General features: G+C 36.4%; 2 protein-coding genes across 3 annotated transcripts; both read left to right on the top strand.

Annotated features, from left to right (window-relative positions):
- Positions 1-35622: 35622 nt before the first annotated feature.
- On the top strand, positions 35623-39423 carry krt18a.1 (keratin 18a, tandem duplicate 1). The gene is made up of 7 exons (XM_073823821.1): positions 35623-36132; positions 37669-37751; positions 37841-37997; positions 38096-38260; positions 38354-38479; positions 38597-38817; positions 38924-39423. Exons 1-7 carry the CDS (start codon positions 35695-35697, stop codon positions 39036-39038), a joined length of 1305 nt encoding a protein of 434 aa, XP_073679922.1. The 5' UTR covers positions 35623-35694; the 3' UTR covers positions 39039-39423.
- Positions 39424-40727: 1304 nt separating this feature from the next.
- Positions 40728-43771, top strand: krt18a.2 (keratin 18a, tandem duplicate 2). Of its 2 annotated transcripts, none has more exons than XM_073823823.1 (7): positions 40728-41081; positions 41520-41602; positions 41895-42051; positions 42163-42327; positions 42407-42532; positions 42617-42837; positions 43693-43771. In XM_073823823.1, exons 1-7 carry the CDS (start codon positions 40728-40730, stop codon positions 43769-43771), a joined length of 1185 nt encoding a protein of 394 aa, XP_073679924.1. The 2 variants fall into 2 exon arrangements, with proteins under 2 accessions (XP_073679924.1, XP_073679923.1); XM_073823822.1 differs by having other exon boundaries at positions 43672-43771.
- The last annotated feature ends 28318 nt before the right edge of the window (positions 43772-72089 follow it).

Here is a 72089-nt window from a genome sequence, read left to right as displayed (position 1 = left end):
CGATCGTTTTGCTAGATAAGACTCTTGTAGAGCCCTTTGAAGCTGCATTGAAACTGCAATTTGGACCCATAACCAATTGGCTCCCATTGAAGTTCACTATATGGAGAAAAATCCTGGAATGGGAGTGAACTATTCCTTTAACAAATACCTTACTAACTATTAATAAGCAGCAAATTAAAAGTGTTTATTGAGACAAAAGTCATAGTTAATAGTTAAAAGTGAGAATTGTTCCCCAAACTAAAGTGTGACTCCACACGGTTTTGGATCCTTTTGACAACGAGGAACTGTTTGGTTACCAACATTCTTTAAAATATCTTCTTATACACTGCCTTCCGAAAGTATTCATACCCCTTCGTTTTTTTTCACATTTTATTATGTTGCTGCCTTATGTTTAAACTGTTTTAAATTACTTTTTTCCACATAGTCTACACTCCATGCACCAAAATGACAAAGCAAAAACAGTTATCACAACTTCATTAATGTATTAAAAGAAAAACTGAAATAAGAAGATTGCATAAGTGTACATACCCTTAACTCAGTACTTTGCTGAAGCACCATTACAGCCTTGATGCAACAAGATTTGCACATTAACATTTGGCAATTATCTAACATTCTTCGCCTCACCTCTTTACCTCTCAAGCTCTGTCAGCTTGGATGGAGTCTGGCAGACATTTTTAGGTTTGATTGCGTTCAAGCCCAGGCTCTGGCTGGTCCACTCAAGGACATTTACAGAGTTGTCTATAAGCCACTGTGTGCTTAGGGTCATTGTCCTGTTGGAAGATGAACCTTCTGCCCAGTCTGATGTTCTGAATGCTCTGGACTAGGTTTTCATTAAGGTTATCTCAATATTTTGGTGCATTGAGCTTTTCTTCTACTCTGATGAGTCCTTCAGTCCCTGCCACTGAAAAACAACCCCACAGAATGAGGCTGCTACCACCTCACTTTATTTTTGGGATGGTACTTACAGGTGATGAGCAGTACCTGGTTTACCTTCAAACATGATGGTTGGAATTGAGGTTCATCGGACCACAGAATCTTGTTTCTCTCAGTCTGAGGGTCCTTTAGGTTCTTTTTTTTTTTTTTTTTACAAATTCCAAGTGTGTTTTCATGTGTCTTCACTGAGGAGAAAACTGAGTCTTGCCACACCGCCATAAAGCCCAGATCGGTGGAGTGTGGCAGTGATGTTTGTCCTTCTGTAGGTTTTTCCCATATATATGATCATGGAGCTCAACAACAGTGACTCAGGTTCTTGGTCACCAGTCTAACCAAACCCTTCTCCATCATTTGCTCAGTTCGGCCAGGAAGCCAGCTCCAGGAAGAGTCCTGGTTGTTTGCTTGTCTGAACACCTCCCCAGATGTGTGGCTTCATGCTATTCTGTTTCTGAGCTCCACGGGCATTTTTTTTATACCTCAGGGCTTGGTTTTTGCTCTAATATGCATTTTAAGCTGTTAGACCTTTTATTAAGATGTGTGTGCCTTTTCATTCAATCATATAATCATACCCATTCAATTGAATTTGCCAGAGGTTAACTTCACTAGTAACATTTACAAGCAATATGAATGCTCCTGAGCTAAATTTCAACTGTCCCAGATAAGGGTATGAATACTTATGCAATGGAATCCTTTAGGTTGCTAATTTTTAATTAAATTTGCAAAACCTGTTTTTGCTTTGCCATATGGTGTATGGAGTGTAGACTGATGTTAAAACAGTAATTTAAAGCAGTTTAACATAAAGCAGCAACATAACAAAATGTAAAAAAAAAAAGAAGGGGTATGAATACTTTCGCAGACACTGTATGTTTTACATATCTAAGGGTTTGTAAAGACATGAGAGTACTATATGAAATATTTTTTTATTTTTGAAGGAACTATCCCTTTAATGTAGCCTCCTATATTCGTTTTTGAGGATGGGAGCATGTCACGCAATGTCCGTGTTGGCATCTGCCTAATTTGACTACCCTTTACCTACTGAGTGACCTATTGAGTTTGTGCCAAATACCAGTTGGATGCAAGGCCTTTGACGTCAAAAACGAGACATGTTAAGCTTCTTCTCCACCCTTTTGAAAAGTATATAAGCTTATTTTTGTTATTCAAACTATGTGTGATACTTAAATGCTTATCTGCAGTTTAATTTTTCGCATTGCTTTCCTGATAGGAACTAATCTGCAGTGCATTTTTGGGTTGTAAACCACTTTGCTTGATGCTTGTGTCTGGAAAAGAGAGGAGACGGAAACCCTCAACGTATATACATTCTAACATATGGAAATGGTTAAAATTAGTGCGCTTGGGATGGTAAGTATTAGTCACAGTCAAGGAGTGTCGAGTAGGTAATCATTGGGTTGCCAAATCCAGATTGTATGTTCCATCTATTTTATGCTCCTTAATCTCTCTTTCTAGCTCTTTCTTTTCTTCGGGGATTGCATAACAAGCCTTTTCTTTTCACATTCGTCAACTAACATGTTGCCAAAGCCCTGATGAAAGATTATCAAAAAAAAAAAAATTATTCTGGCCCCAAGTAACCAGTAATTATGTCCAATATATATAATCCAATAATCATATTTATCCTGTCAGTAGTGTGCATCTGACAACAGCTTCTAAACCAGCAACTATAAAAGACAAAAGCTAGAAAAAATTTTATATTACAAGTCAAAAGTTTTTGAACAGTAAGATTTTAATTTCTTTTAAAGAAATCTCTTCTGCTCACCAAGCCTGCATCTATTTGATTAAAAATACAGAAATATTTTTACTATTTAAAATAACTGTTTTCTATTTGGATATATTTTAAAATATAATTTATTCCTGTGATTTCAAAGCTGAATTTTTAGCATCATTACTCTTCTTTCTAATATTCTGATTTGCTGCTCAAAAAACATTTATTATTATTATTATGTTAAAAACAGCTGAGCAGCATTTATCTGAAATAGAAATCTTTTGTAAAATTATAAATGTCTTTATCATCATTGATCGATTTAAAGCATCCTTGCTAAATAAAAGTATTAATTTCTTCCCCCTCCCCCAAAAAAGTAAAAAAATAAAATAAAAAATTGATACTGACTCCAAGCTTTTGAATATTATAGTGTATAATATTACAAAAGCTTTTTTATTTCAGATAAATGTTGATTTTTGAATCAACTGTGACTGTTTTAAATATGATTATTAATATTAATAATAATAATAATAATAATAATAAATGTTTCTTGAACTGCAAATCAGCATATTAGAATGATTTCTGAAGGATCACGTGACACTGAAGACTGGAGTAATGATGCTAAAAAATTCAGCTTTGATTACATAAATTATATTTTAATATATATTCAAATAGAAAACAGTTATTTTAAATAGTAAAAATACTTCAAAATGTTACTGTTTTTGCTGTACTTTATATCAAATAAATGCAGGCTTGGTGAGCAGAAGAGACTAATTTAAAAACATTACAAATCATTACAAATCTTGCTTTTCAAAAATTTTTGACTGATATATTATATTATACTGTATTACATTATATTTTCAATCCTCAAAAATCTCAAGCAGCACAACTGTTTCCAACACTGATAATAATCAGCATATTAGAATGATTTCTGAAGGCTCATCTGACACAAAATTCACCTTTCCATCACAGTAATAAATTCAGGTTTCATATTTTGGGCTTTTTGGTTTTTCATAAAGTGTTTTTTCAGACTAGTGGGGAAAAAACATCCAAAAACACCACTTAGTGTTTCTTTAATAGCACTTTATCTATTTGTGTCAATAGATTTAAATTACAATACATATTTTTGAAGGCCGTTTTCTCAAAATGAGTTTTTTGTCCTACACTGAGCCATAAACCTCCACTTCAGTAGCACTTACACACACCAAACTTGACATTTTTAATCCTGTCTATATCCTGAAGGTTTATACAGAGGGATTTGTTTAAATATAATTCGCTTGATTTTAAAAAACTGTAAAAAATATTTTGCCTGTTCTAAGTATTTTCTGAATTATGGAGTGACAAAATGAGATACCCAAAACTCCCTCTGTCAAAACATTTGACTCTAATATGTCAAAAAAATTAAACAAGAATTTTAAAAACTGACTTTATCCAGTGTTTAGATTTTTGTACTAGAAATGTGTGCATATTACTGCATATTTCATTAAATAATGCCTCATTTGCATATTAAAACCATTTTAGAAAACTTGTAATACAAAAAATATTTGCAATTACCAATGTAATCAATCAACTGGGTAAGTAAGGTGATAACTATTAGTTAATTACCATACTTACCTGCAGTGTGTCACCTTAATAGAACACAATTATTTTAAATTGTAATAATATTTCAGAATATTGCTGATTTTATCAAAATTTTTAAATAAAAAGATAAAAAAAATGCTATTCAATATTGCTGTTTTTATCCCATCAATGCAGACTTTGTGAATATAACGGACTTCCTTTAAAAATATTTTAAAAAGTCTTACAGACTCCAAAACGTTTGAGCAATAGAGTGTGTGTGTGTTTATACACAGCTTACAGAACTGATAAATATACACCGCATATGTGCATTTATGCTTTTGGCAGGTGTTTGTAAAAAATTTAATTAAAAAAAAGTACTACAGGCTACAAATACACATATGAACCTAAATGTCTGTCACATTGTTTACTCTTGTAAACCTGTCATTATTAATGGACCTGCATTATTAATAAAGCCGAATGTGCTTGGATCCGTGCTGTTGCACCACGCCTTTTACTGACACCTGTGAACTTCATCTGCTGCTAACAGTACAATTCAAGCCTCATTTCTATTCATGCCGTGCCAAAACCACGATTCAGACAGCTGCACCTCTGCTCTAATGACAACCGGACAGACAGTGTTAATGAAACACTATTCCAGGCCCAAGTCTCTAATGCTGATAGTATTTACTCTAGTTTTACTCCCAAGGGATCCACCCAAGCAGAGCACACATGACGGAGCGTTTGATTGTGACGCCTGACTTGGAAACCATTTGCCAATTAGCTTCATTGTGTTTACGTGAGGCAACTATGAGTAAGAGAAGATAAAGTTGTCCGGCCAAAAGGAGGTAATAACACAGGTCAAGGGGGGGATTTTACTAAATGTGTAGGCGTCCTTGAATCCCCTGGAGGAGATGGGGGGAGAAATGGGAAGAGATTGGGTTACGCAAGACAGAGTGAAAAAGTGCAACAATGTGTGAAAGACCTCGAGTACATGAGAAATGCGATAAGCGGGAAGAGAATGAATATTTCAACCGCAATTTGTTCGTTTTAAGGCCAGGATGGGCAAAATGACAGAGAAGAGAAGGGAGAGAAAGAGGAATGTAGATGGAAGTGGGTTGAGGCTGTTATTTCCTCCACATTCAGTGTGCATTGTTCCGATAACAGCTGTCTGGAGCATTCAGGCCAGCATGGAGGTTCGCTTTTCCTGCTGTCCCCTCCCTAACTTTCCCCGGTTGTTTTGGAAACCACGCATGGTTTGTTAGGTATGCAGGGGCCATGCGATATGAGAGGCTTGATTTCAATCATCTTCAGTTCATACTGATGTCACAACAAAGAGGCGTCACCATGATGAAAATTATCTCACTGTGATATTGTGGACAAAAGAAAAGGTGAGGTGAAGGAGAAGTGAAGAGAATGATAAAAGTACAAGGAGTACCAGTTGCTATTACCTGTAAAGCTCACCTGGAAACTGTACTTCTGCCCTCTACTGTACTAAATGGGAAGTGGAATTAATTTCCACCAGAGGGCATTCACATGATTGTTTACACTAATAATGCATGTGTACATGAATACACAAGCATATAAAAAAGTATAACAAATAATCCATTAGCAAAACAAGTTTCCGAATACTCGAGATATGTTTAATTCAATTTATACATACATACATTTGAAGTCACAAGTTTACCTTGCAGAATCTGAAAAATGCTAATTATTTTACCAAAATAAGAGGGATCATACAAAATACATGTTATTTTTTATTTAGTACTGACCTGAGTAAGATATTTCACATAAAAGACATTTACATATAGTCCACAAGAGAAAACAATAGTTGAATTTATAAAAATGACCCTGTTGAAAAGTTTACATACATATGATCCACAGCTGTTTTTTATTTATTTGTTTGTTTGTTTAGTGATTCATGAGTCCCTTGTTTGTCCTGAACAGTTAAACTGCCCGCTGTTCTTCAGAAAAAGTCCTTCAGGTCCCACTAATTCTTCGGTTTTTCCGCATTTTTGTGTATTTGAACCTTTTCCAACAATTTATGATTTTGAGATTCATCTTTTCACACTGAGGACAACTGAGAGACTCATATGCAACTATTACAGAAGGTTCAAATGCTCACTGATGCTCCAGAAGGAAACACAATGCATTAAGGGGGGTGAAAACGTTTTGAATTTGAAGATCAGGGTAAATTTAACTTATTTTGTCTTCAGGGAAACATGTAGGTATCTTCTGTAGGTTCTGGAGGGCAGTACTATATAAAAAACTGATATTTAGACAAAATCAGAAAAATGTACACATCTTCATTCTGGCAAAAACTTTTCACCCCCAGCTTAATTCATTGTTTTTCCTTCTGGATCATCAGTGAGTGTTTGAACCTTCTGTAATAGTTGCATATGAGTCCCTCAGTTGTCCTCAGTGTGAAAAGATGGATCGCAAAATCATACAGTCATCGTTTGAAAAGGTTCAAATACACAAAAATGCTGAAAAACTAAAGAATTTGTGGGACCTGAAGGATTTTTCTGAAGAACAGCGGGCAGTTTAACTATTCAGGACAAGATTCCTTGGTTGGGATTGTGTAGAGTCCTTCGAAGCTGCATTGAAACTGCAGATTGGACCTTCAACCCACTGATCCCCATTGAAGCCCACTATATGGAGAAAAATCCTGGAATGATTTCCTCAAAAACCTTTATTTCTTTTTGACTGAAGAAAGTAAGACATAAACATCTTGGGTGACATGGAGGTAAATTATCAGGAAATTTGTATTCTGGAAGTGAACTCACCCTTACTAAGAAGTAATTTATAGTGGCAAAAGTCATAGTTAATAGTTAATTAATAGCAAGAGTAGACCTTAATATTAAGTGTGCTATATCTGTTTACGAGAGATAAAACATGCACTCCTACAACCATCAATAACATATTACAATAAAAACACTATAAATTCAACTCTGTCATACTGTAATGTATTTTAAGTAGATCATTAACAACCGCTTGGCGTAAATGCACAGTAGTTATTGATTGAAAACTGCTCTGAAACCGAAACCCTGTAGAATGTGCAACAGCACTGAGTTTCGACTTAGAACGTGAGGCACTCGCATTTACCTCAATCACTGCCTTTTTATTTGTAATAATCAGCTGTATTGTGATTTTTGTTCCCAAACTTTAGGCCTTTTAAAATGTTAAGACTTTTATTATACATTGTTATAGCATTTAAGATATTTAAGGTCTAGCTTTTGAGCATTCAATCATTATTTTCTCTTGCGGACTGTAAATGTCTTTTATGCAAAATATCTTATTTTTATGTGAAATATCTTATTAAAAATGCAAATAAAGCAGAACTGTCGCTTTTTAGCACAATGGTAACCCCAAAATATTCAGAAAAAGAACAGAAAGTCTTCAAAACATCTCGGGTTACGTACGTAACCTCGGTTCCCTGAAGGGAACGAGACGCTGCGTCACAATGCTGGGAACGCCTCCTGCGTGAGCACGTACTGAATCATGTGTGCCAACTAGTCCAATAGGAGTGTGAGACGTCACGGGTGTCATGACGTCACCGACCAGGAAGTATAAGAGCACGTACGGTGAAACACAGCGCTAGCTTCTGGAGACAGCAAGCGCTGCAGGGATGCCGAAGTATGGCCTTGAGACGCAGCGTCTAGTTCCCTTCAGGGAACCGAGGTTACATACGTAAGCATCCATTCCCCGGGCCTCAGCCCCTGCCTCGACAGGATGTCTGCCCCCACATTGAGGTGCCCAGGGATGTGTACTGCTCTCAGCGAGAGGAGTTTCCCTTGGGCCCACACAAGGATCTGGTGCGCCAGCTTGTACAAGGGGCGCGAACGCAGACCTCCCTGGTGGTTGATATAAGAGACCACCGCTGTGTTGTCGGTACGCACCAACACATGGTGACCTCTTAGGTCTGGGAGAAAGTGCTTCAGAGCCTGAAGCACGGCCATCATCTCCAGGCAGTTGATGTGCCACGTGAGATGATGGTCTCTCCACCGACCGTGGGCCAAGCGGCCACTCATGACCGCTCCCCATCCAGTGAGAGATGCATCTGTCGCAAGCGTGATGCAGTGACAAGGAGCTCCCAGCACTGGGCCCTGAGTCAAGAACCAAGGCTTCCTCCACATGTCTAAAGCACGAAAGCATCGCCGCGTGACTTTGATCATGGAAAGTTGATTTCCCCTCGGGCAAAACCCTTTGGCTTTGAGCCACCACTGTAGGGGTCTCATGTACAGCAGGCCAAAAGGAATCACGTTGGACGCAGCTGCCATCAGACCTAACAGTTTGTGAAACTGCCATACAGTGAGTGACCGGCCCTCTTTCACTCTCGCGACCTGGGTGCGGATTGACTTGATACGAGCGGGGGACAGGATTGCCCGCATCGTAGTAGAATCTCACACCACACCGAGATAAGTGGTTCTCTGAGCTGGAGAAAGCACACTTTTCTAGGCGTTTATTCTTAACCCCAGCACTTTTATGTGTGACAGAACAACATCTCGATGTTGAACTGCCATCTGTTGTGATTGGGCCAAAATCAGCCAATCGTCTATGTAGTTGAGTATGCGGATGCCCTGGAGTCGCAGAGGAGCCAGAGCTGCATCCACACACTTCGTGAAAGTGCGGGGTGAGAGTGCTAGGCCGAAAGGAAGAACCCGATATTGGTATGCTTTGCCCCTGAAAGCAAACCTCAGGAACTTCCTGTGTTGAGGAAAGATGGAGACGTGAAAATAGGCGTCTTTGAGATCTATAGTCACAAACCAGTCCTCGGACCTGATGTGTGAGACCACCTGTTTCACCGTCAGCATTTTGAACTTGAGGCGTCTGACCGCATGATTTAGAACGTGCAGGTCTAGAATAGGCCTCAGCCCTCCATCTTTCTTTGGAACAATGACGTACTGGCTGTAGAACCCGTACTCTCGCTCGTAAGGAGGGACCACCTCGATGGCCTCCTTCCCCAGGAGAGTATTTACTTCCTGTTCCATTACCAGAGCCTGCTTGGGACCCACCACTGTGGGAAAGACCCCGTTGAAGGGGGAGGAGGTGAACCGAACTGAATGCGGTAACCCTCTTCTACAGTACGCAGGACCCACTGAGAGATATTTGGCAGAAGTTTCCACGCTGCCAGAAAATCTACAAGGGGAATCAGCCTCTCGAGGCTGACCTCTGGATTTAAAGGAACGGCTAGCCGGGGGTCCCGAAACTGGGGACTGAGTGACCCAGCTAGCTGTTCAAGGGACCTCTGAAGAGGTCGCGAGCCTCCTAGCACCGCTACGAGATCGGACGGTGACTGAGAGATATGCTTGCTGGGGGCCGCTGCGCCCTGAGACACCAGAGGTGGCAGGGTTAGCAGGGTGGACCTTTGAGGACACTGAGGAGAGACGGGCACCGTAAAACGAGGTGTGAACCGCCCTTCCCCAGAGGGGACTGTCCTCATTAGCCCTGGGCCACAACCTGCTTTTTGGCCGAGCTCTTCTTGGCCCTCAGAACCTCCCTCAGGTCAGTCTGGGGCTTTGAGGAGCTCGGCTTAGAGCGCCACTGGAACTCCCGCTCCCTGCTCTGCGGGGGAGATGGGAGGCGACGCTCTGCTTCTGTGCCTCCCTGTGTGAGGAGCCAGGGGACCGCTGATGCCCAGCGGCCCCCTGAGCTGGAGGACGGCAAGGGAGAAACCGCTGGAACGCCGCCGCTTGACGTTGCGTCTCCTGGTGCTTGTCGACGACGGCGCTCACGGCGCCACCAAACAGACCAGAGGGCACAAGCGAGGCGTCCAGAAGGAAGACCCTGTCTTTCTCTTTGATGTTAGACAGGGTCAACCATAAGTGTCTCTCCGCGGCCACCAGGGCTGCCATAGACCGCCCAATGGAGCGAGCGGTCTCCTTGGTGGCACGGAGAGACAGATCAGCGTTTTTCCGGAGCTCGGCTAGATCTTCAGGTCGAACTCCATCGCCCTCATCCAGCTGTTTCAGTTGGTTGGCTTGGTACGCCTGTAACACCGCCATGGTGTGCAGACACGCACCAGCCTGACCTGCTGCCGCATAACCCTTCCCAACGAGAGCAGAAGTTGTTCTCAGTGGTTTAGAGGGAAGGGTTGGAGCCTTCAGAGAAGATGCAGCATCGGGGGACAGATAGCTCGCAAGCGTCTGTTCCACCCGATGCACCTCCTTGTAAGTGCGCTCTGACAGCCCCGCCACGTGAGAATAGTGAGCGGCCGACGGGCTGTAGAGACGCACTGAAAAGGGTTTTTCCCATGACCTCGACACCTCAGTGTGGAGGTCGGGGAAAAATGGAAGGCTCCTGCGGGGAGGTGACAGCGGAGATCGCATAAAACGCTCATCCAGCTTGCTTTTCCGCGATTCAGCATGTTTCTTGGCTGGCTAGTCTAAACTGAGAGCAGACACGGCGCGAGAAACCACCTCTAACAGCTCCTCAAACTGGGGGGACTGCGGGTGCGGTGCTTCGTCATCGACACCCTCCACATCAACCTCCTCGGAGGAAGAGAGGAGAAGTGCCGAGCCTTCTCCTTGGGGGGAAGAAACCGCAGAGCGGGCTTCCGAACCCAAAGAGAAAGTGACAGATCCAGCAGGTGAGGAAAGAGATAGGGACTCGCCCGTCTCCATTCCCTCTGCTAGATCTATGTGCGAGCCCCACGAGTGTAATCGCCGCTCCGCCTCAGCGGAAGCGGGACCAGACCCGCGGGGAACACTAGTGAAGACTCCCTTCTCAAAGAGAGCCTTCCTAGAGCGAAGCACCCGCAATGGCATGCACAAGCAGTGCGGGCAGTCAGCCCCCTCGAGGGCTGAAGCCGCATGCTGTGCACCCATGCAAGCAACACACAAAGTGTGTGTGTCCTCACTCGTAATGAAGCGAGTGCAAGGAGGCACACACACTTTGTAATGTTGCTGCTTATCTTTTTGGACAAACTTAGACATCACTCTCAAAACAAAAGCTGTGCTAACTTGCACAAAACGGAGAATGAATGACAACACACAGACACAGAGCGTTTGCTGAAACGACAGAAGCTAGCACTTCCTGGTCGGTGATGTCATGACGCCCGTGATGTCTCACACTCCTATTGGAGTTGGCACACATGATTCAGTACGTGCTCACGCAGGAGGCGTTCCCAGCGTTGTGACGCAGCTTGAGTTTCCTGTAAGGGAACCCCCAGTTCTCATCTTTCTCAAAATGCATAAAATAACATTTTTAATGAAACAAAGTGATTAATGCAGTCCCAAGATATAAGTATTAAGTTAACTTCCATTTAACCAACGTAAGTGGACTGAACACTGAAAGGAAGTAAATTAAGTAATAAAAATCAATAAAGATCCAGAGAATGGCATCAAGTCGCACCCTTTTTTGGTCCTAACTTATATGTTTATCTAAGATTATAGGGTTAAAAGTCTCCAAAATACTACTGTGCAATCAATGACGGGAAGATATTAGTCATATAGTGGAGTGATTGAGGATCACAGTCCAAGCTAGAGTGAAAGACAGAGCAACTAATGACCCTGTTTTTTTCATCACCTGTTCATAATCTCTGCAGACTGATGAAGTACTGGGCAACCACCCACTAAAATTAAACATATCAAGGGGGTTGTCCTGCACAGGAGGGTTGTTTTAGAGGTCACTGGCCGCTGTGAGAATTTGAAGTAGTGACTCATTTTGTTTGCAAATGAAGCAGTTCAACTGAAATGATGTCTTATGTGAGCACTACAGTCTGCCATTCCCAGAACACTCTTGTGATCTCTGGGTCACTGACTGATTGAGAGTTGCCAAAAGCGTACTCTGGATTTTGTTTTACTTGGATGAAGGGGGACAAGGATCCTTTGGCCCTTGTCATAAAATGTTCATTCACTGGTTTATTTCCATTCCTTGGAATAGGGAAAGGCAATAATTAAACTGTCGTTTAGAGGCATAAAACAAGAATGAGGGCTTTTGAGCACCAACTGTGCTAAGACACACAAAACAGCTTAAATAAATTACAGTCAGTAACGACTTCAACTGTTTAGAGAAAATATACTGCATGCAAAACAGTGTCAACATCGGTTAACAAAAGAATGGATCAGCAAAACTACTGCCATGAGTCTGTGTTACTTCATGAAAGTTTGGTCACACTTTGTTTTAAGGTCCAATTCTCACTTTGAGATAACTATTATCTATGACTTTTGTTTCAATAAACACCCAACAATTGCTTATTAATTGTAAGGTAGTTCAGTTTAGAAGAGAGAAGACTGAACAGATTAGTAAAGAAGATATACCAACATAAAGAAAAATAATAATGGCAAAATTATATTTAAAAAAAGAAAATTACATATATACAGTTGAAGTCAAAAGTTTACATACACCTTGCAGAATCTGCAAAATGTTAATTATTTGACCAAAATAAGAGGGATCAAACAAAATGCATGTTATTTTTTATTTAGTACTGACCTGAATAAGATATTTAACATAAAATATGTTTACATATAGTCCACAAGAGAAAATAATAGCTGAATTTAAAAAATGACCCTGTTCAAAAGTTTACATAGACTTGATTCTTAATACTGTGTTGTTACCTGAATGATCCACAGCTGGTTTTTTTGTTTGTTTTTTGTTTAGTAATAGTTGTTCATGAGTCCCTTGTTTGTCCTGAACAGGTAAACTGCCTGCTGTTCTTCAGAAAAATCCTCCAGGTCCTACAAATTCTTTGGTTTTTTAGCATTTTTGTGTATTTGAACCCTTTCCAACAATGACTGTATGATTTTAAGATCCACACTGAGGACAGCTGAAGGACTCATATGCAACTATTACAGAAGGTTCAAACTAGGGATGCACCGATACGAATCGGCCGATCATGCTTGCGCGTTTTGTCAGTAAAGCCGGTTCTGTAATCAGCGGTAAATGCCATCAGGTGAGTATATACGGCTCAACGTGAAATCACGCACCTGATGGCATTTACCGCTGATTACAGAACCGGCTTTACTGACAAAACGCGCAAGTGATCGGACGATACGGATCGGTGCATCCCTAGTTCAAACACTCACTGATGCTCCAGAACGAAACATGATGCATTAAGAGCCAGGGCTGAAAACTTTTGAACAGAATGAAGATGTGTACATTTTTCTTATTTTGCCTAAATATTCTATATTGTTTTCATTTAGTACTGCCCTCCAGAAGCTACAGAAGATACCTACATGTTTCCCAGAAAACAGAATAAGTTAAACTTACCCTGACCTTCAAATAATTAAGGTCTCTGCATCGTGTTTCCTTCAGTGAACAGTTCTTAAAATAATCATATTTTTCTTAAAATACATTTTATAGAAACATTCTAAATAATTCTAAAACCAACATTCCAAGATTCCAATATTCAAAATTCCAAAAAGAAAAAAGTATGGAATTATGTAATGGATGTTAAAAGGTTCTTAATGGAATAAATAACCTTTATTTGTATATATATATTTTATGGCTGATAACTGTACAGTACATTTTCCTAAAACATATTTTGCTTAGCCATAGTTTATTTGGATGTTTTATTGTTTGATTTGTGGACCTGTTTTGGAAAGAACATTAGAGACTGGACCCTCTAGGAGCTTTAATTGAATACTCCTGTTTTATATTTTCTCTCAGGGCCACACAGCTGCCAAGTCATGTAAGAAGAAGATGTTCCAACATCCTAATGTCAACAGAAAAATGAAATACTCAAATAAATGCACACAGCAGGGCCGACCAAATGTGAACAAGATAGGGAAATTGACCCAGAAGGGGTTTTTACGGGGCAGGAGTGTGGTTTAAAGCCTGTTAGTTTTAGCAAAGCTTGGATAGGAATCTCTACCCATGAGTCTCCGCTGTTATCTATTCTCTCATATTAGCTTGTGCACATTCCGGCACATTCCAGGGGCGAATAAAGTGGCATAAAGACAGCGGGAGGGATTTGAGAGAATGAGTGGGAGGCTTTGGGTTCTCAGTCCTGACACAATCCAGCCCTGTTGCTTGTCAGGAACTGCCTCTCCCAGGTCAGAGGTCTGCTGAGAGAGCGAGTCTGGAAGTCTTGGTTGCGTCTTTGATCACCACTGATGCAGATTGAACATGCACCTCCTCAAAGAACCTAACAAAACACTGATAACAAAACCTGAACAAGCATGTTTGAAATAACAACGGCTGGATTTACATAAAAACATTCTCGTGTTCTTATTTTACTAGCGATGCCAATTTTTGAAAAGTGGACAATCGAGCTTGGAAATCATGTGATTTAGCAGGGTCTCCATACACAGATGGTCTTAAAGACCCAGTGAAATCACATTTGGAGCTTTGTGGCTTTTAGCCAATGTCTGTTAGATCATCTAAACAGCTTAATCAGTTGTAGAACAGTAGAGATTTCAGTTAACCTTGCAGTGGCGATCACGGCTCGCACGTCAGAGTGTTGACTCATGGCACAATGGTCTTTGCGGTGTCATGAGGTCAAATTCCTGAGGATCTCCTCTGTGAAACCACTTGGATGAATGGCAAAACATGTAGTAAACGGAAAACACACCCTACAAATGCTAAGAGACAGAGATGAACTTCTCAGAAGGGTTTTTTATACATTATAATCTATTTCAATTAAACTGCACAGACCACACAATGCAGTGTTTGAAATACAAGTTATTTATTTATTCCATTTTTTTTTTTTTTTTAATTTTTCAAGTTTCTAAGTGAGAAGTACTTTGTAATTGGAACTGTTACAGGAACTCTTCCTCTCCTTGTTTTTGCAAAAACAAGCATGAATGCTAAAAAGTGCAGGAGGCACTATGAAATAGTGAAATATTAAACTATATGAAATATGTTTTCATTTTTCCCAAATTCATTTTTTTGCCCCTCTAAATTCAGATTTATCAGTTTAATTTTTCTAGACTTAATTTTAATGGTTGGATTAAAAATGATTAATCAAAAAGCATGTCTGATTAATTGATATCATGGAACTTACACAATTTAACAGCAAATTATTAAAAGGTTAACAAAAATATTTTTTAGGCCCTATGAATTTTTTTTTCTCAAATTCAGTTTAATTGTTACCAAATTTTGTGTTTTCCATTAATTTTCTAAATTCAATTTTATTAGTTTCATTAAATTTTAATAATCAAATGCATCTCTAATTAATTGATTTTAATAAATGTATTTTATTTTTAAAAAAAATATTATATATATATATATATATTTTTTTTTTCAGAAATACTGTGTTGTGTATTTATTTTCTGGTAAATAAATTCCGGTAAATAATTTTTCTGTTAAATATTCCTTAAAAGCTGGGTAGATTAAAATTGTAGTCCATTATTGATTACAGATTACATTATGAAAACAGTAGTTAGTAACATAATCTAGGTTACTCATTTTAGGTACACTTTTTAGATTACTTTAAATTGTTTTAAATTAAGATTAACACTTAACATTTAATACATTTATAATTTTTTTAAATAAAAAAAAAACAATTAAATGTGCCATATTGATATGAAAAGTGAAAAGATAGAAAATATTCAATTTCTGATATCAAATTAAATTCAAAATTACATAATAATAATAGTGAATAGTGAGTTGATAAAAAACCTAATAATTAATTCAATTATAAAAATGTCAAATCAAAAAGCTATTTAAACACTTTAACACAAAAAAATTAATATTTTAGTTGTTTACCTGCATGTCAATGCAAACATTAACCAACATCAAAGAACTGTAAACATGTGAATGTGTTGTTAAATAATTGAAATATTACCTTTCTGTCAGGGGTGTGTGCAGGACGAGATGAGACGAAAGACGAGAGTAACAATAAACACGATATTTAATATAATAATTCAAGAGGATCAATGCAGGAACAGGCAGGGCACACATAACACAACATTAAGGATCAACAAAACACTGAACTCAAAGACAGACTAATAAAGGGAACTGATAATTACAGACAGGTGACTAATTACAGAGACACAGGTGGAACAGATGACAGTGATGAGGACTAAACCAAAAGACTACAGAATGGCAGGGGGAGACAATGGGAGAAACCAATAACATGACAGACAGAACTGTGACATTACGCCCCCCTCCGAATAGGTGCGTCCTCGCACCGTAGGGAAAAAAAAAAAAAAGAGAGGGGCGGCAAACCAGAAACAGAGTCCATGAGGGAGGGGGCTTCGGCGGAGGACGGCACCCCTGGAGGGGGACAACAAACAAAGTCAACAGAGTCCAGGGGGGCGACGAAGGTGGGAGGAGCCAGGGAAGAAACAGGAGGGACCCGGAGCAGGAGGCACAGAGCAAGACCCAGGCCACAGCCATGAAGATCCATGGTGGAGCCGACGGAGGGAGGAGCCATGGTGGAGGATGGGCTGACGACTCCAGGGGTCCGACCGACAGAGGCAGAGCAGGTGAAGGATGAGCCCGAGGCGGAGACGGAGACGGAGAGCCAAAGATCCTGAGCGACACCGAGGATCCGGAGGGCCAAGGCGGAGCCAGAGGCTCTGGCGACCAAGGCGGAGATCCGGAGGGCCGTGATGGAGCCGGAGCGACAGAGGACTGAGGTGGAGCTGGGGGGAGGGAGGAGCCCAACGGAGCCGATGGGACGGAGCGACGAGGCGTAGCCAGAGGAGAAGAGTCCGTAGGTGATGGCGGGATGACAACCGACCAAGGCGGAGCCGGAGGGACGAGGAAGCCCGGTGGAGCTGGTGGGCCGACGGGCGACGCTGAAGATGAGGGAGCTGAGAGCTGTGGTGGAGCCGCAGGGTCGGAGGGCCGAGGCGGAGTTCTGGACTCTGAGGCTGGAGGTGGAGATGAGGGATCCTCCAGCCGAGACGCCGATGGAAGCTGGCAGACCTGCGGCGAGCCCACTGCACAGATGGAGGACTGAGGGTGAGCAGGGGGGCTGACAGGTGACAGCGGGGTTTCTGGAAGGCTGGATGGAACCAGCAGAGATTCAGGATGGCTGGACGGAACCAGCGGAGACTCAGGATGGCTGGACGGAACCAGCGGAGATTCAGGACGGCTGGACGGAACCAGCGGAGGACAGGCAGATCCAGACAGAAGAGGGCGGGTGGGGGGGAAGTTCATACAAGCCAGTGGTTTAGAAAAAAAGTCTATTAAATCCCCAGAGTGTTGCTCAAGCTCACCCCCAGTGGTGGTGCAGTGGGCAGGGCTCTCTACCGCCCTCTCTTGCTCCACGCAGCACTCCACCGTCGCAGATAGAGGTCGGCTCACGCTCTTGGTCGGAGGTTTTGATCCCATCGGCAGTCCATACTGTGGCCGCTCCGGGCTCAGGCTCTCCGTTCGCGGTGAATGCGGGCTCATACTCTGCATGTTGGGGTGATGTTTGGCTGGGCTCTGGGTCTGGAGTGGGGCTGACGTCCTCTTCGACGATGCCGACAGTCCACGACGATCCACAGGACGCCAGCACCCACTCAACGTAATCGGCGAAGCTCTCTCGAGGACCCTCCCCGGACAGCTGCGCTTTCGTGGCGATGTTTAGTCCTGCACGGTAGAACGTGCACAGGCAGCTGTCCGGGTAATGCGTCTGTGGCGCGAGGAACACAAAGTCTCTTGTGTGGTCCTCGAGAGAGCGGTTCCCCTGCTCCAGGAGGATGATGTAGACGGCAGGGATATCCATGAAGGGCAAAGAAAAAATAAATAAAACACTGTTACAAAAAACAGAAAAGAAACGCAGGGGAAGACGCCGTGACTGTTTGGGTCGATCCTTCTGTCAGGGGTGTGTGCAGGACGAGATGAGACGAAAGACGAGAGTAACAATAAACACGATATTTAATATAATAATTCAAGAGGATCAATGCAGGAACAGGCAGGATCAGGCAGGGCACACATAACACAACGTTAAGGATCGACAAAACACTGAACTCAAAGACAGACTAATAAAGGGAACTGATAATTACAGACAGGTGACTAATTACAGAGACACAGGTGGAACAGATGACAGTGATGAGGACTAAACCTAACGACTACAGAATGGCAGGGGGAGAAAATGGGAGAAACCAATAACATGACAGACAGAACTGTGACACTTTCAAGCAATATTGCAAGCAAATATTATATTTTAAGGGGTTTGGCTGACAAAAATGTTTGGAAATCCCTGCATTACATGAACAAACATTAATAAACATAAAAGCAATGTCATTACACTGCCAAAGTTTACCAGGTTTGAAATATTTTTGTCCAGACTTCAATATATTTGAATATCTTACTGCCAATGTGATATAATCATGTAATCCATAAAAAGTAACTGTAATCTGATTATATGCGTTTTAAAAATGTAATATACTCTAATTACAAGTACTTAATTACTGGTAGTACTACTATCATTACATTAAATAATATGTTTCTGTCACATTTTCTTCAAGTTAAACCGAGTTTTTTTTTTTTTTTTGACAGGTTGCTGTGAAGACCTTTAAGTTTCAGTTTGTATATGATATAAAGACAGTTTTTCTCAAAAGAAATAATAAAATGCTTGTGAAGTGAGTCTCAGAACAATTCTAGAGATTGTTTATGTGTTCATTTACTCAGATATTGAAGCAGCAGAATCTGAAAACAAATTCTGAGTTATGTTTTCCACATCATGGATATCATATAGAATAACAAACAAATTAATAACAAACAAAGTAAATTACGTGACACAAGCTGATTTGTGTGTGTGTGTGTGTGTGTGTGAGTGCGTGCGTGTGTGTGTGTGTGTGTTTGTGTGTGTGTGTGTGTGTGTGTGTGTGTGTGTGTGTTTGATAAAGCTTTAAAATATAGAAGTTAAATTGTTACTACATTAAATAAAATTAATATCTAGGCCTATTAATACCAACTTTTAAATGCTACAATTAATTGTTCAATTTCAAATGCTTTTTATTTAATACAGGTATTGGTATCTGCAGTACTGGCATTGATTTTTGTATCCGATCAGAAAGAAGATAAATAACATCGCCCCTCCTTATCACTGACCCCAGTGCCTCTTAGACTCAGTCTGGATTGTCTTTTGCTGAGGTGGAACTTCCTGTAGAGCAGGACAAAAACATTAACAGGAACCCAATTTTAGAGGTTACCCCCTACCTTCCTGTATTTATGGAAAAGTCAACACAGAATGAGTCAGGGGCAGAATGAAACCCTGGCCTTCTGGCTTGAATAACAAGACAGTGATTGAGAGTGAATAAAGTAATACAATACAGCTACTACAGCCTGGAGCCTAATACTTCATGCTCAGCCACACACCGATTCATCTAAAGTGCTCTACAGTGAGTCATGTGCAATTTTCAGCTCATTCCCGAAAACTAATAGGCCTACCTGAGACATATGCTGCTGATACATGGCCTTCACACTGTCTATCCACTTTCAGACTACTGTGCCACTATCCACAAACATATGAGGTATTTCTCTGACCAGAGAAAGAGCCATGAGCAATAGAGGGAGAGGAGAGAGGTCAGAGGGGTTTTCAGATCAAAGCCAAGTCCTTCATAATGGCTGGTTTCAAATGGTCTCTGGTTTGCTCCTCTGTTTGCCTTTAAGAGAGCATTTGAGGCTGGGCGTTGTTTTGATGTTTCTCACAAGGACACAATCTAAAAGCACTATTGTGAGACAATAAGGTCCATTGGTTAACTACTTTAGATAGCAAAAGAACTAAGAATGAACAATACTTCTTTTCAATTTCAGCTTTTACTAATGCATTATTTAACATCACAAGTTGTGTTTGTAAACTAAAGTGAACAAACAATGAACCACTGTACTTTTCTTAACATTAACAAAGATTAAAAATTAGTGTAATAAATGTATTATTCATTGTTCGTTCATGATAATTAATACATTAACTGATGTTAACAAAGACACCTTATTGTAAAGTGTTACTACTAAAACTTAAAAATAGTAAACATGTTAAAAATAGTAACACTTCACAATAAGACTTTTGTTAACCTTAGCAATATTTATTAATCTTTGTTAATGCTTCTATAAGATTTTTAATGTATTTTAAATAAGTTTCTAATGCTCATCAAGGCAGTGTTTATTTGATCAAAAATACAGAAAAAAATAATATTGTGAAATATTATTACGATGTAAAATAACATTATTCTATTTTAATACACATGAAAAATCGAATTTAATTCTATGATCAAAGCTGAAATTTTTAATCATTACTGCAGTATTTAGTGTCACATGATCCTTCATAAATCATTCTAATTTGCTGATTTATTATCAATGTTGAAAAAAGTGTGCAACCTGTGTTCCTTTTTTTCAGTTTTCTTTGATGAATAAAAAGTTAAAAAGAACAATGTTTATTTGAAATAGAAACTTTTCTAACAATATTCACTACTGTTCAACAGTTTGGGGTCAGTGAATTTTTATTCCTTCTTTTTTGACAAAAAATAACACTTTTATTCAGCAAGGATGTTTTAAATTGATAAACAATGATAGCAAAGACTTAGATATTGTTAGAAAATATTTCTTTTTTGAATAAATGCTGTTCTTTTTTACTTTTTATTCATCGAAACATTCTAAAAAAAAGTACCACAAGTTCCAACAAAATATTTTGTAGCACAACTTTTGCCAAAAGTGATAATTCTGATAATAAATCAGCATATTACAATGATTTCTGAATGATCATGTGACACTGAAACTGTAGTAATTGCTGATGAAAATTCAGCTTTGTGTCACAGGATTTTTTAAAATGTATATTATTTTATATTGTGATAACATTATGCAATATTATGTTTTTTTTTCTGTATTTTTGATCAAATAAATGCAGTCTTGATGAGCATAAGAGACTTCTTTTAAGAACATTACAAGTCTCACTGATCCCAAACTTTTGAATGCCAGTGTACATTTTGTTCATTGTTTGTTCATGTTAATTCACAGTCCATTACCTAATATTACCAGATATAACTTCTGATTGTAAAATGTATTATTAAATCCTGAAATTAACTGAAATAAATATTGATAAATACTGCAGAAATATTGTTCATCGTTGTTTTAACTAATATGTGACCCTGGACCACAAAACCAGTCATAAGGTTAAATTTTACAAAACTGAGATATATATGTCAAATGAAAGCTCAATAAATAAGCTTTCTATTAATGTATGGTTTGTTATGATATGACAATATTTGGCCGAGATACACCTATTTGAAAATCTGGAATCTGAGGGTGCAAAAAAATCAAAATACCTTTAAAAAATCACCTTTAAAGTTGTCCAAATTAAGTTCTTAACAATGCATATTACTAATCAAAAATTACATTTTGATATATTTATAGTAGGAATTTTACAAAAAATCTTCATGGAACATGATCTTTACTTAATTTCCTAATGATTTTTGGCATAAAAGAAAAATCAATAATTTTGACCCATACAATGTATTTTTGGCTATTGCTACAAATATACCCCAGCGACTTAAGACTGGTTTTGTGGTCCAAGGTCACATATAGTTAACTAATGTTAATGAATGAAACCTTAATTTAAAGTCTTACCAAATCGTTTTTGTTAATTGAAATAAGCTGGAAAAAAAAAATGTTGGCTTGGGAACAATCTTTAATAAAATAGGTTTAAACTGAAGTAATAAAATTTTATTTCAAAAGCAGAAATATTAAAAAAAAAAAACTAACAAAATCAACAACAGCATATAACAAAATTAGAAAATTTAAACTATTAATAAATACTATAATAGTATATAATTTGTACATTTTTATTATTAGATTTTCCCCATATTTAACAGATCTTGATTTATTATAATATTTATTATGAATGATTAGAATATTAATATTTTGATTTTCATAATTATAATATAATTAAGTTAATATAATAATAAAACTATACATACCCCTGCAATGTTTGTGCTACAGAACTGAATAATGCAACTTTATGCAACTTTAATATTTTTATATGCAATTCATGATTTTCACCTGATGTGGAAAAAAAAAAGAAACTTTACGAATAACAAGTAAGCAACATAAGCCGTATCTAGGAAAAAAGTGCTACCTGATCTCATGACGAAAACATACCTGTTGGAACTTTTTCGCAAGACGCAAAATATGTACCAATAAGTGCATATCACTGCAGTTTCCAACAGAAATGAGCACTATACTGTAGGTGGTAAAACAGCAAGCACTTGTAATCGTTTTTGTACACAGTTATGATTACAGCTTCATATGTTTCACTTTCCAGACATAACAAGCTTGCTTGGTAGCTCAGGCGGCCCAGAATTGGACCTAGGGTGTAAAATCCTTGGGTACGAATCCTGTAAAAAACATAACTCAAGATTAAAGAGCTGAAAGATGAGAGATCGAAAAACAAGCTAAAACAGCATGCTTGCGATTGCGTTTTTACATCACATTCGCATTTGTTCATACTATCAGGTAGGTTTAGGTACAGTGCAGTAGTACACTCTTAAAAATAAAGGTGCTTTAAAAGCTTCTTCACAGCCACAGAAGAACCATTTTTCAGTTAAAGGTTACCTTTTTATAATCTGAAGAACCTTCTTTGCCACAAAGAACCTTCTGTGAAACAAAAGGGGCTTCAAATGTTAAAGGTTCTTTATGGAACCATTTAAACAAAAAATGGTCTTCTATGGCATTGTGAAGCACCTTTATTTTTAAGAGTGTATGTTATTTCACACATACAAAACCAACGTCACATAAAACGTACCATCTGTACGTTCATCTGTTCCAGAGAAAAAACAACACACTTTTAGCTCCACTCAGTGGACATTTCACAGCGAATATGTGACCCTGGACCACAAAACCAGTCTTAAGTCGCTGGGGTATATTTGTAGCAATAGCCAAATATACATTGTATGGGTCAAAATTATTGATTTTTCTTTTATGTCAAAAATCATTAGGAAATTAAGTAAAGATCATGTTCCATGAAGATTTTTTGTAAAATTCCTACTGTAAACCTATCAAAATGTAATTTTTGATTAGTAATATGCATTGCTAAGAACTTAATTTGGACAACTTTAAAGGTGATTTTCTCAGTATTTTGATTTTTTGCACCCTTAGATTTCAGATTTTCAAATAGATGTATCTCGGCCAAATATTGTCCTATCCTAACAAACCATACATCAATAGAAAACTTATTTATTGAGCTTTCATATGATGTATATATCTCAGTTTTGTAAAATTTAACCTTATGACTGGTTTTGTGGTCCAGGGTCACATATGTCACTAAACGCACATGGCGGTAAGTATTTCGCATCTTACGAGATCAAGCTGAAAAAGTAGACACTTGAGTGTAGCTCTTTTGCTAGTTAACCACACCATAGTAACTGCATTGCAATGTGCTAAAAACCCATTAGAACACATTTGCAGCCATGCTCCAATACCCTGGCAACCAATCAAAACATTGTAGCATTGTGGCGGTGTAAAAATCTTGTTTGCTACATTAAATGTAGCAGGAACATTTCAGAAGTGGTGAGAGCAGCACAATGTGTGTCTGTTGTCACTGTCTGCAACCAAACGATGAATCATTCCAGCAAAATGAGAAAGGAGGGCACAGCCATGTTTCTTTGGAGTCCCCTGTGCCCTGCTGCTGTGAAACATCATTATGCAGTGGTCTCTCCAAGAGTGCTGGCTAATAAGTCTGTGGGGTCTCAGCCAGATGAATGCAACACTGAATCATCTGACAGGATTTTTATGACCTTATAAAACGGGAAGAATCCAGACATGGTGAAGATGCCACTGTTCGCCTAAATGTCACAGCCTTGCACGAAAAGTCCTTCCTAGTGTGCTTATAATTCATCATTCAACACAAAGGCTGAAAGTGGTCTCTCACTCATAAATCAACACTCTTTTCCATTCCTCCACACACACATAGTCTTCCCGTCTTCCCTCATTTAAGAGCTACTGAGTGTGAGTGAGCTGCTGTGGGCCTTTTGAGAAGCACACAGAGGTTCTTTTCATTCAGTGAGTGTTTCCAGTGTATCGCACCTCCCCTCATCTGTTCGGGCCTATTGTAAAAGTTCGGTCTCAGTACGCTGGACATTGTAAATGAGCAGGCGCCTCTGCGCTGCTGTTCCAGAAGACGTGCAGCTGTAGGGCCGACACCGTTGTGAAATGTGGTGTGTAAAATTCACAAGAACTTGCCAAGAGCTGCTGGGGTGGCGCTGTTAAAAAAAAAGAAGCTGTATGAAGGGGAAAGTTGTTTCCTGCTGCCTTGGCAATGTATTCTTGGAGCTTGTTTTACGTAAGAGGGGGAATTCTTCACACTAATTGCTGTGTGATTTTCCATGCCTGAATTTGCGCTTTGAACAAATTGCTCTATTGAACCTCTGCATGTAAAGTGCTGCAAGCAGACATTAGTGCTTCTTAAAGGATTAGTTCACTTCAGAATTCAAATGTCTTGATAATTTTACTTATCCCCATGTCATCCAAGATGTTCATGTCTTTCTTTCTTCAGTCGAAAAGAAATGTAGGTTTTTGAGGAAAACATTCCAGGATTTTTCGCAATACAGTATAGTGGACTTAAATGGGGATCAGCGGGTTGAAGGTTCAAATTGCAGTTTCAGTGCAGCTTCAAAGGACTCTTGATCCCAGCTAAGGAATAAGAGTCTTATCCAGTGAAAGTGAAATGATCAGTCATTTTCTAAAAAAATACAAATTGATATATTTTTTAACCTCAAATGCTTGTCTCAGACTAGCTCAGCTTCAAGCATTTTGTTGTCAAGTTGGAAAGGTCACGCCAACCCGTGTTACGTGTTAACAAAGCGAATATTGCAGAGCTAGTGCAAGATGAGAATTTGTAGTTAAAAACAATATAAATTAGATTTTTTTATTTTTTAGAAAATGACAGTTCGTTTCGCTAAATAAAACCCTTATTCCTCGGCTGGGTTTGTATAGAGCCCTTTGAAGCGGCATTGAAACTGGACCTTCAACCCTTGATTCCCATTGAAGTCCATGGAGAAAAATCTTGAAATGTTTTCCTCAAAAACCTTAATTTCTTTTCAACTGAAGAAAGAACGACATAAATATCTTGGATGACATGGGGAACTTCATGTGTGCTGTGACTTTTCTAAGCCATTGGATATATGATTTCCACCTGGTGGCATATCTATGGAATGGAATATGAAAGACTTGTAGACTTGAAAGACTGTAGCCAGTAAACAACCACCTAGAACACCCTAACTGTATATCAACAAACACTTGCACAGCTGTAGAAAAGGCATAGCAACATCTTTATTTTGACCCATGAACTTCGTCTGCCACTTGTAATGCTGGATGTCTTTAAAACCGTATGGTTTCGGATTGGCTGTTGTGTTTTAAATTGTTTATCAACTGGATTAAAAACAAAACATTCTGAAAGTGATTTCAATAATATTGTTTCTCTGTGACGTTATACAACTGTGCTGTGGACTTTGCTATTCTCGCTATTAAAGGGATCATCGGATGCCCATTTTCCACAAGTTGATATGATTCTTTAAGGTCTTAAAGAGAAGTCTATAACACACTTTGGTTAAAATTTCTCAATGGTAGTGTAAAAAACACTCTTTTTACCTTGTCAAAATCAGCCCTTTTTAGAGCAAGCTATTCTGTTGCATGATCCTTCAAATGCTAATGAGCTCTGCTCGCCCCGCCCCTCTCTGCCGTGGGATGACGAGCCGTAATGTTTACTTTAGCTGCATTCAGCCACGTTTTTGTAGAAAATGACTGATCGTTTCGCTAGATAAGACCCTTATTCCTCAGCTGGGATTGTGTAGAGCCCTTTGAAGCTGCATTGAAACTGCAATTTGGACCTTCAACCCGTTGATCCCCATTAAAGTCCACTATATGGAGAATCTTAGAAAGTTTTCTTTAAAAACCTTAATTTCTTTTCAGCTGAAGACAGAATGACATGAGCATCTTGGATAGCATTGGGGACTTCATGTGTGCTGTGACTTTTCTAAGCCATTGGATATATGATTTCCACCTGGTGAGTGATAAAACTTGTAAAAAAAAAAAAAAATCCCCTACAGACTTACACTCAAGGGGAAATCTGAAGCATATCTATGAACTGGAATATAAAAGACTTTGGATTGTTATCTTTGGACTTCAGCTAGTAAACAATGATGTAGAACACCCTAACAACTGTATATCAACAAACACTTGCACAGCCATAGAAAAGACATAGCAACAGCTTTATTGTTGCCACTTGTAATGCTGGATGTCTTTAAAACTAGACGGATTCGGATTGGCTGTTGTATTTTATATTGTTTATCAACTGGATGAAAAAACAAAACATTCTGAAAGTGATTTCCACAATATTGTTTCTCTATAACACTATTGTTATAGCTGTGCTGTGGACTTTGATATTCTCGCTATTAAATTTTATAGTTAAAGTTACTATTATAGTTCTCATTCATTGTTTTTCAGTGCTTAAAAAGTTTAGTGCTTAAAAACTCATCTCTAAACCTTTTCTTTGTTTCAACACTGCCCTGCATTTCACATTTTTAAATCATGCTGCCTGTTATTCTACAAATTTTCAGAGCAAAATCCGGTCATTTTATTAGGAATCCAAGTCTGGAAAAGGGCGAAAGATTTCTTCATGCAGATTTCAGATTTCGCAATGTATTTGAGTTGGTTCAGTGACTTAAGTATGATTTGTATTTCATACATCTACACTATTGACAAATGACAACACACCTCTTTTGTTTATGAAATTTCCTACCTGATCTCATGAGGAAAATGTACCTGTGGGAATTTTTCACAAGACACAACATACATAACCAATAAATACATATCACTGCAGATTCCAACAGAAATGAACACTAGAGGCGGAAAAAACAATGACCACTTGTAATCGTTTTCATACACAGCTTCAGATGTTTCACTTTCTAGATGTAACACGCTTGCTCAAAACCAACATCACATAAAATGTACCATATTTACGTTCATCTGTTTCAAGGAAAAAAACAAACACTCTTTTAGCGCCTCTCAATGAATATTTCACGTCAAATATGTCACAAAACGTACAAGTTGGTATGTATTTCGCATCTTGTGAAAAAGTTCCCACAGGTATGTTTTCGTCATGAGATCAGGTTGGAAATTTCACCACAGTAAAAGCAATAAGCTTAAGGAATTCCTGTTTTGTGTTCCAGCAAATCCGGCGCTATATGCGTTGCATAATCGATGACAGAAGAAGTTAAAATACTGTGTGTGAAATAATAAAACAATGTGTGCTCTTATCATTTTGTGGACAAAACCCTGCAAACGTTGCCCACATTTGGAGCTATATGCAGGATATGTGTGCTCATCTGTTTTCAATGCAGCTAACCTCGCGTCACTTCATCTACCCACTCATTAAACTATGACAGTTGAATTACCTGAAGATAGTCATTGCAATATTGTAAAGTTATGAAACTATGCCTCATGGGTTTTAAGTTATATGTGACCCTGGACCACAAAACCAGTCATAAGAGTCAATTTTTTGAAATTGAGATTTATACATCATGAATGAATAAGCTGAATAAATAAGCTTTCCACTGATGGTTTGTTAGGATATGACAATATTTGGCTGAGATACAACTACACTGTAAAAAGTTTTCACCAGATTCAACTTAAAAACCTAAGTTCAGCAGCTGCCTTAAGTTTTTAAGTTAAAGCAGCTTAAAACTACAAGTCATTTTAACATATTACAATAAAAATGAGTTGATATAACTTGTAAATTTAAATGGCTTAAGTTGATTTAACTTAAAATCTTAAGGCAGCTGCTAAACTTAAGTTTTTAAGTTGAAACTGGTGAAAACATTTTACAGTGTACACTCTTAAAAATAAAGGTGCTTTAAAAGGTTCTTCAAGCGATGCCATAGAAGAACCATTTTTGGTTCCACAAAGAAGCATTCAGTCAAAGGTTCTTGAAAGAACCATCTCTTTCTTACCTTTTTATAATCTGAAGAACCTTCTTTTGCCACAAAGAACCTTTTTTGTGAAACAGAAAGGTTCTTCGGGTGTTTAAGGTTCTTTATGGAACCATTTAGACAAAAAAGGTTCTTCTATGGCATCGTAAAGAACCTTTATTTTTAAGAGTGTATTTGAAAATCTGAAATCTGTGGGTGCAAAAAAAAATCAAAATGCTGAGAAAATCGCATTTAAAGTTGTCCAAATGAAGTTCTATGCAATGCATATTACTACTCAAAAATTCAGTTTTGACATATTTACGCTAGGAAATTTACAAATTGTCTTAATGGAACATGATCTATATTTAATTTCCTAATGATTTTTGGCATAAAATATACATACACAGAACTAAATTATTTATACATACAAACAGATCATCAGTAGATTTGTATGTGTTCAAAAGGGGATGTGCATGCATTTCTGCACGTTATCTTAACGTTTTCAAAGTGCAAAATGAGACACCAGATGATTGAGCCACACACAAAGCATTTCCCCTCACTCCTCCTCCCGCATTTGATCCTACTGAGAAGCAGAACAAAGAGTTGGAGGAATGTGCTGTGCATCTTAGTCACACTATCAGACATTTCTTACTTCACCTTTCCCACCACCTCCCCTTCTTTTTATCTGTCAGCGTCCCCCATCTCTGACTGGCTGCTGTCTGTTTTGCTGTTCTGTCTCAGATCTGAGGAATGTTTCAGACACTTGCCATGTGTTTTATCAGGTGGCGTCACATCTGGAACATTCAGCGCGCCTCAATCTTGTGGTTTTTGTCCACGCCTGAATGTGTACGAAATAAAACCAGATCAGGTGTCCAGCTCTAGTGACGCCAAACAGCATGTCGTACTGTACTTTGTGGCATTTGTATTTCGACACAAGGAAAGATTTCATGCTTCAAAATATTTGCAGAACAAACCATAATGGTACCTACCAGTTACCACCATTAGAATCAAAGAGGAAAGTTGTGAAATAAAATAAAATACAAATATTTAGATTGACAGGCAGACAAATTGTTTCAAAAATAAGATGCCACACCTACCGGATTCAGTCTGACTCACTGTGTGACACTTCGTGACTATGTCAATGTTACAGGCAAACATTTTTTTGAATGCTGATAAGGTACTGGAAAAAAACATTTGGTTAGCGCCACACCCTCTGTGTGCAGGGAACTGCGCAAATCATCTGTCTAGATAGGAAAAAATATATCTGATTTTAGTTCAAATGATCCTGTTTTTTCAAACAACCAGCCTGGATTATAGCACATATTGCTCATAAATGGTTATGACTATGGCTGGAGGTTTTTTAAAGCACTGCTGGCATTAGAAATGCATGAAAGCCGGCACTGAGCCCAGGGTATTTCACATGCAGATGCCGTCTCTGACCATCATATGACTTATGAACCTAGTCTAAACCTCCACCATGAAGTCATCAAACCAAACACGATGTGCTGAACATGCAACTCCTTTGGTCTGGAAAACAACCAGCTTTCTTTAATCTAACCACTGCAAGGTCATTCACATAATTTTAGAGTTGGGAGCTGAGAAAACATCTCAGAAATGTTATAAACATTTAGGCAACTAATCTTGGCGACAAACTTCTGGAGCAAATGCTTTCTGAAATGTAATTTATTCCTGTGAATTTTCAGCTTCATTACTCCAGTCTTCAGTGTCACATGATCTTTCAGAAATCATTCTAATATGCTGATTTGCTGCTCAAGAAACATTTCTTATTATTATCAATGATGAAAGTAGTTGTGCTGCTTAATATTTTTGTGGAAACTGTGATACATTTTTGATACATCTTTGATAAATCTTTGATTAATAAAGAGTTCAGAAGAATGAGTTTAAAGGCGCAGTATTTGAGAATAAAGTTGAAATTTTGAGAGTAAAGTCAAAATATTTTAAGAATAAAGTCAAAATTATGAGAATAAAGCCTAAATCTTTCAAAAAATAAAGTCAAAATTACGAGAATAAAGTCTAAGTGTTTTGAGAATAAAGTCAAAACATTTAGAGAATAAAGTCAAAATTATGTGAATTAATTTGTAGCAATTGTGAGATTCAAGTTATAATATTTATTCTAGCCTGACCTTGCTATACTCTAAAAGTATTATAACTTTAATTGCTGTGATTTAATTCTGGTAATTTCCACTTTATTGTTGAAATTTCGACTTTATTTTCTAAACATTTTGACTTTATTTAAAATAATTTCAACTTTATTCTCAAAGTATTTCAACTTTATTCTTGAAATTTCAACTTTATTCACAAAACCTTTTACGACTTTTTTTTTCGTAATTTTTGGGGATACTTTATTCTTAAAACATTCAAATTTATTCATGAAATTTCAACTTTATTCTTAAAACATTTTGACTTTATTCTCATAATTTCAACTTTATTCAAAAAACATTTACAACTTTATTCACATAATTTAAACTTTATTCTCAAAACATTTTGATTTTATTCTCATCATTTCAACTTTATTCTCAAAATATTTCAACTTTATTCTTGAAATTTGAACTGTATTCTTGAAATTTGAACTGTATTCTCGAAATTTCAACTTTATTCTCGAAATTTCAACTTTATTCGCAGAACATTTACGACTTTATTCTCATAATTTTGACTTTATTCTTGAAACATTTCAACTTTATTCTTGAAATTTCGACTTTATTCTCAACACATTTTGAATTTATTCTCATAATTTCAACTTTATTCTCAAAATATTTCAACTTCATTCTTGAAATTTAAACTTTATTCTCGTAATTTCGACTTTATTCACAAAACATTTACGACTTTATTCTCATAATTTCGACTTTATTCTTGAAATTTCGACTTTATTCTCAAAACATTTTGACTTAATTCTCATAATTTCAACTTTATTCTCAAAATATTTCAACTTTATTCTTAAAATTTCAACTTTATTCTTATAATTTCAACTTTATTCTCAAAGTATTTCAATTTTATTCTTGAAATGTCAACTTTATTTGTGAAATTTTGACTTTATTCTCATAATTTCAACTTTATTCTCAAAACATTTACATTTTTTTCTTGAAATGTTGACTTTATTCACAAAACATTTACAACTTTATTCTCAAAACATTTCAACTTTATTCTCGTAATTTCGACTTTATTCTCAAAACATTTTGACTTTATTCTTATAATTTCAACTTTATTCTCAATTTTATTCTTGAAATGTCAACTTTATTCTTGAAATTTTGACTTTATTCTCAAAACATTTTGACTTTATTCTCCACTAAAACACTGTCATACATTTGATCACTTCAATGCATCTTTTTTTTTTTTACATTTTTCCCAATTGTTTTTTTTTTTTTTACTTTTCTCCAATTTTTTTACATTTTACATTTTCTCCCCCAATTTATTTATTTATTTATTTATTTTATTTTTGACAGTAGTGTACAACAAATAAAAGTTGTGTTGGTTTTGTAATTCTGAATGAGCTGTCAAGGGATTGGGAGAAGCAGTCAGTTCCTACCTTTGTGTTGTGATTGATAGGATTGGAAAAACCAGTTCTTTCATTTAAGACACCATTATGAATGAAAGACAGTTCATTCAAACAAACTCCAGTCAAGATCATTCAGACGATGATAACTCAACAGACTATATCTGACAGGATCAAAGTCAACCAATAAAATCAATAAATAGGCCAGAAGTGCCTGCACAAAGGCACTTTCATCAACTACATTTAGTACGACATACAATGCGGCACATAACTAACAGACTTAATCAGCATCAGTTTTTATTAAAATTTTTAAAGTTTGCTTTGTCAAGATATGTAAATGAATAGTAATACCATTATTTACCCCTGGGTGCTATGTCAACGGTTGTACCAACACACAATGTCATGAGCACATCTCAGCTGTGCCCATATATGGCATGCATGCTTTCACCTGATAGTAAAATGACTCAGTTTTATCAGAGCTCAGGTGACCCCTCCCCTCCCCTTCCTCCTCCCCACCCATATTAGATTATGGAATGTGGCCAGCAACTTTATTTCCTTATGATTCCCATGAGCGTTGTAAGCTACTGCACAAATAGATCACTGATTCTTCACATTGCACACAGTATTTTTTTTTTAAGAATTATGAAAGCTTTCAAAATCCTATAACATAGATTTATGAACGGTGGGAAAGAATGCATGCATGTTTGTTTTTACAAATGTTTTTTGTGTGGACACACCTTAAATAAGTACCAGATGAGTTATGACTGGACCACCCGCTTGTTTTGTCATGCCTCCATCATAACTTTACAGCAATAATCTCCCAATCCACCACAAGGGTGGAGTATGGGGGATCTGGCAACCCACAGCACTGATTACATTATGTTTAGGAAAAATGATTAAAAGCTTTGAATGATCCCACACACACCCTTTAGAGGAAAGAGAGCAACAATGACATAATAAAATGATTTAAATTAATTTAATGGTTATATGTTATTAAATACTGGTAACATTTTACAGCAAGTTTCTATATGTGACCCTGGACCACAAAACCAGTCTTAACACGGGGATATTTGCAGCTATAGTTAAGAATACACTGTATGGGTCAAAATTATCGTTTTTTGTTTTTATTTTATGCCAAAAATCATTAGGATATTAAGTAAAGATCATGTTTCATGAATATATTTTGTACATTTTCTAGTCTAAACATATCAAAACCAAATTTTTGATTAATAATATGCATTGCTACTTCATTCAGACAACTATAAAGGTGATTTTCTCAATATTTAGATTTTTTTGCACCCTCAGATTCAAGATTTTCAAATATTTGTATCTCGACCAAATATTGTCCTATCCTAACAAACCATACATAAATGAAAAAGCTTATTTATCTTAATTATTCAGCCTTCAGATTTTGTATAAATCTCAATTTCAAAAATTTACCCTTATGACTGGATTTGCGGTCCAGGGTCACATTTGTTAAGATTATGAGTAACACTTTATAATAAGGTGGCATTTGTTAACATTAGTTAACTAACATGAACAAACAATTAACGATACATTTATTATACTATTTAGTAATATTTGTTAATGTTAGTTAATAAAAATACAGTCATTCATAGTTTGTTCATGTCAGTTTAGTGCATAACTAGTAATGTTAACAAACACAATGATTTTAATAATTTAGTAATAAGATTAATAAATCCTGTAGAAGTATTGTTCATTCTTAGTTCATGTTTACTAATATAGTTAACTAATGAACCTTATTGTAAAGCGTTACATATTATGAAATAGCGTAATATGCGCATTTATTATACTTACATAATGTTAATTTTTACATTTAACAAGACACTTTTGGAATCAAAAGTTGTATATGCTAATATTATTAAGGACTAGAGCTATTATGAACTCAAAATGAACAGCTGTGTTTTTAAAACTAACATAAAGATGAATAAACACTTTAAAAAAATTATTACTTATTGTTAATGTAAGTTAATGCATGAATTATCATTAACTAATGGGAACTTAATGTAAAATACCTAAATATTCAAAGAAGTCACAAATTGAAGTCACTACATTATGATTAAAATGATAAATAATTACATTAGAGTACCATACAAGACAAGGCTGATTGTAGCTATTCAGAAAAACTAAATAACTTCATAAAATAGTACTACTTCATTCATTATTAAGTTTATGGTTTCTACTAATTTTCTGTATCAGTATATAGACAATAGCAAACTGAGAGCCTGCGATTGTGAATTGGGCTCAACAACATTGATCTGCATTCTTTCACATCATTCCTCCTGTGCCTATTCAGCCTCAAACAAACACATTCCGACAGAATGGATAAGGGAGGATCGCCACAGAACACATACAGAGCCAAGCACCCTCACAAACTAGCTTTACTTTACTCAGAGTCGCCTGGGACAGTTTTGGGACCGTTTGAGGGAGTTTTAGAACTGTTTATGAGATCCTAAAGTTTCCACAGTATGAATTTATGGGAAAATAAACAAAATTGTCCTGTGTTCAAAAACACACATAAAAGCTTCTATACTAGTTTAAATCTTTTGAGTTGGCAGTTGCTGTCTAAATAAACTAAAACACAACCTACAAACCTAAAGTAAATCCTTCGGGAATGTGGGCACGATATCAGCTTTCCCTCTGAAACTCATCTTTGTGAAACTTATTTCAAACAGGTATGGGTCTAATCCAAAATGTGAATGGTTTTAAAACTACAAGGGGGTCCAGATAGGTTTCAGTGATTAGCTCATTTCTTTGTCTGTACATGTGTGTGTACTCAGGAGCCAGACTAATTGTTCCTTTGTTCACACATCCTTTTGCAGGCGTGGCAGTCAGGAAAATCCTTTCGGTGATCGGATATCACAACTAGAAAATCGTGATGGGCTAAACTTGTTTTATCTCAATTTTTTTTGTCAGCTTTTCCAGTGCAATGGTTAAGAGAGATGAGAAAGATAAGAAGAATTGCCTGCTGCAACATGAAAAGCTTTCTTCATTTATACTATGTGCCTCAAAAAAAAAAAAAAAATGAGTCGACAAATTGCAAAATATAATGATTTCTCAATACGAGTGTCTAACAAGTTTGGATTCTCTGTTAGAGTTACTCAATAATGCTTGTAAATTTCATACTACGTTGTATTTTTCTTAAATTACAGAAAGACAGCAGTTGTGTGAAAAGATTTAAAATGCATTCATTTTATACTAACTATAGTTCAAGTCTATTGACATATTTACTGAGACTTACTAAAAACTGTAATTAAACTTTATTTTGAGTACTACTTGTGCACAATTCAAATTTCTTAATATTAAGCCTAAAATGTCTTTTAATGTCACTATTGATGAGGATCGTATGATCTTTAAATAATATTGGTCTTTAAATACAAAATATTTAAAGTGTACCTAAAGTATACTTGCAATAGTTGGACTTTAGCACTACTTCTGCACAATTAAAGTGCATTAAGTACAAAATTCCAGTTTAGCAGACTTTAAATATACCAGTTTAGTACACTAAAAGTACAATTGGGGTATTTTTATTAAGTACATAACATGTTAATATATTTGTAGTATACTTAGCATGAATTAAATATATTTTAAATACATTTTAGTATTTTTTACTAGGGTATCAATCTAACAATGAGCAAATTTTTATAGCATTTATTAATCTAGGTGAATGTCAATATGTTAATATAGAAAAATGAACTATTGTTCATCATGAATACATTAAGTAATATTTGGTTTATACAACTTAAAGTAAAAATGTAGTACATTTACAAATGAACATTAACCTAAATTCATAAAAGCTTTAAAGTATTGTTTGTGCTGATGTATAAAGTTCATATTACATAATATTTTGTTAATAATGGAATCAAAAGTTCTTTTAAATAAAAAATCCCTCCAGATGTAAAGAACATTTCACTCTAATTTGAGAGAGGAAAAAAGGAGCCAGTTGTAATAACAAACTTCTTAAAGGAATCCAGTCACAGAACCCACAGAACCACACTCTAGACAATGAGGAATGTGATTGGCTGGAGGGAGGGGCTTGGGGGGCGGGACTTATAGGAGCAGTGGTTCATAAAGCCTGAGAGTGTCCCTCATGCCCTGTGCACTCTTCTGGCTGTGTTGTTGAGCTCTACCTCTCTCCAGAACTTCATTCACTCATCAGCTCATTCAATCCAGCAACCATGAGTTTGAGAACAAGCTACAGTGTGCGTTCATCCACCTCCCAGGTGCCGGTGTCCCAGATGTCCCAGATGTCCATCAAGCGTACCACCAACGTGCCGACTTACCGGGCCGCGAGCATCTACGGTGGCGCTGGAGGTCAGGGAACCCGAATCTCCTCTGCCTCCTACTCAGGTGTCCGCAGTGGCATGGGACTTCCCTCAATGTCCAGCTCCATCCAAGTGAGTGCCTCCGGATCCACAGGTGAGATCATGGGCAATGAGAAGATGGCCATGCAGAACCTGAATGACCGTCTGGCCTCCTATCTGGAGAAAGTGAGGACCCTGGAGCAGGCCAACAGCAAGCTGGAGCTGAAGATCCGTGAGGCCCTGGAGAATAGAGGCCCTGATGTACACGACTACAGCCGCTTCCAGCCCATCGTTGATGATCTGCGCAAGAAGGTGAGTTTGAAAATGTATGGCGTCTATAAAGAACTTAATGAGACAGTCTAATTGCACTGCTTTGTGTTTATTAACAGTCTACTGGACATTTATTGGGTTCCAAGACAGAAACTAACAAAACAGAGGAATTTCTTTGTCATTTAAAGCTTAGAAGAGCTGAATGAGAGTTTACTGATGGCCGACGCTGATAGGCAGAGAACCAAAAAATAAACCATGGGTGAAACCCAAAAGTGGGGGAGGGAGGCTCAGTCTCTGTGGGACGGCAGTCGTAACTTCTGCTTACTGCCGGTGTTCCGGTGAATAAGCATTTCCATCCTGTGTTTATTCTTGACCTGTTACATATCCAGATGCTTGGTTATTCCCTGCGGGTGGAAACTCTGGGATCTGTGATGTTTTAGCGTCTGTCTGTGTCATAAGAGAAGGGAAATGGAAAACTCGACAGAGTTCAGACAGTGCAAAATGAGGCCAGCTGTGAGACTAAGGCAAAGCTTGTTTCATTCATAGCTACTTAATTGTATGTAGTCCTAGTCCACATATTCTTGAAATGAAGTTCATAAAGAAGATACTGTTAATGATAAATGACTAATTAGTCAGTTTCACACCAGCCGTATCTTGAAGTTGAACTTTAAAGCTAATATGTCACTGATAACCAGATAGTGTTATCAGAATGATACATTTTTCATTCATTCCTTGCAGTAAAGTGACCGGTAGACTGAATTAAAAGAATTAAAATCCTATTCATCAGAGTTTCTTTCAGTCACAAAAGTAAATGGGATTAGCTTCAAGCTCAGTGAAGTATACAATGTAACTTATTTCATTTAAAACATCATAAATAGGACTATTGTTAGTACAAATACATAGCCAACACCCATAGCATATGGAAAATATTGAGGTAACTAGTGTTCAATTATTACACGTCTCCACCCTTTTCCATTATGCCAGGATATGATGGTTTGCAATTATGGAAAGTATTTTCAACACAAAGCACATTAGGATAAAAACAAAAAACAGGAAATCCAGCTCAACCCCTGTTCTTCCCGCTATACAATCCAATGTACAACCGTCAAACAGAGACCAACTGCTTTTCCAACATGGCTGTTGGTTAATGATTATCTAACGAACTTTGAATTCATGAAATGAACTTTGTTCTTTAGTAGCTCTTATCTAAGCAAACTAAGACATTAGAGCAGAAGATGGCACTGACCATGTCATTTACACATTGATCACAATAAAACTAAAACAGCTGAAGTTAGGTAAGGTTTCATGCGTCATACACTCTTAAAAATAAAGGTGCTTTAAAGGTTCTTCAAGCAATGCCATAGAAGAACCATTTTTGGTTCCACAAAGAACCATTCAGTCAAAGGTTCTTTAAAGAACCATCTCTTTCTTACCTTTTATAATCTTCTTTATGGTACCATTTAGACAAGAAAGGTTATTCTATGGCATCGTGAAGCATCTTTATTTTTAAGAGTGCAATTGCACCTTGTATTGTTCAATGGCAATATCCTAATCATGTGATTTCTGTTTTGGTTGTAGATCTTTGATGCCACCTCCAACAACGCCCGTCTAGTGCTCCAGATTGATAACGCCCGCCTGGCAGCTGATGACTTCAGAGTCAAGTGAGTTACAAAACTGTGAAATCTAACATTTTGACCTAATCTCCTAGTTTCCTAAAAGAGCGACCCATTGACCTTTGTTGTGCCTGCAGGTATGAATCTGAGCTGTCCATCCGCCAAGGTGTGGAGGCTGACATTGCCGGCCTGAGAAAGGTCATTGATGACACCAACCTGAACCGCATGAACCTTGAAAGTGAGATTGAGGCCCTCAAGGAAGAGCTCATCTTCCTTAAGAAGAACCATGACAATGTAAGTACACATCTGGCATGTTTGGACATATGGAAACATTTGTCCACCTCATTCTGGGCGCTGATTTAAGTTTGTTTTATGGTCTCTCCACCCAACAGGAGGTAATGGAGCTTCATAACCAGATCTCCCAGTCAGGAGTGCAGGTGGATGTTGATGCTCCTAAGGGACAGGATCTGTCCCTGATCATGGAGGAGATAAGAGCCAAGTACGAGAAGATGGCTCTGAAGAACCAGGAGGAGCTGAAGGCCTGGCACGAATCTCAGGTATATTTCAAAAGACATCATATCAGTCATTTTCTTGTCAAGTCTTGTATATCAGCGTTTTGGAGCTAATGTGAAATTTTTTGCTCTTTCCAGATCTCAGAGGTTCAGGTACAAGTCTCGCAGAACACAGAGGCCCTCCAAGGTGCACGTACAGAAGTCAATGATCTTCGCAGACAGATTCAGACGCTGGAGATCGAGTTGGACTCACAGAAGAACCTGGTGAGTTTGTTTTTTTGGACCACATCTGGTCTTTCCAATCCTTTTATTAAATTGGTGTCTTGTCTCAAGACTTCTTCTCAGCTCAAATATTTGGGTTCTCTTGGTTTAAATTTCCAGAAAGGATCACTGGAGGCCACTCTGCGGGACACAGAAATGCGCTACAACATGGAGATCGAGAGTCTCAATGCTGCTGTCCAGCAGCTGGAGGCTGAGCTGACACAACTGCGCAACAACATCCAGCAACAGACACAGGAGTACGAGTTTCTGCTGAACATCAAGATGAAGCTGGAGGCAGAAATTGCCACCTACAGGAGGCTTCTGGACGGCGGAGACTTCAAGTAAGTTTTCTTGTGAAGCATTTGAGATTTTTCATAGCAGTTCACCTTTGTGTAGACATAGTATTTGTTTTGTGTGGTTGGTAACGAGTGATTTTTTCGCTTGTAGGCTCCAGGATGCTCTTGAGGAGCAGAAGAAGGTGAAAGTGATGACGGTCACGCAGACGCTGGTGGATGGAAAAGTGGTGTCCTCAAGCACAGAAACCAAGGAGAGGAAACTTTGAACATCAAATTTCAGAGCAACCTCCGCAACACATCAGAAAAACCTCATGGGCCAATGACGAAATGATCTGGAGACATGTTGGACTTAACACATTAGATATTTATTTAGTCCAGAGTGCCTTATTGTAAGTGTCTCAGAGCACATATGCAATGAGATTTAAATAGCACATTTCAACACTAACTTAAAACGAAATATCTTTAAAAGATGTTTTAGATATTTTAATAACTACCAAAAAGACTAAAGGTCAAAGAACACTATTGTAACTTTATTACATATTTTTGTAACGACAGTGATTGTTTACGATCATTGATTGCCCCATTTTGTTTTTATGTTGTGTTGTTGTCATCATGTCTTGTCCTTTCAAATAAAAGACATGTTTTATCAAATCTATGCATTCTGCTTTTGTCTTTAAACTTATATGACAAGATTTCCATAAGTCTGATCAAAGGTAGCTTCGGGCCTCAAGTGCCATCATTCTTGGCACCCATTTTAAGGGGGGAAAAACTGAGGGCAAAAAAAATTGCAGCACTTAAGTTTCATGATTAACTTGATTTTTTTTTTTTATTTCATCGATTTTTTTTTTATTTAATGACATATATAATTGGTGATTATGTGAACATTAGATATAAAAAAACTGCAGAACTAACCAAACTTTATTATTCATAGTTCTCGTGAGAAAAAAAATGGGGCTTTACTCATGTAATTCATTCATGCAGGTAGCATTCAAGGAGCTTCTGTAAGATGTTGTATGAAGAGAACAATTTTAGTCAATGTTAGGAAATAAAATCCTACCTAACTGAAATGGATTCTAAAAGACATTACTTAAAAAGTACCAAGTGAGGTGAGTAGTTATAGTTCACCTAACATCAAACACAAAAGAAGATATTTTAAAGAATGTTTCAGCTGTGTTTGTCTTTCCAATGAACATCGAGCAACAAAATAGCTCTGTTTAGTTCCTTTGAACTATATAGTTCAGAAACATGACCCAGGACCACAAACCAGTCTTAAGGGTCAATTTAAAAAAAATTATATATAAATAAGCTTTCCATTTATGTATGGTTTGTTAGGATAGGTCAATATTTGGCTGAGATACAATTATTTAAAAATTTGGAATCTGAGGGTGCAAAAAAACACAAATATTGAGAAAATTGCCTTTAAAGTTGTCCAATGCATAGCAATGCATATTACAAATCAATTGTTATATATACTTGATATAGTTTTTATATATTTACAGTATATATCAAAATATCTTCATGGAACATGATCTTTACTTAATATCCTAATGATTTTTGACATAAAAGAAAAATATATCATTTTGACCCATACAATGTATTTTTGTCTATTGTTACAAATATACCTGTGCTACTTAAGACTGGTTTTGTGGTCCAGGGTCACAAATATGAAGAGGCCCAAAATATAACCCTGTGGAACCTCAAACTGACTGACTTTCATTGCACAGAAAAAAAAACTTTTCTTCTTTTTCTCCTTCTTTTGTGTCGCACATAAGAATTTTTTTTTATTACCCGGTTAAACCCACCAGTGGGTGAGGTGGAAGTCCAGAGTCTAAAGATAATAGAAAAGTGTCTACTACTGACTAAAAAACCATGAAAATCTCATACAACTCAGAACCAGCGGTTGCATCTGATCTCCTTTTCATCAAAGATTGCTTCTCTGCAGAAACTTGAGCAAAATGCAAAACTTAAGTGTGCAGAACAAAAGAATATATAGAATGTCCTCAGAGGATTTCAGCATGCTAAGACCCACATTGTATTCTTGGAGAAGTGCTGGGAATAGGGGTTACTATTCCAAGGACATGTCTGGATCTACCACTGTACAAATGGGGCTTGTTGGAAATGTTGGAAATGAAAAAGTTATCATGCAAATCCTAAATGAACGTCTCGCTTCCTACCTGGAGAAAGTTAGAAGCTTGGAGAAGACCAACAGTGAGCTGGAGGTAAAAATCCGCCAAGTTCTGGAGAAAAAATGTCCAGACTCTAAGGACTACAGTCACTACCAAGCCACTCTTGATAAACTATGCAAAGAGGTAATTTGTGCTTCTGTCCATTGGAATAATAGTCTCTGACAATCCTAAAATGCATAATTATTCATTTTCATTAATATGCAGCATATTTTCTTAATTGCTTAAAACATTCATGTTTTTGTGAGGTTAAATGAGAATTTTATAGATATTAACTGGTTTCTTCCATTGCACTAAATTATAGTCCAACAACATTATCTTCATAGATGTGTTTGGTCTCCTACCTCTTTTGAAATTATTTTTTTAGACAATAATGCTTGCACATTACTATAGGGTAAAGTAGGTGTAGAGCTGCAGGTTCAGTTCAAAGTAAGAATGACTCAAAAACTGGACTTTTAATGACTTTTAATTGTAATTAATTCTTAAGAAGCAGCTTCTCTAAAATGGCCTTAGATAACAAGCTAACCTTAAGTTGTTGTACCTTTTTTGGTTATGTCCTTTTAGATCCTGGAGATGATTATAAGCAATGCAAATGTGGGTCTTAAAATTGACAATGTCAAGTTGGCTGCTGAAGACTACAGGGTCAAGTAAGCAGGTTCTAAAGAATTCTTGAAATCAATTATGTTTTGTGCTTTGAAGTCTATTTTGTCAAGAACTACATGCATATGTTCAAGCTGAACAGTACAAACTTGCTGCAGATATGTACAGTCTTTCTTTTCCAGGAAAATGAACATGAACATATGAATGATTCATCTTGGGTTAAAATTTTGTCCAGTGACTAAACTGAGAATGTCTCTTTTAATGTCTCTTTTAATGCAACGTTCCACTGACTAGTAATATTAACAAACAAAATTTCCCATTTATGTAATGTGTCTCTAGGTATGAAAATGAATTGCAGCTAAGACATTATGTTGAAGCAGACATAAATGCATTAAGAAAGATGCTGGATGACACCAATGTGGCACGACTGCATCTGGAAAATGATGTTGAAGGTCTGAAAGTGGAGCTCATCGAATTAAAGAAACAACATCAACTGGTAAAAGCATTTGATTAAAATACTCACAAATAAAAATGTATGAAATAAGTTTACAAAATGGAGAGGGCCCAACATATAACCCTGTGGAGCCTCAAATCTCATATTTTTCAGGAATTGTCAGAACTATATAGTCAAATCACCCAATCAGGAGTGAAGGTGGATGTTAATGCTCCCAAGGGACAAGACATAGCTAAGATCATGGAGGAGATGAGAGCCAAGTATGAAAAGATCGTCCTGAAAAACCAGGAGGAGCTCAAAACATGGCATGAATCAAAAGTCAGTGCAAATTATACACATTATTTCTGTTTTAAAGACAATAGAGAATCGCATTTCTTTTCTTTCTCTCTTTGTATAGATCACCATTGTACAGGTGCAAGTGACTGAGAATGCGGAAGCACTGAAGGAAGCCAAAACACAAGTCAGCGTGAGCCGCAGGCAGATGCAAACTTTGGAAACAGAGCTGCAGTCTCTGACTGGAAGTGTAAGAGATTCTGTCCGGACATCTTAATAAAGCTCTCCAATTTTGAACATTACTCATGAGCCTTTTCTTTGCCTTTTCTTTCAGAAAGCATCTCTGGAAGATGCCCTTCGTGAAACAAAGTTGCGATATGGCATTCAGGTGGAGCAATACAACGGCATCATTTTGCTGAGAGAGTCTGAACTCAAACAGCTGCGTGAAAAAATTCAAAGTCAGAGACTGGAGTATCAAGCCCTGTTCAACATCAAGATGGAGCTGGAAGCTGAGATAGCAACCTACAGGAGACTTCTGGATGGAGAAGAACGACAGTGAGCTTTCTAATTTTTGTATCGTAAATTTTGCAACCTGATATCAATGCGAAAACTTACCTGTGGAATTTTTTTTTTTTGCAAGACGTGAAATACATACTGCCTTGTATATTTCGCAACATATTCGATTTGAAATGTCCGTTGAGTGGCGCTATAACTCTACTGCTCAGTGATATTTTAAAATAACGTACCATCTGCACTACACCTAAACCTACCCAATAGTATGAACAAAAGCGAATGTGGTGTAAAAACGCAATCTCAAGCATGCCGCTTTAGCTTGTTTTTCGATCTCTCATCTTTCAGCTCTTTTGTCATGAGTCATGTTTTTCACAGAATTCATTTCGAAGGATTTTGCATCCCAAGTCCAAATCCATGCCGGCTTAGCTACCGAGCAATCTTGTTACTGTGTACGAAAACGATTACAAAGGGCTCGCTGTTTTACCACCTCTACACTCTTAAAAATTAAGGTGCTTTACAATGCCATAGAAGAACCCTTGTAGTCTAAATGGTTCCATAAAGAATGTTTAACATCTGAAGAACCTTTCTTTAGTTTAGAAAGAGATGGTTCTTTAAAGAACATTTGACTGAATGGTTCTTTGTGGAACCAAAAATGGTTCTTCTATGGCATCACTGTGAAGAACCTTTTAAAGCGCCTTTATTTTTAAAAGTGTAGTGTTCATTTCTGTTGAAATCTGCAGTGAAATGTACTTATTGGTACGTATTTCTTTATTGGTACGTAGTTCCCACGGGTACATTATCGTCATGAGATCAGGTAGAAATTTTGATCGTGCCTGTTTCTTCTATAGATCTTAATGTTAATAAAATATTTTACAGATTAGAGAAAGGATCCGTCAGGACAGCTTTAGAGACTGTCACCCAGACACTCGTGGATGGAAAAATAGTGTCCTCCAGCTCGAGTACTATCAAAAAGTGATATAAACAAACATGAGATCACTAATGTTTGTGAAAGACAACAGCACAAGCCAATACCTCAAACCCACTATGAGTATTCTGAATAAATAATAATCAAAAGTCTTTCAGTATCATTTCTTTGAATCAGAATTTGAACAAGTTTCTGGAAAGTACCTCTCCCACAGTGCATGTCTACTTGAACTTGTTTTAGCAATTTCAAAGTTTCATTTTCATGTGACTGGATCCTTGGGATCTAATGAGCATTTTCAACATGTCATCACAGTTCTAGAAAACAGTAAGCGGTGTCCAATTCCACAAAAGCATTCCAACAGTCATTCATAACGAAAGGCCAAAATGAAAACAAAATCAAGGTCTTATTTTGTACTTCAAACTAACAGCTAACAATCAACCTAATGACTATATATATATCAACTAAGCTCCCTTGTTCTGACAGATTTACTTTTTGTGGTTGATTATAATAATCTTTTTCTAGTAAGGTGTTGACAAAAATGAGTGATTACCCTTATCTTTTTGGAGCAAACACTTGACAGGTAATCTTTCCAAGAAATCAGTTTGAGTGAGAAAATGCAAGCTGTCAAACTAAACAATGTTCATTCTTCGAACCTGTCAGCATTTTGCCTCCAAGGCATAATGGGTCAGATTTCCAGGGTAGCGTTTTAAAAGAAACATTTGTGATGTGTTTAGCATTTAAGCCTGAAGCACATTATCCATTGGCATCTTAATCTCACAGACTCTCTATTAAAAAAATATTTTTTAGTTAGCAGGGTGATATTATTATTAATACTGTGTGGTACTGGTATCCCAGGCTTCATGCCATGTTTTCTTATTTTTAAGTTTAATACCCACATTTTGGGCATGTTGGTATCAGTTTTACACAAGTATATGGAGGCAAACCCCATGAACTGATTTAAAAAAGAAAAGACCAAGTGCCAACAGGGACTAAGTATAGAATGTTCCACTGTGGGCCTGTAAAAGCGGGAATTTGCGGCTAACTGTGAAGCACTGTTTCCACTCAAATCCTCCTTCGTCACGGCTGGAGAGGCCTATTCAGAGGAAAAGACGGTTGGTTTGCAGATGACGATGTCAATGCGGGCATTTGTGGATGGAAAAGTGGAGCTGGACTGCAAAATGATCTGTGTGGGCCAAAATGAGCCAGATGAAGTTTCTTCAGAGTTATAAAGAATATGAGTTTCTTCAAATTTGCAACGATAGAATATTAATAAAAAGTTTGAGTAGAATTCTAAAAAGTCCTTTTTCCTTATTAAATAGATGAAAGAAAAAGACTTTGCTAAGGTCACATGCTACGACAAGAATCCCACTTCTGTGCTGCCCACTCAGCTCATTTTTATTCAGTCCAGACAGTTAACACAAAACACTTTTGTTGCCACTGAATTTGAGCAAAACAGCAATTGAGCAATACAGTGTATAATCAAAGCAAGAATAGTCATGGCATAGACTTAAATGTATTAAGATCTTGGTGCCAGCTCTGTACACTCACGTGACTTTGCAGTTCCCTTTCGCATTAGTCATTTTAATTGGACATCCTCAGTTTTCCCATAAGTCTGGGAAGGTCCTGCATTCCTATTGAAAAGTGACTCACTAATGCTGTTTTTTATGCTTCCCAGGTCACTTGGAATGCACAAAGTGCCCTTGTATGGGTATTTTCAATTTCCTTTACGCCCTCTTTGATATTCAAAGTGGTCACTGCATAAATTAGCGCTTGGAGGCTACAAACTGGATAGTTTACTTTTTTTATAGAAACTGGTGCTTTGTCATGCAAAACTAGGTGCTAGTTTGTCGTGGTACATCCTTACTTTCATGTTGCTTATTGGTAATGGTATTCAAGCTATATTTAAGCTATATTGTTGCTAAGACATTTAGTTGGTTGATACACAAAAAAAAATGCTTGGTTAAAAACAACCATTTCTGGCAACCCAGCACTGGGTAAATATTGGATAGAGCACATGATGGGTTTTATACATTAACCCATTTGTTGGGTTGTTTTTGGTCAGTCAACCAAAAGAGTGTTTTTACGACGCGTCATCAGTCAGCCATAATGGTGGCACTGAACGTAAACAATGCTACTGAACCGAATGAAACTCACATACTTAGCTGATTATTGCTGTTAATAATAGTCAACTATTGTCATGTTTTGGGCTGTACTAATCGGTCAGACCGGGAAAAACATTTAGAGTACTATAGATTGCCAAAAGTTATAACAAATCAAAGAGAAGAATGCAAAAAACTGTCTGAGGAACAAAAGGCGTTTGTGGTTGGCCAAACTGAACCAGGATTTCCAGAGCAAGAATCTTGACAACATTTGTGTTTGTTCTTATCATTTCCAATCAGGTAGGTGAAATATTAGGCTAATATATTAATTAATACTGCTGGTACGTATCTTTCTCACCTATTACCTTTAATTTGTCAAAATATTGTGCCCTTCATGCTTACTAAGTTTATTAAAGGTTTTCAGATGTTACAAGAGTAGCGAGTGGAGTCAATGGGACTCTTATGTTCATGACTTATCTTATATTCATGTTTGAAAAGTTACATCAGAAACAGCTTTACCTTGTCTGTCCAACATTTAAGTTTCAGCCCATCAAATGCATTGCGCGACCACAGCTGCAAAATGGCGCACTAGATCAATAGTGCTCCTAAAGAGGGTTTGCATTTACATCACGATTTGGTCTGTTACCTGGATTACACTCGGATGTAAACAACAGCATGGATTGCAAACAGGGAAATGGTTAATGTACTCTTGAATATGTCATTCTGCTAATTTATGATGTCTAAACCATGGAAAAAAGTTTGGAAACTGCTAAATCACATAGAGAATGTAAGCAGGAAAGGGTGCAATATTTTGACAAACTAAAGTTAATAGGTGGTAAAAATATGTACGAGCAGTATTAAGTAAGATATTAGTCTAATATTTGATTTGTTTTGGCAGCTTATAGTACTCCCAATGTTTTTCCCAGTCAGACCTATTAGTACAACCCAAAACATTGCAATGATTGATCATTTTCAGCGGCAATATTCGGCCAAATATGCAAGTTTCATTTGGTTCAGTGGCATTGTTTACATTCAGGAATGGAAAGGAAAAGGAAGGAAAGGATGTGACGTGTGGCCAAGTATGGTGACCCATTCTCGGAATTTGCGCTCTGCATTTAACCCTTCCATGTGCACACACACACCGTGAACACACACCAGGAGCAGTGGGCAGCCGTATTGCTGTTGCTGCGGCACCCGGGGAGCAGCCAGGGGTTCGGTGCCTTGCTCAAGGGACTCACATTAGTCATGGTAGTGAGGGTGGAGAGAGTGCTGTACATTCACTCCCCCCACCTACAATCCCTGCTGGACCTGAGTCTCGAACATGCAACCTTTGGGTTACAAGTCCGCATTGAAACTTTATTAGATATAACAAGTCCTGATTGCGCATTCTTTTGGCAGGAGTTGAAATGGTGGCATTGGAGCGTCACTTGCTTTTAGTGTAGATTTGGTGAATGCTGCATTTGTAGAAGGCCAGCATTTCAAGCAGACATAAAGGAAAAGTGAGATTACAGACATTTTCCTAGTTATAGAGTAATAATCTGATAGGAATACAATGTAATACAACCTTAATTTCATTCAGGAAGTTTCTATCAGTCAAGTTTTCTTTCAGAACAGAACACAAAGTGACCGCTGACAAATGTAACCAGTTTTAACCGGTTTGGTCTACCCAACACTGGGCTACACTGACCCAATGCTGGGTAGGTATGTGATGGGGAAAATCATTTGCATTGACAGTGAATATGACCCAGCAGCTGAGTTACAGAAAAACTACCCAGAATTAAAAATAATTCAATAAAATGACCCAAAAGCGCATTTAGGTTAAAAATAAAAATAAATAAATATCCTTGCAATTTAAAGAGTCTAGGGTTGTTTTGGGTGGTTTCTAGCTTTCTTACTATCCCAAGTTAAAATTATCTACAATTGACTCTCTATGATATTTAGTGCATAAAAATTGGCTCTGGTGTTTCATTCAGGCTACGTTTACATTAATCCGGATACATTTGAAAATGGAGTTTTCATTTTAAAACGCTCTCTGTCCACACTAGCGTTTCCAAGCGTTTTCCAAAAGTTTCTCATCCACACTGAAACGTAGGAAAACATCAAATTAACCTTACTGCGCATGCGTAAATCCTCCAAAATTATACAGACGTAATAAGTTTTCACGCAATTCTTCTGGCGGGATAATTTACGGAAATATCTCATCATCCACTGACGCGTCTATATCGCGCTCATTCATATTTTATCTGAAAAGCAGTTGTCGTCATGTTTTGCAGGACAGCAACTGTAAATTAGAGTAAATTTTCTGTCATCATTTTAGGACTGTAATTTGAAGAGTGTACAAGGTAAATCTCTTTAGCAGCAGTGTGACAATGAATAGCACAGGCACAATTACTGGTGTAAACAGATATCTATTGGTACAATATGCGTCACATGACTATAAATATGCGTCATCATTTTCAAAAGCCTCCGTTTTCACAGTCCACACTACAACGTGAAAACGGCATTTTCAAATTTATGGTCGGAGTTTTTAGAAATAATCGTTTTCTGTGATAAAAACGGGGTTTTCGTGTAAAACAAAGGCCAAACCGCAGGGAAATATCTGCGTCTTCCCTTCGTGTAAATGGGGCCTCAGTATAATTAAATGAGTTTTTTTCACCAATTTTATTACCCTTGGTAAGATTCACTAAAGATTTTATTTCACAAGACGGACTATGAAATATAGCTCAGCTCACAAAGCCCGAAACTTTTTAAAGTTTCGACAGTCTCCCATTTGACTTTCCTTCCTACGTACTTGTAGGCTTCTGTCAAAAGAAGGAAACAACAGAAGGATAGGGACAGAGTTCATAGCAGAAACAATAAAGAGAGAGAGAGAGTGATATGATCCTTTGAATCCCACATAACTCCCATTCCTCATGTCTGCTCTCCTCGGACAGGAGATTACCTCCAGATATCCCTCCCAGGTGCGGCTTTCATAAAACCTGAGCCACACTCCCCCTTCCCGCTCTCGCTCTGAACATACGCTTGCTTTTGTGTAATCGGAGTGGGCATTACCCAATTCGTCTCCTAAAGCAGACTTTGACTGCTAAAACTATTTTTGAAGATGCTAAGTACAACTATGATTATACTCAACATATATGCTTATACTTTATCTGTTATGGTTTGAAACTTTATTTGTAAATGTCTAAAAGCAGCTCTAATCTATTGTGTCCCAAACACAGTATTCACAGTAGTGTTTTGGTACGCCAGTGTTTATGTAACTAAGCAAGACCTTCAATCTTCCAGACATTTTTCTCAGCCAGTTGTAAGATAATTATCAGATCTGGGTGGCTCGAAATCTCCAAAAAGTATTTATGATAAAAAGGAGTAAGGTAAAAAAAAATTTGAAGACCACAAGATGGCCGTTAGATTTTTCCCATGTGCGTCTAAGAGTCAGAGAGCAATGTGGCAAACAGCATGCAGCCAACCATTTTGGCAACCTCCGTTTTTAATTTAGGGGGAAAACCCAACGGAATTTTAACCAGCATAACCATGGCAACCAAAAACAAATCAAAACCAGACCTTGGTGACATGGAAACTAAACTCTCGCCAACGTATATGGGGGAGTAACAGTCAGCATATGCTAGTTTAGAAAGATTGAGCTCATTCAGTGAGCTATATATAAAACGGTAGTGGGAGGAGCCCTTCAGCCAAAATTACACATCATTCAAATTACACTTAATTTTCTTGAGATTATTATACAGCACTTTGGCAACCACACTCGAGAGAGTTTACAACTTGCAGTAACTATAAAATCACATTTACTAGATGACAGTTACAAAACAAAATCACTGGGACAAACAGATGTCCACTCTTGATTTGTATTCTTCGCAGTGGTGGACGAAGTACACAAACTAAGAACTTGAGTAAAAGTAGAAATACGTATAATAAAATAAAACTACTCCTTTTTCAATTTTACTCGAGTGAATTTACAAAAGTACTTGATTTTTTTATGTACTTAAGTAAAAAAGTACTGATAGATATATTTATTTTGCAATTTGATATAGGCTACTTAATTTTATATCATATTTTAGCAAAAATTTTTATAATCCCAATGCTCAAAAATAGATATATTTTTGTTGTTGATATGGACTACGTTGACAAGAGTGATGTTGCAATGTTCACTGTGAAGCTTACACTGCGAAGGAACCTGAGAGAAAACAAAGATCATCAAACAAATTTAAATATTAATCAAAGATAAGATAAGTAAACACAACATGCGGTTTTTAAATGGAGTTTTTTATTAAGGGAAAACAAAATCCAAACCCACATGGGCCTGTGTGAAAAAGTGTTAAAAACATAACTGTGATTTAATCACACCTGAGTTCAGTTTCTCTAGCCACACCTAGGCCTGAGTATTGCCACACCTGTTTGCAATCAAGAAATCACTTAAATAGGACCTGCCTGACAAAGTGAAGTAGACCAAAAGATCCTCAAAAGCTACACATCATGTTGAGATTGAAATTCAGGAAAGTAATTAAACGATTAAAGAAAGTAATTGAGATCTATCAGTCTGGAAAAGGTTATAAAGACATTTCTAAAGCTTTGGGACTCCAGCGAACCACAGTGAGAGCCATTATCCACAAATGGCGAAAACATGGAACAGTGGTGAACCTTCCCAGGAGTGGCCAGCCGACCAAAATTACCCCAAGAGTGCAGCGACGACTCATCCAAGAGGTCACAAAAGACCCCACAACAACATCTAAAGAACTGCAGGCCTCTCTTTCCACAGTTAAGGTCAGTGTTCATGACTTCACCATAAGAAATAGACTGGGCAAAAACGGCCTGCATGGCAGAGTTCCAAGACGAAAACCACTACTGAGCAAAAAGAACATAAAGGCTCATCTCAGTTTTGCCAGAAAACATCTTGATGATCCCCAAGACTTTTGGGAAAATACTCTGTGGACTGACGAGACAAAAGTTGAACTTTTTGGAAGGTGTGTGTGTGTCCCATTACATCTGGCATAAAAGTAACACAGCATTTCAGAAAAAGAACATCATACCATCAGTCAAATCTGGTGGTGGTAGTGTGATGGTCTGGGGCTGTTTTGCTGCTTCTGGACCTGGAAGACTTGCTGTGATAAATGGAGCCATGAATTCTGCTGTCTACCAAAAAATCCTGAAGGACAATGTCCGGCCATCAGTTCGTGACCTCAAGCTGAAGCGTACTTGGGTTCTGCAGCAGGACAATGATCCAAAACACTCCAGCAAATCCACCTCTGAATGGCTGAAGAAAAACTAAATGAAGACTTTGGAGTGGCCTAGTCAAAGTCCCGACCTGAATCCTATTGAGATGCTGTGGCATGACCTTAAAAAGGCGGTTCATGCTCGAAAACCCTCCAATGTGGCTGAATTACAACAATTCTGACAGTGTTGACTTAAATATGATTTTCAGCTATAATAACTGATCCTAATTTCGAAATTAGTTACTCACTTTTCGCAGCATCGGTCACGCGCGCGTTTACAAGATCTCCCGGTTCTTACTTGTGAATACAGTTCACTGGAGACTCACTCTAAATGGATCATTTGAATCAGTGAGTTGTCGACTCAAGAACAGCTGCGATCGTATCATTCTAATTCATGAATGAATTTTTTGGTGGGATCTGCGAACCGATTTAACAGGTTCATTGAAAAGAATCAGTTTGTTCATGAATCAGACACTGCTTCTACGTCTCGGAACACACGATATATAAGGTATAACGGAATGTTTTATGAAATGTAGTGAAGTAAAAAGTATGATATTATGCTTTGGAATATAGTAAAGGTAAAACTACTCCAGTAAAGTACAGATACTTGAAAAATGGACTTCAGCACAGTAACGGTAATAACAAAGTAAGCTACTTCGTTACAGTCCACCACTGATTCTGAAAATTCTGAAGAATTATCACAAGAACACAAAATATAATTTTATAATTTGCCCTGCAAAAATGTATAAAAACATAAATAAATACACTAAAAACTCAGAAATAAAAAAGTCCTCAAAATGCTAGTAAACTTCAGAGATAATTAGAAAGAAGTGACAAGTAACACACTGAATAAAACTTAAAATAAATATTTGAAGGATTCTTGATGAGTCTTTTCAAATCTAAATATTATAACTATATATTACTTTTAAATTTTTGCTTTTCTTACAAATACTTGCACATACATGCATGCATGCAGACAGTCCGGGTTACTCCAAACTTTCCTGCCCCTTGTATTCAGAGCATATGTTGTGAAATGCACTGCTACCTCTGATAAATCGGTGTTGTAATGTTATAGTTTGTTTTACCATTGCTTCTAACAATGGAAAAAAAGAGCTGAGATGGGTCTTTTTTTACTATACGAGGCCACAGAATACTTCCTTTGAAAGGGTGTGGGGAAGGTCCAGGTGCATCAATGAAAGGGCTTTAGAAAACAGGGTTAATGAGAGGTCGCTGTGAAATCAGCGTCTCAAGTGACCAGTTTGGCCAGCTTCCCGTCGTTGCCATATACAGCTGTATAATTTTAAACTTATTTAGAAGAGAGCTGTACAAATAAAAATGAAAGCTAACTCAGTGGGCCATACAAAAGTCTAAAGTACACCAATTTAAGCAACACAGTCTACCTACACGCCCTAAACAAAAAAACGGAGAACTTGCAGCCCAGGAAATCTCTAAATAACTAGTGGTGTTTGCTAAGGCATGCAACATGGTTTATTATAGGTCATACATAGGGGTTAGGCATTCAGACCTTACTCAAGTTTACTTATGAAATTATATTTATATTAAAAAAATAATAATAATATTTTCTTGGCTCAAAAATATAGCTTTAGAACAAAGCAAGATAAAAATATTTAGCTTTTTAAGGCTTATGTTTGTACAGCCTTCTTATTCTCTTATTATGACCATTTAGAGAAAAAAAGGACAATATTTGTGCAGTTTAGCACAATGTAGGGCCACAGAGTCAATAATGAGGAAGGGTTTAGAGATTGAAATAATACTGACACTGTCAATATCTAAGACATCTGACAGTCATACATTAGTCAAATGTCAAATCTGCAAATTTTCCTGATCTTGTCACATGCCTTCTTGTGACTGACACATAATACCATCATGTAATATGACTCACATCTTTCGATATAAAGTGTTAAACCACATTAGGATTATAGCATTGCAGTACTTTATTTACACCAAATATAGTGGTGGACAACAATGACAATATTAATTTAGCTGCCCATATTGATGGCATGGTGACAGAGCTACTGACACTGTTTGCCTTACGTCATTCATATCCATCACTCGTCTTTAAAAAAGCCTCTTACTTTGAATGGCTACACGATATTTCCTTGTAAACTTCAAGTCACCTTTATATCAGTACCCTATGACATAACAAAGCATGCAAGACTAGGTCAGATTAGTGGTTTATTATGTTTCAGTGACTGATTTTTAACCTTGCTGCAATCCTTTGTGTAGTTTGCTGTTCTCAGTCAAAATGACCAGGAATTCTAAATCTCTTATTATGTTATATTTATTTCCAAAACAAACTTTTCTTTCAATTAGCACAGGTTATTTTTATTTATTTATTTTATTTATTTTTAGAACAAATTGATTGTAGGATTCACTGATCTGAGCTTATGTACCTTATTTGTGCATAATTTTGGCAGCATGCATAAAGTTCATAAACTCAGATCAAATGATGCCTATAATCAATCACTTCCAAGAAGGAATTATTATTATTATTCAAATTTATTTGAAAAGGGATCAAGTACAATTTTAACATAAATTCATTTCATGCATTGTACCAAATTTAGCCAACAGCTAGTTTTCGTCAATGGTCCATTGGCAGGTAATCATAATCATAGGTAAACGAAAACATGAAACAACAAATACATTAATACTTACACACATCCTATCAGAGCCACAAAGAACAGTAAAAATAATGCCCAGTTAAAGCACGACCATATATAGCTGCAAGCAGCGATTATTGGGGTTCAGGATGTTATGTATTATTTAGTAAGCCTTTAATCATCTAAATCAAATATTTAAAAAATCTTTTATAGCAATTCCAAGTCATGATGATTTTTAACATTTATGACTGTTCTAGCATCACCAATGATCTGATCTCCCAAAATTTGCTTGCTTGTTTAGAATCATATGTTGATTGTGCTCACCTAGTTTTGTGAAGTTTTGAGTCTTCTTTTAGGATTTAAAGGCTTTTGGGTATATTTAGACATGCCCTTTTTTTAAACGACGCTATTATGGCTACCCAAAGGGTAAACAATTTTCAACATTTTTTTGATAATTATTGTTCTAGAGAGTCCAGAAGATAGTGCTGCTGCGGTTATATTGAGGCTGAGCAAAAAACTAGGACTATAGTTCGCAAAAGTCGTTTTTTAAAAATATAATTAAGAATATTTAATGAACGATTTGATTGGCAGCAGTGGTTCTTGAGGCAATGTTGTTCATTATGAGCAGATCTATTAAATAATATGGATATTGTGTTGATGTGTGAAACACCATGAGATTACACATGCGTTAAACTTGTTAGTGCCACCTAGTAGCTGATTTCTTAAATCTTTTTTACAGGCTTCTAGGGCCATGAGTCGAAAATGCCCTGCCATGAGTTTTGTGGCAATTAACCTTGTCTAATAAGTGCTCAAAATTCATTGGCAATGACACTTTGTGGCACTTTGGACAAAGAAACAGCATTCCAATTTGAACTCAAATCGGACTAACAAGTGCGTAGCTCTAACATAAAACTTTTATGTTTTTTTTTTGCCCTGTTAAAGCACCACCAAGTGGCCAAACTCCACTTTTTAATTTTTGTATTTTTTTTTTTTACTGTCACCTGAGATTGAGCTCTTACATACATATTCTGAGTTGAAAATATTTATTTCCGTTCAAGAATTATAGGTGTTCCACCCCTTTGAATATTTTGGTGTCCCGTTGTGACGGTGAGTCAAAAGTTCAACTTTTTTTGATAATTATTGATATTCATTCTCCAGTGAATCCTTCTGCACTGGTTTGGTTCCCATCGGGTGAATAATCTAGGACTAGTTCAGAAAAGTATGTTTTGTTTGTTTTTAAAAAAATCTAAAATACTCCAATGATTCCAATGATATAAGACACTTGATCCTATGACTAATGATTTCGTACTTTTGATCGCTGTAGCGCCCCTGTCAGGCCAACTGGGGTGAGCCTTGGTGACATTGTAGACAATGTGAGTACTACCATCCCTCCAAGTTTCAACTAACGGTTTGGTCTTCCTAATCACTTTTAAGTGGAGAATGCTGATCCTTGGCCATTCTAACAATTACAATAGAGTTCAATCCAATATCATTCTATAGCATGAAATGGGTTATATTTTTTAATAGTCTGGTCATTTTTGTCAAGGAACATCACAAGTGTAACAAAGTTGGGAAAAGTCCCCTAAATTTTATTCCCTGTGTGAGCAACGGCAGAATATTTTAGTCAACTGCGATAACATGAACTAGCATTTTTGGTAAAAAGAAAATCTTATCTGGGTCAAAACGACGGGAACACGACAGGGATAGTTTTCCCAAAACAGATTCTTCCAAATTTCCCCATTTGTATTCCACAGACTGAAATAATTTGGAACAACATGAGCAGATAATGACAGAAATATCATTACTGGGATAATTATTCCAATAACATTTACATTGGCTTCCTTCCAGTCTTAAATATTTGGTGACATCCTTGGTGTTAATGATAAGTAGCTGTCGTATGGAGTTCCTCATATTTCAAGCGTGTTTATGTCCCACAAGTGTCCATTACCCCACAGTGACCTTCTTTGCAAATACTCGACCCATGATAGTGGTGTTGAAACTGTGGTGTTGATGATAAGCTGTCAGCACATCTTCACTTCCATATATTTCAGGCCATTATCAGTTCCTATTGTAAATATCTATATCTGTCTTTTTTACACATATTCACATATTCTCTTTCTCATAGGCTGCATATGATACCCTATGGAAAACTTCAATGAATATCTTCAGTTTTTTTCAGTAAAAAAGAGATTGTGTAATCTTTATAGACTTGTCCAGGGTCATCAAGATAAGCTAAAAAGCCAATTCTGCTTGTTGTAGTTTTAGTCAAGGTTTAATTAAAATCAGCTCTGTCAGAGGTTATAAAAAGACATTTAGACTACACTCTAATTAGAAAATAACCCCTGGAAAGCTTCACAGCAGCCTCATGACACAAATAACAAGAGGATGTAACAAGCAGAAGCTCTGTAGGAGGTTTGTTTCAGACGTTTTCTGCTTGGCCCAAATCTAAAATTCCAGCCGTGTGGAGGCGCTAGCCAAATGACACAGCACAAGGTTGGGGGCCAAACAGCTATAATGATTTGATGTGAACAACTTCATGGTGTTCACTGGCCTCTGATCTTGTCTAGCACAGATTTGACCAAAAAAGGGATTTCGGCGCTACTGCAAATCCCTCTGCTCCTCCCACAGCACTCTCAGGCAAAATGAAATAACTTACTCCTTATGGGGCACAAGGGAAGAATGTTCAGTATTATTACGAATACTTAAGAGAGCACAAATTCCCAGAGAGAGACCATCTAAGTCCTGAAGAAAAGACAGGAGAGTCTTTCCCTGTTTGGCCTGGCATGAATATAGACAGACTCCCTCACTCTTATCTGCACAGGCATTCTGGGATGTGCAGTATGATTGAAGGAATCATTATTAAAGCAAAGATACTGTATCAGCAAGTCTCCCAGGTTTTATTATTATATCAATGGCTATGTTTAGACAAAGGGCCAAATACTGTGCAAACGACTGTAGCCTATTTGGACTATGTATGAGTATTTGACCATACTGTGGACTCTGTGGATTTTTTTTTTTAAACATCAAAATATACAAATATATATCATTTATACAACAGTTCTTTCAGGTCCTTGAATCTGATTGGCTGTGAGGAGTGCGATATTCTAGTGATATCGGAACTCCAGAATTTTTACTGTTTGTATCATTCCAGTATTTGCAGTATTTCTCATAGTGAATAAAAAATCTATGAGAATCTAACAGGCAGTACTTGCTCTCATTAATCTATTATTTGTTCCAGAGCAAATAGTTTTGGCTGAGGGAAAAATCTCATCACATTATATTTTATGCAACCTTAATGCTGTATATCACAGCACGGCCTTTGTACTTTTGACTGAATTGACTGAAACAACTTTTATGATGGGTGTTTTTGTTAATTGAATATTATTATTCTGTAAATAATATTTTATGTAATAGTAGTTTTTAATAATATTATTTAGTATTGGGAAACCTTGTCTGTGTGTGTGTTCGTGATGGTAATTTTAGGTACATTATTCCACCATTCGATGCAGGTAAGTGAATGTTTTGAAGAGTGAATCAGTGAAAGACATATATTGAAAACGACTGAAACAGGGTTGTAAACCAGTAAGTTATTTTACTTTCAACAACAGCTTGTCAGACGCAGAGAAGCACTATCAACAGAAATCACCCTTAATAGATGAAAGGATAGTACAGCAAAGATATCGCTTTCCTCAACAGACATTCAAACTAATGTTTTAATGTGAATATTAAATTGAGCTGAAGAATGAATGCTGTATCAGATGCAGGTAATCACACTCGCTCAGTCCATCTTTATCCCATAATACTCCACTTTACATTATAGTGAGCTTTTAATACAGTAATAATGCATCAAGCTTTTAATAAAGCAACTCAATGTTACTAGTTCTAAAGTGACATTTTTGAATTAGGACTCAGCTTTTAAAATAAAACTGAGATTTGAATAATGGTGGAAGGAAGTATTTTGGTACAAAAGAGGGGTTTTAAGACACTTTGTTGTTGCTTCTTATGTATTCACACACCCGTGCCCTCAAACGGTTGTATAAATCCAATATCATACTTGTAGCCTCGTAAAATGGCTGTATATTGCACAACTACATGTGTAATATTGTGTGATGTATATAACTTAATAATAATGTATTATTATTAAAATCATGTTTTCACTGCATTACAGCTTTGGTGCATTTATCTTATTTCAAATACATTTAAAAATTCAACCTACAAAAATAGTAGCTACTAGTAAATAGTAGTTTTTGTCTCTTCAAGAAGTGAACTGCCATTGTGCAAGACATCAAACCCAGGTTGCTTAAGAAAGCTTGTCCTTTTAATAAGCATATTGTATGTTGGTTTGGGCAATGTGTTTGCTAAATATTTCCTTACTACTTAAATATTATGGCCATGATGCCACTCTTCTGTAAGTACAGTGTGTCATCTTACGAGTCGTCTAGCCGAATGACACAGCTGTGCTGGTATGTCTCAGGCGAAATACTATAAACCCTAGAGATACTCATTACATTCATTCACACTGAGCTACTGTCAGTTGGGCGGGATTTTTGTTGGCGGGTGGAGGCTTGGATGTGTCTGTTACCATCAAGGACATATAAATCTCATTTCTATTGCGTATATGTGTTTGCGTCAAACTCAGATTTCAAAATCAGATGCAGAAGGAAGAAACTCATGGCCAGGTGGCTCTTGCTTCATGGACCATCTGACAAGTTAATATGTGTCTCATTTGTGGTCAATGGGAATGTGCAAATGTGTAACTTTTTAGGAAACAGAGGCGTCTGTGCCAATGTTTACAAATCAATGCTTGTTAAAAAAAAATCCATTGAACTGTCAGGAGTAATTTGGTAAACATCTGAGTTTTGATTAAAATAAGTCGGCAAATACGTGTCTCATTAACCAAATAATGCTTGACATTTCTATTCCATCTAGTAATGTGTTGCATAACAGGACTAAGGTAAGAGAGCATTTCCCATGAAGTATTAATGTGGGCTGAAGATTTAATGTGAAAAATAAATCAGACTGCAAAAAATGTGACAGAGAAAACTGATAAAGATAAGAAAATATATCTCTTACTCATTAAAAAGTTAAGATTACTGTAACCTAAAAGCATTTTTTTTTTCTCTTTTTAGAAGATTCACATTTGTGCTTTATCTCAGTTTTGTCAGTCCATTGGCTTATTGTCAATGTGTTAGGGTGAAGGTTGTGAAAGAAACAACGGTGTGCCAATTTTTGTGCTCTGCGAAGTAGCGGTTCACATGAAAGACTTATAAAACAGGTCACAACGCGTTATCTTAAACATCTGTTAATGTTAAACAAACCATCACAGGGCACCGTCCTGGTTAATATATCATTTGAAGTCTTGTGCTAAACTACACTTTCCTATCAGGGTGCTGTAGTTTAGACAAGCTTTCTGATGCAAGGTCAAATGAAAAAAAAAGAGAGACACTAAAACGGTTTGATTACAGCTTGCATTTATCAAATTAAGGAGGAAGAAGCCGCTTTCAAGATCATGGCGTATGTGCAAAAAGCAGTTTAACCCTTGTGCTGTCCTGGAAAACTAATTTAGCCAGTTTTGGTCACTCAAAAAATGGTCAGATCAAGAGGCCTACGATCAATCAGTTTCAAAAAGAAAAACAAAACCCGTTCTATTTAAAAGGAGAAAAAGATTGACTCCCAGATTTGGTTAGAATATACTGTATATGGAAGCCAATTTCCACAACAGAATTTAAAAAAAGGTCATTGTGACTTTTTAACTCACAATTCAGACTTTTTTCCTTACAATTGCGAGTTTACATCTTGCAGTTCTGCCTTTTTTCTCAGAATTGTGTGATATAAACTTGTAGTTGTGAGAAAAAAACTTAAAATTCTAAAAGAATCTCACAATTCTTTTATATCTGGCGATTGTGAGTTTTTTCTCTTTTAGAATTGCATGTTTTTTTCTGGCAAATCTGACTTTACATGCAATTGTAAGTTATTAAATCAGAATCGTGAGATATGTCTTTTCACCCATCAGAATTAGACTTTATAACTCACAATTCAGAGTTTATATCTCACAATTCTGAGGGAAAAAAGTCAGAATTCCAAGATACAAACTAGCATTTGCAAGAAAAAATGTCAGAATTGTCTTTTTATATTTAGGACTTTATTTTATCCCACTTTTCTGAGAAAAAAAAAAATTCAGAAATGCAAGTTCATATCTCACAATACTCATATCTGACTTTATAACTCACATTTGTGAGTTTATGTCATGCAAAAACGTCAGAATTGCGAGATAGAAAAATCTGAATTGCAGCTTTTAATCTTTATGACATTGTTTCTCGTACTTTCAAGTGTATATTCCGTTACTATGAGAAAAAAAAGTCAGAATTGCAAGTTTGTGTCTCACAATTCTGACTTTGTAACTAATATCATAAGTTTATATCATGCAGTTCTGCGAAAAAAAAAGTTGGAATTGCAAGAAAAAAGTTAGAATTGCAAATTTATATCATGCAATTTTGACAAAAAAGTCAGAATTGCAAGTTTATATCTCACAATTCTGTGAAAAAAGTCAGAATTACAAGAAAAAAGTCAGAATTGTGAGTTTATATCTCACAATTCTGAGAAAAATTCAGAATCGGAAGTTTATATTTCACAATTCTGGGGAAAAAAATGCAAGTTTATATCATGCAATTCTAAGAAAAAAAAATTGTCACAACTGCAATACATTTTTGAGAAAAATTGCAACTTTATATCTTGCCATTTTGACTTTAGAACTCACAATTGCAAGTTTTTTTCACAGCAACTGTGAGAAAAAAAAGAACTGCAAGTTTATATCAAGCAGTTCTGAGAAAAAAGACAGAATTTAAACTTTATATCTTGTAATTTTGACTTTTTAACTTGCTAATGCAAGTTTATATCGCAAATTTCTAAGCAAAAAAAGTCAGAATTGCAAGATGCAAACTCGCAATTGCGAGAAAAAAGTCAGAATTGCGACTTCATATCTCACAATTTTGATCTTGTAACTCGCAATTGCAATTTTCATTTATTATTCAGTGGTGGAAACAGGCTTCCACAAATATAGCAAAACAATGAATGTGAATAGGGCCAATTTTTATATTTTACAACAAACCAAAAACTTCTGTTATATAATGTATACAATTTCAGCTGTAATTTTTACATCTGTTTTAGGTTTTTAGGCACTGATATTGAATTGGATGATAACGTTACTGTAGTCACACTACAGTCATATTAACATGCATATTGTTTATGTCTTGTGGTTATACTTATGAATAGAGTACTTTAACATTTACAGATAAGCCTTATTTACAGCCCTTCTGGCTTTTATAAAAGAAAGGATGAGTCTAAGTGATTTTTTGTGATCTCAACATGTACTGAACCTGAAATATTTTTTTAAGCTTATTTGCTGTGTGGTTTCCACCTCCATCAGATGAGGTGCCAAGTCAATTATACGTGCCTATAACTGTTTCCGTTTGTATTCAGTAAACACCCATTAACCAAACATAAATCATTCAAACTGATATCCTGAGCTGGATTTGCAATAATGGGATGTATGGGGTTGACGTCTTCCCTGCAAACAAAGGATTTTTTATGCATTTCATTAGATCATGCAAGAAGTATTCTAAAGTATGCTATGTCAACATCCGATATCATGACATCATTGGTTTGTTTAAATCTGTCGGGCGGGTGACATGATTTATTGACCATTCAGACAATTATGTAATGGGTTGGAGTAGGAAGAACTTCAGTTTAACGTTATTTAGAGAGCAACAGGACAGTCATCCTACTGTTGAGAAGACAGGGTGTGAAGTGTGATCTCACAGTGTGATGACATCGTGTCGGTGGTGTGTCGAAATTTGTCATGCCATCATAAGAGCTGAGAAAGAAGTTTTGAGTTTTTGACCATTTTAAGCACCTCTTGCCACCTATAGTGAATTATAATTGGTGCTATAGTGTGAATTTTAACATTTAAGCACAAATATTACACATACCCTCATTTAAAATAAACTGTATGCACAATAAATATTCAAAAATAAAGTATAAAGTCTCATCAGACCACAGGACATGGTTCCAGTAATTCATGCTCTTGGACATGTTGTCTTCAGCAAACTGTTTGTAGGCTTTCTTGAGAGCCAGCTTCAGATGAGGCTTCCTTCTGGGACGACGCCTATGCAAACCGACTTGTTGCAGCAACCATTTTAGTATATCTTCTCAAGGGACAATACTATAGAAATGAAACTTGGATATATTTTAGAGTAGTCAATGTGCAGCTTGTAGAGCAGTATAGATTTACTGTCTTCTGAAAATTACTCTGGCAAACAAAAGTGAGTGCACCCTAAGTGATAACAGCAGTATGTTGTTTAACCATGCAAAGCCACATGTCCTATTCATCATGTTTATGTTTTTGTCTGCTTGACAGGACCATACAAACTTGTGTATCTTGTATTAGAGCAGTTAAAATTAGGTGCTTTAAGTACAGTTCTCTCATACTGACCACTGGATGTTCAACATGGCATCTCATGGCGAATAACTCTCTGAGGATTTGAGAATTATAATTGTTGCTCTCCACAAAGATGGCCAAGGCTATTAAAGGTTCAGGTCGGTGTGCATAGGCATTGTTCCAGAAGGAAGCCTTACCTGAAGCTGGTTCACAAGAAAGCCTGCAAACAGTTTGCTGAAGACAACCTGTCCAAGAGCATAAATTACTGAAACCATGTCCTGTGGTCTGATGAGACTATAAGATAAACTTGTTTGGCTCAGATGGTGTCCAGCATGTGTGACGATGCCCTGGTGAGGAGTACCAAGAAAATTGTGTCTTGCCTACAGTCAAGCATTGTTGTGGTCAAATAAAGTGAAGCCATTTGACACCCCTCCTAAGAATGAAAGCGGAACGGGGAGTACTCTCTTTAAACTTGACTATAAACAGTCAGCAATCATACTGTACTCACAGTGAGGCCATACACCTTATGTTTGCAGAGTTAGATAGGAACTGTTTGGCCGTGTATGTGTGTGTGAGAGAGAGAGAGATATGAGATAGAGACGTATGTCTAATTAAGTTGACTTTTACAATGTTGACACAACATTACAAAGGCAAATAGCAGAGCATGGGAAAAGTCCTTGATGGAAAATAAACCATTATGTGGAGGTGAAAAGACATTTCTTCAGCTTGTCAGTGTAGAACTTTTTTACAAATCTAAAAACTATCACACTACTCTTTATGAGTTTGATGTTGATAAGATTTTTTAATGCTTTTGAAAGAAGTCTTTTCCGCTCAACCAAAGTTTCAGTTTCAAAAAATACACTAAAACAGTAATATTGTGACATATTACAATTTAAAATAGCTGTTTTTTATTTGAATATATTTTAAAATGTATTTATTCCTGTGATGCAATGCTGAATTTTCAGTATCATTACGATCCTTCAGAATCATTCTGATATGCTGATTGGCTGTCAACGAATATTTAATATTATTATTATCAGTGTTAAAACAGTTGTGCTGCTTAATATTTTTATGGACACCTTGGTACACTTTTGTCAGGATTCTTTAATGAATAAAACAATAAAAAAAAACTGCATTTATTTGAAATAAAAATGTTAAAATTATAAATATCTTTACTGTCACTTCTGATGAATGTAATACACCCCTGTTGAATAAAAATCTATTTCAAAATAAATAAATAAATGTTACTGATCCCAAACTTTTGAACGGTTGTGTATGGAAGCCTATTTCCGCCACTGAATAAAAAATTAAAAAAGGTAATTGCGACTTTTTAGCTCACAATTCTGATTTTTTTTTTTCTAGCAATGACTTTATCTCTAAATTGAGTGATATAAACTATAACTATAAATTATAAACACAATTGTGTTTATAATTTAATCTTTTTGTCTCAGAATTATCTGATAAACTCACAGTTGCGAGTTATTAAGTCAGAATTGAGAGATAAACTCGCAAATCTGTCTTTTTTCTCAGAATTGCATGATAAATAAACTCACAAATCTGGCTTTTTTCTCAGAATTGCATGAAAAACTTGCAATTGCTTTTAGTTTATATTAAAAAAGGAAAAAAAGTCTAAATTGTGAGTTTATATCACACAATTCTGACTTAATGATTTGCAATTGTGAGTTTATATCACGTAATTCTGAAGAAAAAACTCATTCTTTGCTTTTATAAGTGAGTTTATATCACGCAAGTCTGACTTTATAACTCGCAATTTTGCTTATATCATGTAATACAGATAAAAAAAGTAAGAATTGTGAGTTTGTCTTACAATTCTGACTTTATAACTTGCAATTGTGAGTTTATATCACACAATTCTGACTTTTAAACTCGCAATTGTGAGTTTCTGTCATGCAATTCTGACTATAAATCGCAATGAGTTCATATCACACAATTCTGACTATAAATCGTAATTGTGTTAATAATTCTGGTAAAAAAAAAAAAGAAGGAAGAACTGTGAGTTTGTATTGCAATTCTGACTTTATAACTTGCAATTGTGAGTTTATATCACACAATTCTGACTTTTAAACTCGCAAATTTTAGTTTATATCATGTAAATAAATTTGTCGAATGGGAAGGCAGATTTGGAGTAAAATTGTGAATCACAGTTCATGTGAAGAGTGTGTGTAAGAGATAGTAGATGTACGTGCTGACAGATGAGCTCATCACATTTTAGGGAGTCAAAGATAAAAGACGTGGGAAGAGTTATGTCTTATCTTTATCTTTCCATCTAAATCCTCACTGTGTGAATAGATGGCTTCATTCATTGCTTCATAAATGGCACTGAAAGCCATGTGTGTATACAGTATGTGTAGGTGAGTTGTAAAACTGTTATGTAACTTCAATGTCAAGTCACTTACACATGAGAACATCATTAAAACCAATAAACACTCATACCAGTTAACTAAAAATAAACCATTAATAATAAACCATTAAAAAACATTGATAAGATCACTAATCATGTACCAGTATTACCATTTTCACTTATAGACAATATCTGGTTGTGTTGGAGTCATTAACGTTTCATCATCCTGCAATACTAGAGCGTCATTCTGCTACTGGAAAAAAAAAAGCATGCAAGTAAAAAGGATCCTAAAGAGGGAGTGATAGCATGCTTTTCCTTTTGGAAGCCAGACTCGCAGCTGTTTATACACACCGAGGTCACCAGCCAGGTGAGACACACCTCACTCTTGTCAATCCTCTCAAAGGCTTCCGTTTACTCATCTGCCACTGCAAAACATGAGCGGTAATGATGAGGCTGTGATAGACAGGACTTTTATCCTCTGGTCTGTAGAAAGCTTGTCATCTGTTTTGAAGGATCCGGTCTATAGTTCCCATCATCAGCGCTGATAAAGCACTCAGGTGGGCAAACAAACCCTAGAGAGTAAACAGTCGACTGACTCACCAGAACGCAACCTGACAAGCAAACATCCAACACAGCAGGTTGTGTTTTAATAGGAGCAAGTTTGCACTTTTTTACAGATTTTCCATGCCTCAGCAACTCCAAGTTTACTAGGCTTGTTCTTTTGAATCATATTATGCCTAATGCACAATAAAAAAGCTAGCACTTATATTCTCTACATTGTTGCTAGTGATGCACCAAAATATCGGTGACCACAATATTCAGGCAAAACAGCAAAAAAATAAATGAATATATACAATAATGAAAATAAATAAATAAATCAGTTCCAGCTGAAATACTTTTTGGAGGGCCGAAATAGATTAAGGCAAGACTCTACAGGCAAAAACATTGTTTTTTAGGCCCTAGTCAATTTTTGACCAGATTCTGGGCTATTTGACTTTTTTATAGACTACTGTATTAGACTGGTGGAAAGAAAACATCTAAAATATACACTTTTGTGTTTATTTTATTATACTTCTGTAGATCTGTACATTTAATTTGCAATACATCTGTAAAAAAAAGTTCAAATTTTTTTCGAGAGAGGTTTGTTTATGTATAGTTTGCCTGATTTTATGCAACATTTTATTTTCTGATTTACGATGTGATAGGTTATTGTTACTTTTTATCTCACAATTCTGACTTTTTTCTCAGAATTGAGACATAAACTCGGAATTCTGACTTTTTTCTGAGAATTGTATGATATAAACTCACAAATGCTAGCTATAAAGTCAGAATTGCGAGATATAAACTCACAATTCTGACTTTTTTCTCAGAGCTATACGTGATATATGCAATTGCGAGAAATAAAGTCAGAATTGTGTGATAAAAACTAAAAACTTTTTTTCACAAATGCGAGTTTATATCTCGCAATTCTGACTTTTTTTTAGAATTGTGAGATATAAAGTCCAGTTTTGAGGAGAAAAAAAAAACAGATTTTTCTCAGAATTGTGAGTTTGTATCTCACAATTTTGACTTAATAACTTGCAATTGTGTGTTATAAGGTCAGAATTGTAAATAAATTTCTCGCAATTCTGACTTTATAACTCGCAATTGCGAGTTTATATCACACAATTATGAGAAATAAGTCAGATTTGCAAGTTTATATCTCACAATTCTGTCTTTATAACTCACAATTGCAAGTTTATATCTCACAATTCTGAGAAAAAAAGTCAGATTTGCATGTTTATATCTTGCAATTATGACTTTATTACTCGCAATTGCAAGTTTATATCTGACAATTCTGAAAACAATTATTATCATAATTGTGTTTTTAAATCACATTCTCAGAAAAAAGTCAGACGTATGAGATGTAAACTCACAATGGCAAGAAAAAAAGTCATCACAATGGGCTTCCATATGACATGAATTTTCATTTAATTAAAAGATATAAACTTGCAATTCTGAGAAATGAAGTCAGAACTGCTAGAAATAAACTCAGAATTCTGTTGTTTTTATTTAGAATTGCGAGATATAAACTCACAATTTTGACTTTTTTTTCTAGAATTGCCTGATATACAATTGCAAGATAAAAACTGAAAACTTTTTTCTCGCAAATGCAAGTTTATATCTTGCAATTCTGACTTTTTTTCCACATAATTCTTTTTTTCTCAGAATTGTGAGATTTAAAGTCCAGTTTTGAGTTTATATCTCACAATTTTGACGTAATAACTTGCAATTGTGTGTTATACAATCAAAATTGCGAGTTCATTTCAAGATATATCACAATTCTGAGAAAAAGTCAGATTTACAGGTTTATATCTCGCAATTTTGACTTTATAACTCGCAATTGCAAGTTTATATCACGCAATTCTAAGTAAAAAGTCAGAAGTGTGAGATGTAAACTCACAATTGTGAGAAAAAAAGTCAAAATTGTGAGATACTTTTACTTCTTTATTCAGTGGAAACGGTGATATCTACAGAGCTGGGTAAATTACTTACAAATTGTAATCCGTTACTGATTCCAGATTACATGACAAAAATTGTAGTTAGTAATGTAATCTGTTACATTACACATTTTAGGTAATACAATCAGATTTTTTTTTTTGGATTACTTTTAGATTACTTTTGACTTAACTCATTTATCACATAGATTTAAATAAGATTATCTAGTTCCATAATGATGTAAAAAATGCAAAGAGTAAGAAAATATGTTCCATTCATTGTAATTTACAACATGAAGTGCATTAAACATTATATTACATCAAGGTTTCCCAAACTAGGTTTCACAGAGAAACTGCAGGGGGTTTGTGAGTTTAATGAAAAGCTAACAATTAATTAAATTATAAAAAATAAAATTAAAATATATCATTTTAAAACAAAGTTTAAAAAAATTCAAAAATGTCTTGTTTTAAAATAACAATTAATATAAAACATTCACTAAAAAATATTTGGATTTACTGCATGCCATGTGACCAATAGTCAACATGGTGAACATGCAAATGTTATACTTAATTATTGAAATATTTATTTTAAAATCTCAGGGGTACTTAAAGTAAAGTATATACTTAAAGTATATTTGGTGAATAAGACTTAGATGACAAAAAGTTCTGGAATGCCTGCATTACATGTAAATGAGAAATAATGTGAATATATGCATTTTAATGAGTTTGAATGACAAAAGCCTTCCAAAGACATAATAATATATGGTTACAAAAAATCTAAAGAGTGATAATTCAAATACAAATGAAAGTGTTCATCAGTAGTTGATGCAATGTTGAAACCCTTCTTAAACCTGAAGTATTGTGTCGACACCTGACTAATGACTAGTCTAGGTGTGAATGTCCACAAAACTGGACTTTCTCAATGTACTGTATATAATCGGTGGATTTTAAAAAGGAAAATTTTAAAAGATGAAAAAGATAAATTAGGGAGAATTAATGTATCATGAATAATTTATTGTTGTTGTGTGAATAATATGTAATCATGTTATCCTAAAAAGTAACTTAGGTCTGATTACAAGTATTTTAAACTGTACACTCTTAAAAATAAAGGTGCTTCAAAAGGTTCTTCAAGCGATGCCATACACTGTAAAATAGTTTCAAAAAGTTGTTTCAACTTAAAATAATTTGTTACCCCACTGACTTAACAATTTTTAATTTAGTCAACTTGAAATGTTAAGCTACTAAATGTTAATTTAAGTAACAAATGGGATATTTTAGTTGACTAAACTACACATTTTAAGTCAGCGGGGTAACAAATTATTTTGAGTTGAAACAACTTTCTTTTTTTTACAGTGAGAAGGCTGTTTAAAGAACCATCTCTTTCCTACCTTTTTATAATCTGAGGAACCTTCTTTCACTACAAAGAACCTTTTGTGAAATAAAAAGGTTCTTCAGATGTTTAAGGCTCTTTATAGAACCATTTAGACAAAAAAGGTTCTTATACGGCATCGTGAAGCACCTTTATTTTTAAGAGTGTAACTCACTCTAATTACAAGTACTTAATTTTTGGAATCTGATCAGTTACTACCCAGATAACAACACAAATAAATTACAAGAAATAAACATGAACGAAAATGCTAGAGTAGCAATATGTATAACATTTGTTGGGCTGAAATATTGTAAAGCAGTTTATTGGTTTATTGCTTTGCTACTAAGAAGTCGACACCAAAAAATGGTGTAGAAATAATTTTTAAAATGTCGAAATTTAAAAGTAGAAATACTGAAACACAATTTACTATTAAATCATCCTTTAATAAACTTTTTTAAACATTACAGTACAGTATAAATAGTTAAATCACCCAAATTTAACTCTGAAACTTTATTTTCAGTTTTAGTTTTTAGCTTAATGAAAGTTAATCCTGGTTTAGAGTTGTGGTAACAAATTCCTTTGTGTGCACCAATGGCTGCACATGCCAGGTAATAGAAACCGAATGGCAAAGATGAGGTAAGTCGATATGAAAATTAGAGCAGTATTTGCATAGCAGCAGCTCAAACTAAACATCATCAGAGATCACAGATCACAGATGTCGCTCTCATCCAAAAAAAAAAAACCCCTCTTCCTGGCAACGTGGTGACATCAAAACAAACACAAGCCAAATCAAAACAAAACCCTGAAACTCTATTCACCCAAAACTCTACCGAAGTTGTAAGAATAGAAGTGAAACCAACCAGCAGCCAATCATAGTAGGCCTAAGCTATCACTTCTGGTGAACAGTGTGAGGGAGAATCCCTGTTGCCAAAACAAAGTCTGAGCTGTTTGGTCACTATCTTTGAGAAACACAGTCTCTAAAGAAAGATGAATGCATAAGATGTGGGCGTCACTTTTGACTCCCACCGCCTCATTTCTGTTGAACTGTGGGATGTTCTCTCAAACTTGGCATGCTCCCAATCCTCCCGCGTGCTCCGGCCTTGACCTTCAGTGACATATCGGACACGCAGAAGTTGTTTCTATGGTTACCGCTCTGAAGTTTGGGTGAAAACAAAGCAGTAAAAAAAAGGGGGAAGGCCTCACAGTCATGCCTGATATTCTCTTACGCATTTCTACTCTCAAATAAGACATGGTGTCATGTGGCATCAGCTTCCTGCTGCAATAATTATAAAATATGAGACGAATTGATTGCTTTTTCCGTCATCTGACAGACTTTTGAGTAGGTGACAGGATGAGAGAAAGACTTTTGGTGTTATGATATAAAACTGTGTCGATTTGACAACCACCAGAGGCACTTATTTTACTTTTTTAACTCACTTGAGCATCTGGTTTACAATTCAACCATGAAACTGTGTGCGTCACATGTGCTTTATAGCATCGGCTTTCCGGAAAGCACAAACGAGTTTCAATGTGGGTTTGCGCTTTGTTTTCTGTCAATGACAACAGTGCCACCCTGTGTTTTATGCAGACATGACATGCTGTATACTTCTAAAATCATTTTAAATAAACATTTCTTAATTCTTTCAACAATTATTACGCCATATATTCTCGTATTAACTCCCAAAAACCTAAACAAAAACAGAAAGAGACATTCAGTGTTAAACATTAGAGACCTTCACAAAAATAACATAGTTTACCACAAGGATTCCAGGAAAAATATTTAAAATATTTACTTGAAGTACACTCTGAGTTAATATTTTTAATATTTAACAACACATTTGCATGCTCACAGTTTTCTGATATTGTTAATGGTCATAACATGGAGGTAAACAAATAAAATCTTTCAAGTGTTTTATTTTGATTGTTTTGATTTTTAATTCAGTGTCACATTTAATCATTAGTTTAATGTCAGTTCACAAACTCCACATTGGGAAACACTGCCAACATGCGGGTTTAACAGATTAGTAGTTCATTAACTTTCAAATATGTTAATAAATATTTAAATTTATTTGAACTATTATAAATTACATAATGTTAAATTTCTTGAAGTTATCATATTTTTAACTTCTATACATAGGAAATACACTACCTTACAATAATATCTTACAATATCTTACAAATTGTAGTCTGTTTCTAATTCCAAATTACACATTCAATACACATAATTATCAGACTAATTTTTAAGTACTTTTAGATTACTTTTAATCTAAGCACATTACTTTTAGCCTTATCATAGTGATTTAAATCAGATAATATTGTACCATATTGATATTAAAATGCAAAGAAAATATACTTCAGTTGTTGCTGTTAACGACATAGTTATTTAAGCATTACATTACAAGTTTCCCAAAGTTTTCCCAAAATTATGCATGTGAACTGTAGTTTTTTTTTTTGAGTTTAATAAAAAGCTTAGCATTAATTAAATCTTAAAATTGTCAAATTAAAATCAATCATTAAAAAAAAACTACAAACAAACTAAAACACTTACTAAAAAATAAAAATATTTTGTTTACCATCATGTCATGTAGGCATTTTAGAAAGGACGAAATAAAGTATGAAAAATAATTTGCTCACCCCGACGTCTTCCAAGATGTTCATGTCTTTCTTTCCTCAGTCAAAAATAATTAAGGTTTTAAAGAAAAAAAAAATCAGGATTTTTCTCCATATAGTGGACTTCAATGAGAGGTCCAAAATTGCAAATGGCAAATTCAATGCAGCTTTAAACTATTTACCAAGGATAAACTAAACTTTGAGTGTATTATTTGAAAAAAAATATAGCTAAATTTATAGTCAAATCCCTGTGGTTTCAAACGACTAAATGAATTCCACATGCGGCTGTCCAAGGGTCAACTTCTGGTTATCCATGCCATTGAAGACAGCTATCCTCCCCTAACAGGACTGAAGAGGAACTTCAACTATGCTACTGACCATGTATTTCAGTTCGAAGCAAAATGTGGACCACTCCTGTTTGCTCCATTTTGGCATAAATCTCTCTCTTAATATCACGTTGGAGGATGAAGCTGTTCTTCGGCTAACTCAAAGTGGGTCACATATGGAATTCTCCAAACTGGGCTACATCAAAAAATTCTATTAATAAAGAGATCTGCCCATTCTAGCCCAATTCTTTTATAATTTCTACCAAGAAATGCTCTGCGACTACCTGCTGTCGCATTTTTACAGATTCTTGATGCAGGATAAAGTCATTTCCACAAGTTTCTGTTCCAGCATATGAATTAAGGGGATGTTTAATTGCCTAAAGGATGATGACTTTGTTGATGAAATTGCTGATAACCATCCAGCAGACGTTAGCACGAATACTGAAATTTTGCAGACCAATACAGTTGACAAAGCTTATAGCCCAGCTGAGGAATAAACAATGTCTAGTGTCTAGTGAATCAATCTGTGATCCTTTTATTATACTTTTTAACCACAAATGCTTTAATGGGATCCAACAGGTTGAATTTTCAAACTGCAGTTTTAGTGCAGCTTCAAAGGACTCTACACCATTCCAGCTGAGGAGTAAGGGTCTTGTCTAGCGAAACATTATTTTCTAAATATATATTTTTTACAATTTGAATGTTTTTAACCACAAATGCTCGTCTTGTAGCTCTGCGATGTGCGTCCACAACTTTACGTCATTACGTAATCACGTTGGAAAGGTTTAAAAAGGTAGAGTATTGGCGAAAAAGAACATTTCTCCTCCAACTTCAAAATCACCCAAC

The sequence above is a fragment of the Garra rufa genome, chromosome 18, assembly GCF_049309525.1.
Source record: "Garra rufa chromosome 18, GarRuf1.0, whole genome shotgun sequence".
NCBI classification, from domain to species: Eukaryota; Metazoa; Chordata; class Actinopteri; order Cypriniformes; family Cyprinidae; genus Garra; species Garra rufa.
This window is presented reverse-complemented; position numbering and strand designations above follow the sequence as displayed.

Bases quoted from the DNA above. Each gene is read 5' to 3' on its own strand.
- krt18a.1 (XM_073823821.1), top strand. From the start codon at position 35,695: ATGAGTTTGAGAACAAGCTACAGTGTGCGTTCATCCACCTCCCAGGTG. The intron at 37,998-38,095 runs GTAAGTACACAT...TCCACCCAACAG, and splicing joins TTAAGAAGAACCATGACAAT to GAGGTAATGGAGCTTCATAA. The intron at 38,818-38,923 runs GTAAGTTTTCTT...TTTCGCTTGTAG, and splicing joins CTGGACGGCGGAGACTTCAA to GCTCCAGGATGCTCTTGAGG.
- krt18a.2 (XM_073823822.1), top strand. From the start codon at position 40,728: ATGCAAAACTTAAGTGTGCAGAACAAAAGAATATATAGAATGTCCTCA. The intron at 41,082-41,519 runs GTAATTTGTGCT...ATGTCCTTTTAG, and splicing joins TTGATAAACTATGCAAAGAG to ATCCTGGAGATGATTATAAG. The intron at 41,603-41,894 runs GTAAGCAGGTTC...ATGTGTCTCTAG, and splicing joins GCTGAAGACTACAGGGTCAA to GTATGAAAATGAATTGCAGC.